Raw genomic sequence first — 72089 nt, 5'->3', positions numbered from 1 at the left:
TTTATGTGCCAGTTGATGTATCCTACTGTAGCTGCAATACATAGAAGGTTTGAAGGATATTTAGCTGGGATTAGAATCAGATCCTGAGGACTGAAGAATTATCCTTAGTACTGTGGCAGCCTTGATTTCCCAGCATCGGGTGTCTGTAGAAGTACAGCTGAGGTGTAGCTGAATTGTAGCAGAAGGATATATGTTGTAAGATACAATGAAATCAAGGTATCTTAAAGTAAATAGTTGTTCCCATCACAATTTACACTTTCTCAGAATAACTGGAATTGCACAGATGTGGTGTCTACAGTGAACAAGAATTGAATCTTTACTAACTCAGGGCACTAAACATAAAAGCTTTCTCCAGCAGCAGTTGATGTCCCAGCACTGGAGGCACATCCAGTTCCTAAAGAAATGTATTATTTACAAGGAAGGAGAGACAAGACAGGTATGGGATATTTGCAATATTGCTGCTTGCAACAAAAACCTTTTATGCACCTTAGTGAAAATTTTACTTTGCATTGCATTTCAGCATTCTCCTCCAACAGAGGAAATCTACTTCTCTGCCTCCACAGGGGCATTGCAAGCTGAGGGTCCTTCTTCCGTTGCCAAGTGGGAATGACATTGTAAGTAAGCCTGTGCAGATACTGTCCTCTGCTGTCTACTGTCCTGCCCAGAGGCCATGCATGAACAGCCAGCCTGGCTGTGGATGGGCTGCTGGATTGCCAGGATTGAAAACAGTGCTCGATAGGCCAAATGCGGGTGCAGTAGCTCCCAGGTTTGCTCATCTAACCCAGTTTGGTTCAATCAACTGTTTAATGGGAGAGATGTAACTCTGTCAAAAATTGATCCTCGTGAATCAGAGCTTTCGATATACACACAGCATAGTTACTCTGATGATAATAATGCTAAAAAATTGTATAAATGAATGAAAGTAACAACAATAATTTGTACTGTTTTGTTTCCCTTTGCTCACATGCAGGGCCTGATGCCATTTCTAAGAAAATGTCATTCATGCAATGTGCCTGAGGCCAGGTTTGGCCATCCTCAATGCCTGGTTTAGTAGCTCTTTGCCTATGGAATCAGTGGTGAGAGGAAAGGTGTTTCAGTCAGTCCTTGACCCAAGTGGCTGAAAAGAAACAGCACAAAAACAGTGCCTCATATCCATCCCACTTATGACTGGCCAACTCAGGGACAGCCCCTGCCTCTAGCATTAGGAAAATTAATCTGTTGTGTCCAGGTTAGCCATCACTGTCTCCTGCCTCCTCCCCTGAAACAGCTGGGAGCAGTGACTTGCACAGTGGCAGCTGTATTAGGCTGAAAAAAAACACACTTGGGCCAAGTGTAAGGATCTCTACACAGACTACAACCATGTGCCTAAAAACCTGAGTGGCATGGTGACATTCAAATAAAAGCATGACCAGCATGTAACTGCAGGAGATATGATAAATAGCTCCTTCCCAAGATTTTTTCCTGCAATAGTAAGGATAATAGTATCTTGTAAGAAGTGTCTACTGAAGAATTTTTTCATCCCCTAAAACACTAAATCAAGCAAGAACATCCAAGACCAGAGCAATGCTATAGACTCACAGCTCTTGAGAATTAGAATAGACAATTAATATTAACCTAAATGAGGAAGCAGGAGGACACTTAGGGACCCATGCAAATTTTACTGTGGTAAAGAATCCAGTTCCCTCTTTTAAAGCACGCAGTTATATTTTTATTCCATGTTACACCCTGCAGCAAATATGAAGGTAGCTTCATTTCCTGTTCAGTGAGCAAAGGCAGAAAACAAGAGCTGGTCTCTTGGGGCTGAACTGTGTTATTCTGTGAGATAAGATTTGTCAAATAACATGGAATAAGCACCCTTCGACTTCACGGTTCTCTTCTCCACTACCAGATTGTTGATCAGAGGTGATGGCAAAAAAACTACTAACCTCCTGAAATTTACTGGGGAATACTTTGTTATTTTAACACTACATTCAGAGAGTTCCTAATTTGCTCTGGTTTGAAGTACTCCTTATGAATACAGTGAAAGTAAGAACTCCAGAAGGAACCCGAATGAATACAGAGGAATTCAATAGCAAATACAACAGTTAAAGAAACAACCATGAAATGTGCACAAAATACACTGGAGTGAAATCTGATTGTAGTTTCACTTTGTAACTATGCTACCCCTCTACAAACACAGTTTGTACTTTTGTACCTGTCAGAAGTACAGACAGAGTGCTGAGGAAAACACCTTCTCGGAGGGTATGGTAGAATTTCTGGGAACTCAAGAAAACCACAAGAGAAATAGTCAAGCACTCATGACTCCTTAAGGAAGTTCCTGATACCAATACCTTTTCCCAGACTTTTCCTGAAAATAGGACCACTAGTAAGCCCTCAACTCACACAAGAGTCCTACAAGAGGCCAAGAAAGCAGCCATGAGTTGTCTGAGTTAGTGTTGGGAAATGTCTCCAGATGCAGACAGAAAATCAGACTAGGAGTGGATGTATCCACAGCTGCACTAGTCCCGTTTCAGTAAACAGCATTGGGCTATACTTTGGTATGATCTATAGTAGTCAGTGCCATTTTTGGTGCTGGAACAAAATCACAGGCAGGGAAAGCAGGGATTTGTTATTTCTTTGTGGTGTCATACAACATACTGGAGAGGTAGTTTTCCATGACGTTTGTCTTTGCAACATAAGCCACATTCATTGTGCCAGGAAGCTAGTCATTTGGAGGCCCAGTCTTCATCAGTTTGAAGTTTGAAAGACCACAGTTTTTTGTAGGGAAGAGGAAAGTAATGGAGGTTTTCAAGAAAAAAAAAAAAAATATATATATATATATATATATATCAATATATATATTGCAAAGTAAAGAGTTAATATGACCAAAGACCTGAGATCACCTGAAGACTGAAGACAGTGTGGATTTTGATATCATTAACAACACACCCTACTGCAAGTTTGGAGGGTGTATGTCTCAGACTCAAAGCTGATATAAGCTTTGGTGGGCACAGTAGGTCACTGTAGCAAATAATGTATGTTTGAAGAAAAAAAAAGAAAACAAACAAACAAACAAACAAAAAACACAACACTAATACAACCACATCTGTATTTCCAGATGTCATTACCTGAGTACCAATATAAAATAAGCTTGGAAAGTATGGAAGGGTTTTAGGATCTCAAGAAAGCCATAGGAGAAATAGTCAAACGTTCATAACTCCCTAGGGGACATCCAGTAATCTTTCTGATGCCAATACCTAAGTACCAATATAAAGCAAGTTGTTTCAATTAACTAGCTCTTCAAACAGAAATATCGTTTCCTAAAGGCAGATGCTCTTTGAGGCACTGCATTAGAAAAGACAAAAACTATTTCTCCAATGATGAGATTTTAATCTGTTTACTGAACAAAACTTGTGGCAATATATTTTAAATGGTATTCCATAAAGTTTATTACTAAGAGCATTAATAGCTCCCAATATTCCCAATATTTGACATTTTTACCTATGCTCTTGCCTAAGTGTTTGCAGGGTTCAGATCTCTATGTTCCTTTAAGGCTTCTGGCAGTTGTTCATGTCTTTTTTTTTTTTTCCATTTACTGTATAAAACATGGGGGAAAAAAAATAACGGTTTCTGGTGTTACATTTTTCCAAATGTGTTCCAACTTCTTGTGACTTATCAGATTCAAGGAAGGGATGAGAAATTGATGCAAAAGAAGGGCAGTGAGATGATAATAATGGAGTCTTAGGAAACCTAAGGCTGTGTTCCAGGTCTGTGAAGGAGGACAGATGGTGCAAGGCCAAAGGGGAAGATGTATCTAGAGGTCTCAGGGACAAATAACACAGACATACCTCTGAAGGTTTATTATGCTCTCAGAGTGTTTCAGGAGAATGAGAGCCTCATATTACTTGGCTGCCTACCTGTTATTTTCTGGATGGCAGTGGATAAAATTGTGCTCAAGTCTGTGAGAATGTCTGAATTCAACCTCGGGCAGAAGATTACAATGAGATAGATGATCTGGTCCCTAAAGTAAGTTTGTTGGCTTCAGCTAATTTAATTTGAAGGCTCTTCAAATTCTCTTCTTACAGAAATCCTAGGAGAAACTTGCATTCACCAATTTCTCAATCTACAAAGGTGTAAGGTGTAAGGTTCTACCAGCTCCCCTTGGTTTCATGTAAAGACCTGCTTACTTGGACCTCTAAAACTGTAGATTAACATGTGACACATGAAGAATCTGCCACATTCAGTTTCTCATTATACAGGAGCATAAAATGATTGAAAGAGGGGGAAAAAACAACAAACCCAAACTTCATAAACATTCATTAAAGTCCGTCATCAGTATCTAAGCAGCATGATAGCATAACAATATGTCAGTTGTCACATTGTAGCATGCAAGTTTTATTCCCAAATTAGCCCAGTAACCTAAATAAGAAAGACAAAATGCACAAAGAATATGGCCATCTGGAATACATAATGTGGAAAGATCTGCAATGCATTACATGGTCTGGAAAGTGGCTGGTCGAATTCCAGAGAGCTAAGATAGACTTCAAAGTCTGGCCGCACATCAGTGAAACTGCTGATCAGCTCAGATATTTAAAGTGGGTGTAGATGAATGAATTTATTACATTTTTTATCTGTTGCTTTCATATGGGAAAACATGACTGTAGACAGGTTCTCCATTGATTTCATTTCATGCTTGGTTCTTTTGTTTTTAACTGTATATTATATTTTCAAAATCTTACATCATATTGTAGATTTATAAAGTGGGTATTTTCTCATCATTTATAATGCCACTGCACAACAGCAAAATAAATAAATAAAGCTGTAAAGAATAAGACATGACTGAAATATATTAAAAAATAAAAGTTGGATAATTTTTGTTCTTCGGCAATGGAAGGCAAATCAAGCTGGATTTCCAAATTTGTTTTATATTTAGTTAAACCCCCAAACATCCTCCAATTGGGATTTTTCATATTTTTAATTCAAACAGCTTCCTTATGAATTAAGTGCTATGTATGACTCTTATTTACCCAAACTTCCAATATTTCTACTTTTTGTTGGAGGAAGGAAAAGAAAGATTCAGACATAAACTTCACTCTTTTCCATATGCAGATCCCAGAATCACATGTACTGGAGTTGGGATTTGATGTGTTCAAGGCATTTTTACCTAGCCTTCGAATAAAACCATGAATCTCTGAATTTAAACCATCTCTAACAGGACAACTAGATTATTTTGCTCTTCTTTTTCCCTGCTATTGAAGATTGGCATTGTTGCAACAGCTCATATAAAGAATCTTTCACTTGACTCTCCAAAGTTAGAAGTGGTCTAACTGAACATCCTAGCAGTAACTTTATTGTGGTGACTATTATTTACCCACAGAAATTAACTATGAGTACCAAAGTGCTGTTTATGACATTTTTTTTTCCCTAAATTATTTAGGGTGTGTTACATTTTGTACTGAGCGTTCTTCACTAAGCAATTCAAAGTTACCTGTTTTTATAGCTCCAGTATCAAGTAAACTGCTAGGAGAGCTGTTTTTAAAAGTTTTAAATTTTTTAATGTTATTATTTTTTTAAAAAAATTTTTATTAATTTATTTTTTTAATTTAAATTTTTAAAAGTTTTAAATGTTTTTAATTTCTATTATGTACATTATATAAATTATAGTGTAAGACATGCATAACATTTGTTGCACTGGATTGAGTAAACTGTCTTTGAGAAATGCATTTGGGGTGGGAGCTTTCATGTTTTACCTTCCCAGGGTCCATAACAAAATCCTAGTATGGGTTCCCATGCAGGTCCTCATCCTCCAGCTAGGCTAGCACACACTAAGAAAGATGCAGCCAAACACCTTCAGATGCAGACAATAGATAGATCATTGCAAACATCATAGCAGAAATCATACTAACCTCTTATGACTGTTTTTTTCCCTTTCAAGAAGATAAAAAAAAAATTACCATAAAATAATGATGGCCTTGGAAAATAAGCCATTTTCCTCAGGATCTTCTTGCATCCCATTAATGAATTCTCTGAGGAAGACAGATATATACTGTTTGGCTACCTCTCTGCATGGATTTGACCCAAATCAATGAAGTTAGACTAGAGTTTATGTTGTGATGTGAGAAGAACAAATGGGAACAGCAGAAAGAAAACACAACTGTTATTAAAAGATATGTTTGGTTAAGGACTGGTGGTCATTGCAACAGTATTTGGTTTCAGACAGATAGTAGATGACAGTTATGGAAAACACCAACACACAAGCAAGGCTGTTCATCCAATATTATCTTAAAACACTTTTAGCAATACGATCTTCACCAAAGCCTCAAGAGCTGAGGTCTAAGGTGATTTTGCTCAATAGATGGTCTTTCAAGATCCCTTTCAATCCCTAACATTCTGTGATTCTGTGGTTCTTCCCACAATCTTTAAAACACACATGCAGGCAATCCCTATGGTCATTTGGCTCATCAGCTTTCCACTTGTCCTCATCCCAGATGTAAGAAATCACTTCATATGGAGGAAAGAAGGAAAGAAGGAAAGAAGGAAGGAAGGAAGGAAGGAAGGAAGGAAGGAAGGAAGGAAGGAAGGAAGGAAGGAAGGAAGGAAGGAAGGAAGGAAGGAAGGAAGGAAGGAAGGAAGGAAGGAAGGAAGGAAGGAAGCCAGGAAGGAAGGAAGGAAGGAAGGAAGGAAGGAAGCCAGGAAGGAAGGAAGGAAGGAAGGAAGGAAGGAAGGAAGAATATTTCAAAACCTTCACATGCCACAAAAGTTTGGGTGTCATTTTCCTCATGTTTCATTCATACCTTTAAAAGAAGAGGAAAAGAAAACATGTACTTAATCAAAATCCCAGCCACACTTCCTGAGCCTATGTGTTTTGCAGATGGGAAAGCTCAGAAGACAGATTGATATTTAATCAACATTAAATAAAGAAGAGCATCTGCTTCATGTAGTAAAAATGTACCCTGTAGTCCTAGTCATCTGACACAGCTTCTGATGGCATCATTAACTTCATAATACAGAAAATGTGATGGTATCACAACTACAACCAAGGTAGTCAAAGAATGGGCAAAGGGTGATCTGTAGTAGGAAAAACATATAAAAATCAGTGCTGAAGCCTACATTTGCTGTACCTTGGCACTAGAGACTGGATGAAAAGAATAACTTATTAAATCCATTAAAAAATTCTTCTTCATTATAGAAACAGATCCAAAACAATAATCTCTGTTCAAAGAGTTAACATAATTAACATGACTGGAGACAGTATCTAGATTTTGTTGTCTGGTTGCAGTCTCATTGTCTTTCAAGCAAAGGAGTGCAGAAAATAAACAAAAATTGTTTGGACGATTGGCTGGAACATTTTGTTCCCCCCAAAAAAAATTTCTAATTGCAAATGAATAGATTTTTATCTGAGGAGAAGGAGTGGAGCTTTATTTACTTTTGAACAAGATTATTCATGGGTACACTGAAGTATTAGCTACTAGATAGGATTTGTACAGTTATTTTCAGATTTAGAAAATAAAATTGCACAAAGCGTAAAAACAAGGTGTTTTAGGAACCATGAATACATCACCTCCAGTGATGGTGACTCAACCACTTCCCTGGGCAGCCCATTCCAATGCCTAACAACCCTTTCAGTAAAGAAGTTCTTCCTAATATCCAGCCTAAACATATCCAGCCTGGCGCAACTTTAGCCCATTCCCCCTTGTCCTATCACCAGGCACGTGAGAGAATAGACCAATCCTCACTTTACTGCAACCTCCTTTAAGGTACCTCTGGAGAGCAATAAGGTCACCCCTGAGCCTCCTCTTCTCCAGGCTGAACAATCCCAGCTCCTTCAGCCGCTCCTTGTAAGACTTATTCTCCAGACCCCTCACCAGTTTCGTTGCCCTATTTAGAAGTGTGAGCTAATATCCTCATCCTCAAAGTGGGTGCTGGCAGGTAACTGGAAAAGGCTCTGCAAAGCTAAGAAGACCCTGAAACTCAGGGCTCAATCCCTAGAACACAGTCATCTCCATTTTTTTTTTGAGAATTTTCAGGCTGGCCAAGGTTCTATTTTGGCCAATGTTAACTCAGTAAGTTTGAGAAGAAAGCAAAGCCTTGACTTTATCAACTAGCTACTACTTGCTAAAACTGTCCTCAGCTTTGCCTACACTTGTTAAAATATGTCACTCCACATGTTCTGGGGTAGTATTTGGAGTCGCTTTTAATGACACTAATGTCAGATGTTTTTGAAGATCTTGAAAGTAATCCAGACTACCCTCACAATTACTTTCTTTCTGAAAGAATGGGGGGGAGTAGGAGGTCATGGGAGGAAGGGAGCTCTGTGGAAAGATACATCCTCTCATTGTTACCAAAATGAAAATATCTGTGTAGCAGCTCAGAAAAACAAACTGATCCTCCTTCTTTCTAGGGGGCTGAGTACTACTCATAGACCTCTTCCCCCAGAGCTACAGCTTTTAGCTCTCTTCTAACACAGCAGTGAATTTTGAAGCAACAGTGTGTATTATGAAAAATAGTAGGAGAGGGTTGTATAGTAGAAAAAGTGTCCATATATGAGAAATATGTTATGGATAACACTTGGAAGAGAAAAGTAAAGGCTAGGGAAGAGTGGTAAATAACTCATCTGAGGTGTCTTTTTTGTTACAGGGCCCTGCATATCTCTTAAAATCATCTTATCTGGCAGTGAGTCAAGACCAAGTTCTCCAGTCAGTGTTTACTGAAAGTCTGAGAGCAGGACACTTATCTGTTGGGTTTAGTTTTACATGCATGCCTTTCTCTTTTGTCTTCCTGTTATGCTTCATGTTTTTCCTATTCTCATTTAAATGTTCCATTTTTTAGAATGGTTTAATAATCCTTCGAAGCATTTAATTTCCTCTTTTCCCATCTAAGCCAAAACACAAATTATATTGCCTTTGACTGATGTTTGACCATAAGGATTTTTTATACATATACATGCACACACACACACACTTTAAGGAAAAAAAAAAAAAAAAAAGTGAAAAAAAAACAAAACTGTTGCAAATCTGAAAGCAATATTCAGCCCAAATTCTTCAAGAGCTCATTCAAAAACTTTTTTCAACAGCAATAGGAGGAATATTCCTGGTGTTCACAATTATTTAATGGAGAAATATCTAGATTCCTTTCAGAGCACCATCCAGCAGGGAAGCGTGTGTCCCATTAGAAAACTAAGCTTTCTTTGAGAACCACTGATGATGAAAAGCTGTACTTATTTTGCCATGCAAACTATGCAATTTAATGTGCACTCCCCTTAGGGGGTGACATGGAAAAAAGACCTAACTAAAGTCTTCTGATCTAATGCCCAAAATATATTGCATTTCTTTGCTTTATATATTTTAATGAAAAAAAAAAAAAAAAATAAGGTGCATATTTAGACATAAAAGAACCAAAATAATTTAAAATAATTATATTGTAAATGTCAGTTCTTCATAAATGAAGCCATAAAGCATGTGGAGATGGAGCAGGGATTCATTGTCAAGCAGGTACCCTTTTGTAGAGCTGCACTCCAGCAGCAAGCCTTTTAAAAAATAAGCCATAACATCTTTGCAGGGATATTATCCTTCTGTGGCTGAAGTCCATTTTTATCTCCTTTGGTTGGTTTTGAGGAAAATCTCAGCACCAGTTAACTAGTGTGGCCTAATGGCATTCTTGCAACAATCTGCATATGCTTTTTCATTTTCCTATGCTAGAATAGAGCTATGCTCTTTCCTTGTGTGCCTGCAACTGCACAGGAGACTCAGTTGGCAGAAGGGAAGAAAGGACAGGGTCTGGAAGACTCTATGCAGCCCCTCTCTTTGTTTTCGTTAGGCCACTGGTGAAGTTAGAAAAAAATAAAAATACGTAAATAAACCCAGGGTAACAGGGAGTTCATTTGTCCAGAACAAAACCGTCAGATTCCACCTGTGAATGGGTGACTTTATGCAAAAAGCAAACTTTTTTTTTTTTTTTTTTTTTTTTTTTCTGCAAGTTTGACACAAACCTGCATCTCTTCCAGCAACTAACTTCTTTCCATCCCAAGTGAAACCACCACAAGCATTGCTGTTTGTTTCTGATTTTCAAAAGGCTGTCCTACAACATGGCCAGTATGCTGCTACATGAGGCGTTTAGCCCAGGCAACATGCTGCTCTTCAGCAAAAAAAAGAACAGCCATTAAGACTGCCTTTTCTTCAAATACAGGGAAGGTCATTATGATATAAAAAGGAAAAGCAGGAGTCCTTCTTCCAGATAACCCATGCTCAGTCCCTGATGAGCTTGCCTTCCACCTCTCTGCAGGGAGCCCCTGCTTGGCTGCACACAACCAGAAATACATCAGAAAGCTATGTGTTCAGCTGAGTATAACACACCTGCAGTCTCTCAGGAACACATTTAGAGTTTACAGTCTTCTACTCCAAGAAATATTAGGCAGAACATTTACTAATTTTTCTTTTCTTTTTTCTTTATTTAGATCGAGCTTTATAAAATAGCGCAAATAATACTGAAGCTCAGGTTACAGAGTAAATGAAGATGATTGGTAAACATGAATATACATCTACTTATCCTTTATATCTTTTTGAGGAATGGTTAACATTGACCCCGGCAGCTTTGCGAACATGCGACAGGGTCCCAGGAGTGGCCATTGCCTGCCCAGGTACAGCATCATGTCTTTTCTGACCAGCAGGTCTAATCCTAAAAGTTTCTCATAGCTTTACAGGAATTGCATGTGGCTATGAATGTTTCCAAGATACATATATTTTCTTTTCATTATAAACTTCTGAAAATGTCAATGTAGGGAAAAGTGAAATTTAGAGCAATTTTAGCTGTGGTGTTGCATTCTACCAAAACATACAGGAGAAAATTCAGCTCTCCTTTTTTAATTGTATTTTATAAAGACAGAAGCAGAATAACCAGGGTTTTAGAAACCTACAAGCCTATATAAAAAAGCAGTAATCAATTGCTGACTCTAAAATTCTACTTGCTTTGTACACACAAGTGAATTTATCAGCTAGGGAGAGATAAAATTAGAAGAAAAAGATTGGTGTAATTTAGAAAGAAATCCGTACCAGAAGACTTCTTCCTCAAAGGAAATATGCCATAAATAAACTTCATTTTAGAAAATGTATGCTTCATGCTATTCATCAGAGAAAGGAGAGCTTTTTTTAAACAGCTGACTACCAAAGAATAACATTAATAACAAACATTTTCTTAATAAAACCAAAATTAAGCAAAGACTTCTCAAAACATTCATTTCCTAACAAATCCCACAGAAGTTCTAGTGTCTAAATTAAGGCTTATATAATTATAAGCAGATCCCACAGGTGAAATAGATTTTTAATCTACCAGTTCACTCCACGCTATTTGGGTTCATGAAGGTACTTGGATGAACACAGGAGGCTGCATAGAGAATTGTTCTTCTCATAGAAGTTACTTTATAGATTGTAGTTACAATATAAAACATTTATCTTCTGAAATAAGAGGTTTTTTTCTTTGCGAAATTAAGAGTATTGCTGGAGTTTTTGCCTGTATAATACTGGTTCAGTCTACAACTTCCTCGTAAGGGGGTGTCGAGAGGCAGGAGACCTTTTCTCCATTAACACTAGTGACAGCACCCGCGGGAACGGGGTTAAGCTGAGGCAGGGGAAATTTAGGCTGGACGTCAGGAGGGGGTTCTTCACAGAGAGGGTGGTTGCACACTGGAACAGGCTCCCCAGGGAAGTGGTCACTGCACCGAGCCTGTCTGAATTTAAGAAGAGATTGGACTGTGCACTTAGGCACATGGTCTGAACTTTTGGGTAGACCTGTGCGGTGTCAAGAGTTGGACTTGATGATCCTTAAGGGTCCCTTCCAACTCAGGATATTCTATGATTCTATGATTCTATGGTTCCTTCTGTGTTGCTAAATGGTCTGGTATGCTTTCTTAAGGTATTGATGAATGTACAAAGGTAAAGCCAAACATGAGCTGCTTGGGTTTTGCTGGATGAAACAGATTTAAACCATGTCTCAGTTAAGGTTTCTTTCTTCCTTCAAAAGACTATACAACAACTAAGATTATCATAAACTTGGAGTAAAACACAGATTGTATTGGAATATGAAACCTAGAGAACACCAGGTTCTTGATTCAATTTCCTTCTCTCTCTCTCTCTGGTTGTCTTTGCTCTCTAGGGAGAATGGGCTGTAATATTTTAAATAGCTTCAAATAATCCAAGGCCTGTTTTGTACTGTAATTAATGGGTTGTCCCTTAGCTGAGAAGGGCAGTTCTTCACAGAAAACCCTGAAGAGCAAAAGGGTGAGATAGGTCAGTCAAAAGCTTCTAACACAACTGATAAATGATTTTTTTTTAGTCTCTGTACCTCTGTCACCTAGGTTATTAAACATTTTCTGATTGACACTAGCTACAAGAATTTCAGAAATGTAATAAAGCCATAGTTTTGCAGTGAAATCATCCACAGTGTGAGAGAATTGAGTTTTCAAAAATGATGGATTTACTTGCTGTATGGCAAGGCCTAAAACATCCGGTTTTATGGATTTTCAAATACATAAAATATTTGATTTTTACTACAGTAACTCTGAACTCCTTCCTTAATGATAAATACAATAAGAAGTTATTCAGGGTGATACATCTCAGGATAGCTTCTGGATATTTGGGATTATAAATTTAAAATACACATGCATGATTCTAACTAATCTTCAAAATACTTTGCTGTCCTTTAGGTAGGGTAAGTTTAGCCTATTCAATTACAAAAATCAGTTTCTCTGCTGTCTTTTTGTTGTTTTTGCTTTGTGTTATTTTCAAATGAATGACAAATTTAGTGACAAATACAAATACGCAAAAAGTATATTAGAGATTTCTCTCATTGGTTTCCCTATTATAAGTGTCTAGTTTGCCAGATTTCTTATATGTGGACAGTGCCTATGTGCCACATGCAGCACATACATCTGGTGTGTAGATATTTACATGTATCTTAAGAAAAGCAGTGTCACAAGGTCTTGATAAGCTCATATTTATAACTTAAAAGTGTTTAGCTACAAACAGAAAAAATATTCTGAAGATGGGTTGTGGGCTGCTTCAGGAATTTTTGTGTGCAAACATTGCCCAATGAAGAGAGGAAAAAAAAAAAGTGCTCTAAAAGTAGAGCAGCTAAATGTACCCAATAAACCCTAAATGACGCAAACCACATCTGGCTTCAGGTTTTGCAATGCACTCCATAAATGAATTTTGATTAGTCACAGGTTTGCAAATCTACGAAGCAAACCACTGTCCAGTTCTCTTAATTTGGAGCCCACTCATGCAATTATTCTGAAAACCTTGCAAAATTTTTATTTCACCAGCTTTGTGAACAATTTTGTAGTTTTATCTGAACTGCACTTTGATTTTTGGCTTGCTCAACAAAAAGCACAAGGCAAAATGCAGCAGGATAAAATGATCACATGAACAGACTATGGCTCCACAGTCAAATTTGTATAGGGCTACTCTTTTTTTACTCTGTGTGTGACTGATTTGTATCTTGAAACTCAAACCCCAACACTGGAATCAGAATTTAAAGCAGAAAGTCTATTCACATTTCTTATTTGACTGGTATCGTTTTACAAAGAGAAGCTGTTCTACAAAAATTTATCTTCTACTGTAAAGCCAAACTTTGTGGCTTTACTCACCTGTATGTTGTTCTGGAAAGGTTCTGGAGTCTTTTACTGGCAGAACAACTTTTGGGGGAGGAAAAGAAAAAAAGAGTTCAATCTGGACATAAGCGGAGGGAGAAAATACATTATCTGTATAATCAGATGTCCAAAAATGACGTAGTAAAAAAAAAACAGGATTTCTTTTACACAATGTACACTTAAGCTGGAAAAATAGCTGTGCCTGTGTGTTTTTAAAAACTTTAAGCCAAAAGCTGTTCAGATCTGTACTACTGCATCTGGCATTTTCATTTGATTTGTCATTCAGGAAACCATCTCTGTCTAGTACTTTGCTATTGCTCCAAGACTGTCAGAAGTGATTTGGGTCTGTATCTGGCAACAGGGAGCTGATTTCAATAGAGAGGGGCAGCAAATTTTGTGAGGGCAAAGGGCAGGCTTGAAAAAAGGGGAAAGCAAAAAGAGGAGGATTATTGGAAAAGGGTTTCAACTGCAAAAACTGAATAACCAGCCATTCCCTTCCAGATGTAAATAGAGTAAACTTCATACCTATCAGAGCCAGAACTTTGGTATAGCTTTCCTTTTGCTGGAAGAAAGAAAAGGAAATTTGCCCATAATGAATTGTGCACTTGGATGCAACTGGAATAAATAAGCAGAAAAAATTGCTGGTGTATACAGCCTTCCAAAAGAAACAGAAAGCTGTAGGCAGTATGGGGAATAAAGGACCAAAAGTACCATTGGTTTCATCCTTTACCTCATCTAATCTGGTTTATCTCTCTGAATGCTCTGGCAGAAATTATATGTGCAACCCATTTTGTGATGTTTCAAACATATCCCAGATGTCATCCCTCAATGTCAGAGTAGGGAAGTCTATTTGTTTATAGGGAAATGTGATAGCTGCAATTTATGGTCTGACAACGTCACTTTAATAACTGATTAGTCAGTTAGTGGGTTTCTGGTACTCTGCTTCTACTAACCACTTTTCTGCCATTAATTGAGATGTCTCATTTTATGACTTCAAAGATGCTCAAAACAATGCTAGAAGGCAAATGGACTAAAAACAGCCAATAGAGCTGGGTTTTAATTTAAACAAAACAAGAACAATTACAAATACTATTTATCCCAGCTAGAAATTTACCTTTTAAAATATGAAAATCATCACTAAACTATGCTGTTGTTTCCAGTGTTTGGGCACAACATTAAAAAGTTCTTGATTTTAATAAAGGTCAGATTCTTTCACAATTGGAAAACATCTGTCAGAAAAGTTTGGTCAAACCAAACAGGCACTTCCGCAGTCTCTCACTGCACTGGCCAAAAAAAAAAAAAAAAAAAAAAAAAAAAAAAAAAAAAAAAAAAGCAAAAACAAGGAACAGCAAATGTTGAGCTCACATCTTTGGCTCTTCCAAAGCTGCAAAAATAGTCAGATGAGAAGGCCCAGTCACAACATTGGCCCTCATCTCCACAGGGCTGAAATGGATTAAGTGAGCTGCAGTGATTTTGCATCATGATAGCCACACTGTAACACAGGTTTTAACCAGAGATATTCTTCAAGCACCGGCCTGAATCTAAGCTTTATTTAACCTTGTACTCATCCTGTTCTGTCCCCAGAGAGTTTCTAATCTTGGAGAAAGGTCCTCTTTAGGTAAATGGTCCTGAAGTTTATTTTCACTGATGAATTGTAATTTATTTTTCTTTAGGCTGTAACTGAGATAGGTATTGCCACAGCTCTTGACTTCCACAGCCAGAACACGGCAAGCAAGGACTCACTGTGTGCTTCAGCTCATATAAATGGGGAAGGATTGTCTGTCATACCTGCACATGCCTTATTAAACAATCCTGACTTGCTTACTAATTATATGTGTCTCTTGAGCCACCCTGGGGACAGTCTGGCAGACCCTCTCAGGAATGAGTTTGGGGAAAGGCAGGGGAATAGTCCATACTGTGTGACCATTCAAAGTGGAAATGCCAAAGAAAGGAGCATGGGTGTGAAGCTGGAGACAGGGTTCTCAGAGACAGGGTGAAAGACAGAACTGAAACCAGAAAGGAGGCACAAGATTTTTAAGGTGGGATGGCGCTGTGCTTCATGGATATGCTCAGGCAGATAAACTTGACACCTATGTGACATCAGATTTAACTGGTATGAGTTACAGCTTCTGCTGTTGCGATCACCTGCAGTGAAGACCTGGATAAGAGTTCTGCCTCATGACAAAGCCATGTCACCATGGACACCTGTAGTGTCATTTTGGATTCATAGCCCCCAGTATGACAATGTGCTGAGTCCTGCAAGCATGGACATCCCTATGGACAACATCCCCAACAACTGACCCTCAAGACAAGGGACTCAAAGGCAACGAGGCTGAGCAGATATGTTCACCCCAATAATGGAGCAATCCTTCTGGAGAAGTCTCCTAGTCAGCTTGGCTTTCTGACTGGGGAAACCACATGGGTCTCATCACAAAGATCCCATTGATCCAGGCGGTAATTGGGTCCAGGCTCACACAAGGTGGGTGAGAGTTTTGAAAAAAAAAAATCTAAACTCAGCTCCCTGCGAAAGGGAAGAGGGACACTGGGAGATAAAGTGAAACCAGGCTGGGTCCCAGGGCTGCTAACAAATGCAAGTAGATTCTGATCTATTTTTGTATACAAAGTTGAAAGCCTGTCTAACATGACTTATAATGAAGCATGAGATTAGATGAGATGATGTGCATGTGTTGACTCAAGATCCTTTGTTCTGTGCTGCCTTATGATAACTGCTAAACAGAAGACTAGTCCTGGAAAGTAGTAGTTTATTGGCGTCCATCACATGTTCCTGTGCAGAATACAGGTGTCTGCAGCACAACTTGACCTGCACAGTGATAGGTGGCTGGGGCATACAGGAACATCTTCCAGGCAGAGGAATAGCAATTCCTCCATGACAGCAAATATCTCAGAAAGTCTATTTGGAGCATGTCTTCAGAGATACAGAAAAAACTCAGAGGGTCCTAGTGTCATGCTGTAGTCTGCCAACCAAAAGAAGAGGATGTGATTTAAATGATAGCAGAGACATGTGTCAATCTTTGTAAAAGTCAAGGAAAGACTTGAAGACCATGGGTAAAAGTCAACTCTACCAAAACATAGCCCTCAAGATGGGAGCATGCACAAGGCTTCAGTCATTCATTTTTGACAGTGAGAAATTAAAATTCTCATCCTTTCTTTTGTCCTCTGGCTCACAAATGTGGGTTGCCTGCAGCTGCTTTGCATTCACAGGAAGGTTTGATTGGGTCTCCAGAGAACTGCTGAGAGGCTGCCTGAACTCTGGTCATAGCTGACAGTTTGGGGACGAAAGCACAGAATTGGAAATAGAGAGACTCCCTGCTGCCAGAAGTGCGCTGTGTTGTGAGCTCAGGCAGTTGGCTTACGGTTTCAGATAAATTCACCAGAACTGGAATAACTTCAATCCCCTACCTCTTAGGAGTGGCACAAAGGGAAAACAGATTGTGCAGAGACAGAAGAGGTTGAAAGAGCACACACAATCTTTCTACTCCATAGCGACAAACTCAAAGACAGGCCTACTTTTGTTTCAGCATCATGGAAGGAAGAAGCAATTAACATTGCCACAGTTCACAGCTGAAGTGTGTCCCCTGGCTCCAGACACTTTCATTTTCCTGGGAGGAAAACTTGTCTGGGTCTGGGTTATGTGTCCTATCTAGACAGACTGCAGAGAGTCATTGTACAGCCATCTTATCCCATGAGATGATTGGGGGTGGGGTGGGCAAGGGTGGGGTGGATTTGAAGTTTTAGGTGCAATATTTCTCACCTATAGGATGTGGGTGCTACATTTTCCCTGATCAAATGCCCCTACCTATTGGCTTATCTGTCTTAATTCCTCGATGCAGTCTGGTTTCCGGACAGCAACAACTATGCCTTCAAAGCAGTGGGATCTAGCATCAGTACATTTCTCAGGGATTCTCCATATCTGCCTACTTAACAGTCATTTTTCAGCCTTTTGAGTCCATTGCATAAAGTGAACATTTTTTCAAAGGCTTAAAACTGAAATTGAAAAGATGATGAAATATGGAAACGTGATCAAGTTCAGTTGCAAACCTGTATTTTTTTCATTCACACAGATTTACCATTACCTCTTCCCAATTTTACTCTGGATAAAGATTTCTCTTGTCAAGAAATATCTCCTCTAATTCAGCAAATAGTATCTTCCAAGATAAGAACTATGCAGCTACCTAATGTCAGCCACATTCTTGGCTTTCACCAGCCTGTCTGCAAATAAATAAGTAAATAAATAGATATATAAAACACTGTATATAAAGAGACCCATCAACTTTTTCAAATTATAAACAACAACAAGAAAAATCAGTCTGACATATGGGACAGAGAGAAAATGAATTAAAATTATTCAGAAAAAGCTATTAGCTTCCATGCCTTTTCCTGATAGCTTGGTGGAATCACTTTGTGGGGTTTAAAAACATAAATATGGTGGGCTACATTCTATGAAGTATTGAAATATTTTCTGATTTTCTTCTCTTTTCAGCAAAATTCTAAAGCAGTTTTTTTGTTTGTTTGTTTGTTTGTTTGTTTGTTTTTAATTTTAAACCAAGTGTACTGACAGTCCTGCATGGTTTGGAGAATAGACTTTTTTTATTGTGGCTCAAGAATAAGAGCATATTTCATATCCTAGCAGCTATCTGGATCATCGTCGTGGTGGGAGTGAGGTCATAAAAGGATTTGCAGCTGTGTCATAGCAGTGCCAGAGGGATTGTTGTGGTATTTTGCAAACAGAAAGGTAACCAAAAGCTTTGAAAAAGCATAGGAACTAGTTCAGACCAAAGACTGACCTAGACTAGTATCCTGTCTCCAGCAGTGTCCAAAGCCAGATGTGGAGGAAAGAGGCATATTTCTCTTGAATACTTTCCTAGTAACCAACAAAATGTAGTTCAGTAATTTCCTGGACCTTTGTAAGCAATATCCCCTGTTAAATTTTTTCTTTGAATTTGTGCAGTCCTTTCTTGAAACCTTGCAAACTAAACATGCATTCTATCATACTACCTTTCCCTGTTCCACAGTGTACCTCAGCTTAACTACACGCTCAGTGAAGAGTTATTGTTTTGTTTTTGTTTGTTTGTTTGCTTTGTTTTTGTTTTGTTTTCTCATCTCATTTGATGTCTGTAGGTTGCTGTTACAGTGGAGATGGTGAATACTCATTCCTTATTAACTTTTCCCATTGTGCTTATTGCCTTACTAACAACTGTCATCAACAACTTCAGTCATCTTTGCCATAGAGATTGTATATTCATTTATTCCTTGAACAAAAACATTTGATCATTCTTGTTTTTCTCTCTACCTTTTCCATTTCTTTTATATCCTGGGGGGAGCACACTGTGCTCAAGGTGAGAGAATGAAGGTTATATGGTGGCATAAGGGCATTTTCTGTTTTGCTTTTTATTCCATCCCAAGTAATTCCTAACATTTGATTTACCATTTTGATCCACACAGAAAGTGAATTTATATTTTTACAGTTCTGTTAAAACCAAGATTCTGTGTCCATGTAGAAAGATACAGACCAGATCTGCTTATAGCAAAAATTATGCTGAAACGTTTTTCTCTGGTATGAACCAGTTTGCTGATTTGTCTACATTGAATTGTATTAGCCATTTTCTTGCTTTATGCCTCAGGAAAAGCTATGATGGCTTTCTGTTTTTCTTTCTAATCGGGCTCTGTCTCTAACTTTTTAGAGAGGTTAGATATAATTGGCAGACTTTAATATCTTCCTGTTCACTCCCTTTTCTGGATCAGACACCCTAGTATAAATCCTTTTGGGCTCTCTTGTTTACCTTCTACCACTGTGAAAAATGACTATTAGTTCCTTCCACCTGATTTTATCTATTTTATTTAGACTATGCATGTATTATCTATCTCATCCTAAGGCTTCATGAGGGACCTCTGCTGATAGACGTTGCCACTATTTGATACCAAGTCAGGAGCTCCTTGACTGACTGCCCTGTGAAAAAAGCAATAAAATCACTTTGAGCTCAGACTCAGCCTCAGTTATCAGGACCTGTTAACACCTTCAGGAGCTCAGCAGGTTGGTAGCTTTCAGTTCAGTGAATGGATGAGGAGATCTCTGTGCCCACTCTCCCTGATGAAAATTATTCCTTTCAGTCCCAGGCACAGTCAGACACACAACTCCAACAGGTGTAGCCAGGCACATTCCTCACCCTGTAAGGTTTCTTGCAGGGAGATTTTCTTAGCTTATTACTGACCTCCCAGCCCCCCCATTATCTGTCAGCCAAACTCCTGAGGTATCTCTATCATCCACACTCCCCTTCCACCTTTAACCTCTTGCAATTGTAAATGTTGATTAACTTGACACACAGTGTAGCTCCTGTTCCCAGCACTCACTATAGCAAAACGACAGTTGTTCCCTCTCTCTGTGCTCTGTGAGCTCTTGAAGAATTTTTCACCCACAAGGCAATTGCTTGTGGCAAATTTAACATATTTGGACAAGTGTTAACTGGAATAACTGTGTCACCCTTCTGTTAGATCATGGAGATGTGTTTAAGGCAGAGAAGTAGGGGCACACTTTGTTGTAGTGAACCCAGGTGCTATATTTTCAGAAAAAAAAAAAAAAAAAAAAAAAATTAAAATCAGAGTTAGAAAGATGTATCACTTAGTTCCTGAGAATATTTACCTGTCATAGAATTATCTGAACTACTTGACTGAAAAACTTTTAGCCATAGCAGCACACACAATAAAGTTATGTCCTCAGGTAGTCCTTTTTATGTTCTTTTATGCCCTTTTGCTTTCTTTCCTCTCTGAGTGACATTGAAAACAACCGTTCCTAGAGGTAAGTTACTTATACTATCTGGAAACCAGAGTTAACTGTTTTACATGTCTTTAACCTAGCCATTCTAGAGATAATGCCCACTAGAGTCAAGTTTGAATTAAAATGAGGGCAAACGTGGATGGGAGTTGGACATTAGGCGAGCAACTTCCCATGAAATCCACTTCCAGTTCAGAAATAAAATTGCCACAATCTTGTTAAGACATTGGTGAATTTGAGTGAACATAAGATGAAATAAATTATCTTTATATTTAGCTGTCACACCATGGCCAGACTAATATTATCTGGATCATTACAGTACGTGACCAAAAAGAAGAACTTCTGATATTTCTTTGATACTGGCAGACATTTCCACTTTAATGTTTCCACTCTTTTTTTTTTTTTTTTTTTTTTTTTGCCTACAATACTTACTCACTTGTTTCAGGTTGTCTGAAGTCTTCACCACTTTCAGGCACAAGCACAGTGCCCATAAAGTGACACCCTATGACTTTAGCTGCTCCCACAGCTGAAAATAGGAATAGAAGAATTACCTTTGCGTGGGAGCAGCATTCCCTTGCAAAAATAAGATAGAATTTCATGATGCTTTGGCCCAGAAGAGCTTCTCTTCATGGGACTGATGGTGACACCCACACTCATTAGATAGCAGTCTGCTCTTTTATTGTTTCCCTTTGTCTTTCAGTAACGTGAAACACTTTAAGGAAGAACTCTGGTTTAGCTCTTCGGGTTGCCAATTAAAAAGGTCTTTTTGCATCTTGCTTCATTGTTTAGGAAATGTGTCTCTAAAAGCAAAAAAGTTTCTTGGGACTAACATATGCTGAAGAAGAAATTCTGCTAATATTTTCCTCTGACACATGGCTGCAGAAAGGTCTGCATCTGGTTATTTTTTTAATATATCATGACAGGTCCCTGTAGGTCCCAGTACAAATTTCCCAGTCCCTATTTTCTCCTCCACCCCATCCCATTTAGCTGTAATGAAGCAATCTTTCAGACAGAAATGACGACATGACACCTGTGAAAATACAAGATCATAAATACCATGATGTCATCTTAAATCTTCACTTCTTAAATAAAATTAAGAAAATTGCAGTGTCTTTATTTCACACTGCATATTGCCCACATGGCAATCTAGAGAGAGAGCGGGTGTTGAGACAGTAAGAAAAGCAGCACGTGCACTGCAGAAAGCTGAAACCTCTGCCAGCAGAGCTGAGCTGTGTGTCACTGCTAAACCACCACACAGCCTCTGAAGTCTGGGTTCCCATTTAGTTCAGTCGACCTTGGTTGGAGTCCCAAATGCACAACCTAGAGCAGCGTCTTGTGTATATGTTACATTTTCCCTTTGGTTTGGAGGCTCCTGCAGCTGACCTGCATGCAGTCAAGACTGCAGAGATGCCCCTTTCTGATTCAACTTTTGAACAAGGGGCTCCAAACGCCAAACTTGAGCCTTTGCCTGGCCTGCATGTGTTTTCTTGCCCTGTGGAAGTGACTTGGAGACCTGGGAGCTGCACTCAAGCTTTCTCCTCATTTACAGCCTCTCATACCAAGGCTCCAAGAATTTCAGCAGAAACCAGAGGCATTTGGGGCCAGGATTTCAAAGGGAGAGGGCTGTGTTTGTGCACACAATATTTGAATGCACACTTGTTGCATGCTTAATCCTCCTCACGTGCAGGAGAAAATGGGCAGATTTGCATTTGTAAGATAGCCCTTGCATGCCCGGGATCTCATTCGGCAGCGGCTGCCATCTCCCACTTTGTGTGTGCTGGGGGATTGCGCTTGTCCCTTTTGCTGGCAGAATGGGCGAGCGCACGGCCCGAGGAGGAATAAATTAGACTTTAATTTTTGGTGACCTGCCCTCATGCTTTTTCTAGCCAACTGGGCCCTTGTTTCTATGGTCTGCTGAGGCTTTGGCGCCCTCGCCCATGCATGGTTTCTCTGTGCCGACGTGAAGGCTGGGGGCAGCTCAGTCCTTCCTCTCACCTCAAAGGCCTGGGTTGGAGGAGCATCTCAGGAGGCAACCCACCTTTGCCCTAAGTACCCAGGGCAGGATTTTCTGCAGGTGAGGTTTAAATACACGATATCAAACCTCAGGGCTCACCTCAGTGTGAGGTGCTTTTGCCACAAAAGTGCACTGCTCTACACTGAATGAACAAGCTAGCAAGAGAAACAATTAACATAAGAGGAAGGAAAAAGGGCACAGTGTGCCAAAACCATTGCCATTGTCTGTCTGGGACAATTCAACTGACTTTGTGCCCTTTGTGTCTTCCTACTGTATGGCTTTCATGTAAATCTTCCTGCTCCATTCCCCACAGAGACATTCACATACTGGTTCATAGGTCCCCTGCTCTTTTCTCAGTAAAGGCAGGGTGTGTGTCAGCCCCAGAGTTTTTCTTTCATCCTGCTGCTAGGGAGCTCTGAAAAGATTAGCAAACCCTACCAACCCATCCTCAGCTGTGTTAGCCCACAGGGAGGGGATGCCACAAGGGGTGATATCTGAGGGAGATATTTATCTCTGTGACAGTGTGAAGTTTAAAAATATACCAACTATAGCAAAATCTCCCTCATTCTTTTATTGGCTGAAGCAAAAATATTATACTTTGAGGATAACTGATAGATTGTCAGACTTGTGCCCTTTAAAGGGTTAAAAAGGCCAGAGGCAGTGTGAGAAAGCTTTTTTTCACAACATTTCTAACAAGCTGAACAAAATCCAGGCCTTCTTTAATGAGCACATATTTTATACAAATAAGCTCAAACGAGCTTACCCATCTCTAATTAAACTAGAAAGGAAGCATTTGTCCTAATTGGACTGCATAACTGAAGAATTAATTGTGTGGCTGCTTAGAATTGCAATCTTACGGCCCAGTTCACAGAAAATACCTTCATGGTAGGACACACTATATGCAAGTTTGCTCATGTCTTTTTACCAACACATAAGCCCATGTGTGATTTTGAAGCTTTTTTTTTTTTTTTTTTTTTTTTTTTTTTTTTTTAAACAAAGATTGTTCACATAGACATACTTGGGCCTTAGCAGAGGTTAAGTACAGTATTTCAATATTCTAATTAGGCCATGGATAATAGTTCTCTATCTCTAGTAATTAGGGACTCAGTTAATTCCTAGAGTGAAAATGCCGTGCTAACTTATTTACAAATATCAAAAGGGCGACTATTCCATTGACTTGTCTAGATCTACAGAAACAAAAACCATGGCATGGGAATTCATATTTCTGTCCACTCAGGCCTCTGCATGACACCACAAGCAGCTCAGGAGCTGTCGGCGCAACATCTGCTGCATTCAGAGGGCATTCATTAACACAGGGCTTCCAAGCAGAGGAGGAACATTGCTAAATGGCTTCTCCCTGTTAATCCCACAAGTCTCTCCTGCTTCATTTACCAACCGGAGCAAGTTTCAACTGCTGACCATGCTACACAGCCAACCCTGCTGTGAAAGAGAAATGAAATGCACTCCGCCCTGAGTGCTGCCGGCAGGACTGTCAGCACAGCAGCTCCTGCTCCAAGATCTCTTTAGGTGATACATGAGACAGAGCGTAGCACTGTTGTCAGGCACAAGCTGAGGCATGCGGCAGGTTGGCACCCATAGGAATCTCGCTTTGGCTTGCAAACTAAATATCTTTTATAGGACCCCAACCTGAAATGTTGCCTTTCTTTGGCCAAACTCGTCTGACTTTGGTTTAGTTCTTCTAAAGCAGTGCTTTCAAAGTACCTTAAGTGATTTAGGTGGTAGGCTGCCTTATGAACTTTGCTGTGAATGAGATGTTGAATTCCTTCAAAAGGCCTTTGAAATTCCCAGGCGTTATTGAGAAACTGTGGTTGCGAAAACACCACCTTGAAGGTTTCACATGCTCCAGCACTAGCAACAATATAGGGCTAATGTGAATTTTGTCTTGGCAGGGACTGAGTATAATGCAGCCTTGAAGATTTGGCTATGTATGAATGTGAACAATGGAGAATAAACTATGAAGCGTCGAGTGATAAAGAGTACTGTTGGTCTGCAGCATTGGCAATAAATATGTGTTATATTAACTGCTCATCTTTTGATTCCATTTGATCTTTCAACACATAGGAAGTTTATTTGTTAAACTCATTTCTTCTTCCTGTATCAGGTTTTCATTTAAAAGTTCCAAAAGCATCTATCTGTCTTTTTCTTATTTAGAGCCTTTTATTGCTTAAGTCATGCCTGTTTTCATTTATTTTCCAAGATGTACATGAAATGGACAGAAAAGCATAGGATCTTCCTAAATTAGAGCCATTAAATAGAAATGCAGACCTGCGTATGATACGAGACAAAATTAAAGACCTTTAAAAAATAATCTGTATCATACAGTCACTGCTGCAAACTTTATGGACAAAATTTAGACAGGAAATTCACAGAAACTGATGGAATTTTTCCTTTTTGGCCCAGAACAAACCCTCAACTTTAATAACAAGGTGGGTCAGGTATGTCAAAGGTATGTGTGCATTTTTCCATATGTCCTAAATTAAAGTGAAGGATCATGAACTATAAGCACTAGAACAAGAGCTATAAGCGTACTTCTCATGGGTGAAATTCTGCTTTTATCATCATAGGACACCACATCTAAAACACCAGGGCTGAGACTCCCTTCAGTCCTGGTCCATGCTAAGAAGAGATCTGAATCCACATCAGCCATCCATCCTGTGGTCAGTTTTCCCTAGCCAGGACCTAGCTACTAACACATGCCGCTAAGTGTGGCTGCTATACTGCTGGGATACAGCCAGAGGTAGCAGCCTGTCCACTCCTCATTTAAACTAAGTCTTTATATTGAATCTCCAATGAATGTACCAAACAGCAGTTTTTCTTTGCATTTAGTAACAGAATCTTGAAGTTTAACACCCTCGTCTAAGGTTCTGTAGTCTTCACTGAGTCACTGTTAACTAAAAATTTCTGATGGCATTTTGGAGAAGGAAATAAAACAGAAAAACAGGCTCAGATCTTCCTTGCTTCTAGATGATTCAATCATATTGATTCAAGTCCAGAACTTTAGATAAATGCATGAAGAGGGTGAATGCACCTCTTTCTGTCAGGTAAAGCAGTACAAAACATCAAATCTACCTGCTACTATTTTCACAAAATATAAGAAATTCTGAAGCTGTTGTGTTAAAAAGTGTTTATTTTTAAGCTGCGTGGACAGTGCAATCAGGGGCCTGTGGAGGATTATCATACTGTCTTTAATCTGCACAACTGCCCATAGTATGTGGCCACAATAATGAAAAATACATCTCTGTGTAAAGTATCAGTCAAAACATGAGCCTTCTATTCGGTGTGAAAGAGCTCAATGGTTGCAGTCCAGTCTGTGACTTCAATGAAGAGTGTAATTCCTGTTTGGTCTTCTGTGGGAAATAGGTCTCTCTGCCAAAACCTTGACACATTATCTAGTGCAGTTGGCCAGTCTGCTGCAGGAAGAGGAGCCTGCAGCAGTTCAGAGACCAAACTGGCTCACAGCGATAGGGAAGACAATTACTCTCTTGAGAAAAGTCTGGTCTTTGCCTGGCAGCATGTTCGTACTATATGAGCCCTCTCAGTAGAGGAAATAATTCTTTTCTGAATTTAAGGGAATGTCTGTTAAGAATTTATATTTTTATCCATGGGAGAGATTCATTGCACTGTTAGGTACCAGACAAAAGGGGTACTTCTTAGCCAACACTTTCCATGTACATAGGCAACCATGATATTCAGTGTTTTTAATTTAGTTGCTTCAAATTATTGTGTAGCATTAGTCATTGCTTTCCCAATCCAGTCTGTATATCTTGGCCGGTAGTCCATCTATCTCACCACAGGAATGAAGAGTTAAAATCTGCCATCATTCACACTGGTGTAAATGCTGAGAAAGTACTTGAGGCCAGTAGAGTCATACTGGATTTATGCAGATGTAAGTGACAGCAGAAGTATTAACTGCCTATTTAATACCAGCAAAATTTTATGTCCTTTTTTATTATTCAGGCTCTGGTTCTCAATTCTTTGCATTGAACAAGTTAAAACAATATTTGACACATTCTTAAACAGCAGGGTATTATTTATGACAATCCAGGTAGAGAAAAATTACAAGAGAAAGGAATCAATTAGTTAGACTGTGAGGGCATAGAGAGCCACTGATAGGATACACAAAGCCAAAAAGGAAAAGGAAAAAAGTCCCAGGGACAAATACAGGAAGGTCTTGCTTCTTGATGAAACTCATCTTTCTTTTTCAGTTGACAAATGATCATAAATTCAGCGGTGCTAAAGCACCTGCCTCTCTCAAGGTCTAGTGACAGAGGCAGCATATGTTGACTCTAAGGGTGCCTGAAGGTAGAACAGGCCCGGACTATTTTGGGAATAGGCGATTGACACTGATTTATGCCTGGTATGACAGATACAGCAGAGAAGAGAGACTTCTTGTTAAAAGGAGTCTCCTATGGAACAGCATGTTCTGTGTAACCCTCTCATGCAAGAGAGCTTGGGGATAGAGTGTGTGCAATCAAAACGCAGCTGCAGGCAACATATGTAATCAGTGAAGGCATTTTGAGCATGGGCCAATCTTGGGAAAGCTGTAGGTGATATTTTCTCTGCATATAGATGAGGTCTGCCAGTGATAACTTGTGTCTTGAACCAATTTCCTGTTCAGAAATTGTACTCAGAAATTGTTCAGAAATCATAGATTGTGTCTGGAACAGCACCTTCTCATGAAAAGATGCTTAAAATTAGGATTGTGGGGACAGAAAGAATATTTCTTCACATGGTTTTTGATTTTCTACTGTAATGAGAACTTGAGTTCACTAGGCAAGACCTTCTGGAGCGAATGTAAATCATTAAATCTCTACTGATTACGTTTGGGCTGTGCCTTTTTCATACCTATGGAGAATTTGCCTGTGCCTCCTTAGAAAATAAAATTTTCTCAGTTTAGTGCTGCAGCTAATACAAAAACCTGGATATAGGACTCAGCTCACTGGGTGCATCACCTTGGCCAGGCACACCTTGAAAAGTTGACTGAAGAAAGGACCCTGACATGGCTTAGAAAGCCATCAGTCTCTCCTCTAACACACACTGGAAGTACTGTTTCTCTTCCTTTGCATCTCCCTGTTTTTCTCCTGTGAATCTGCACAGTTATTTCTAATCATCAAAGTGTCCTACAGCTCAAAGTAATAGAGACAAAGTCTCCAATTGTTCAGCTTAATGGCATGATCCCACTGCTCAGTTGGATCTTGCCAAATTGCCTCCTTTACTGTGATGAAGTTTACAAGAAAGATCTTGCAACAACATGTCAACAGGGCAGCCTCTTTCCTGTACAGTATAATTAGAAAGTCTTTGTTTGGTTTGCTGATGTCCCAGTCAGAGAAAACCTTCCTAACAAGCTTGTGCTTGGTTAGTATTTCAGACTGTACTATTGGAAAAAGGCAGAATACAAACTGGGGGAAGGAAAAACAAAAACAATCAAAAAAATAAAAGCAAAAAAAAAAAATAAAGACAGAGGAAATGTTGTACAGTCAGATGGTTTAAGAAAAGAAAGAAAAGATCAGATCAGCAGAACCAAAGCTCAACTTCATGTTGAGACAAACTTTAAAATGACTTGAAAATTTTAATTAATATTTTTTCATTAGCCTAGCTTTGAAAAACTCAAAAATGGCTATAAATTAAATATAAGTTTAAATTTAAATATAAATTTAAATTACTTTTCCAGGAATAGCAGAAAAAATAAAACTAATCATTTAGCCTGGTTTCCTATGAGTACAATATTCAAGTAATCACATTTTGTGAGTGTTCATAAATAAGCGTTAGGAAAATATGTGACTGGTTAAAGGAGGTAGACTCTATAATGCCTGAAGGTTAATAAATTTTCAGAGCTTCTTCATGGAAGCTCAACTTCAGGGCACAAAGTCAGAACAAAGCCCCCTGAGGTAATTTTTTTCTTCTTTTGGTAAAATGAAAATTAGAAGAAAGGGCAAATCATAATTTGATTAAGCAATATGATGCAACTGTTTGAATCAAAAGCACAGCTAGATGAAATACATCCTTTATTATGCCAGGGTTACCTTCTAATTTGCATTTCTATCATGTGGTACACAGAACCAGAAAAGACAAAAAAAAAAAAAAAAAAGTCAAATATTTAACATCTGAGTCCTCTTCTGAAGGGACTACTTGTCTAGAATATAATAGTACTCCTATATTCTAGCTATGTTGGTTGAAATGAAATGGATAGATGGGAGAAGAGAAGGTTCTGGGGAGACCTTATAGGGGCCTTCCAGTACCTAAAGAAGGCTACAGGAGAGATGGGAAGGGACTCTTTGTCAGGGATTGTATTGATAGGACAAGGAGTAATGGTTTAAAACTAAGAGAGGGCAGATTTACATTAGATATAACGAAGAAACTCTTTACTCTAAGGATGATGAGGCACTGGAACAAGTTACCCAGAGAAGCTGTGGATGCCCCATACCTGAAGGTGTCCAAGTTGGATGGGGTTTGGGGCAAACTGGCCTAGTTGGGAGATGTCAGTAAGATAAGGTGAACTGCTTTGGAATCTCTGATGGCAAACAGAACAGCTCCTGTTCTGTTGCACTACATAAGCTATAAACATAAACAACAACAACATAAACAACAACAAGGTCACTTCTTCAAAAAAAGAAGACAAAAGGTAACACAGATATGACAAAACAAATGATGATAAGGCAAAGGTTAGCAGCTGTCATGCTGCCTACAACTTTCACAATTGTTACAGAAATTGTAAAGTTTGTGTTTCCATTTTTGATTTGACTTTTACAATAGGAACTCTAGATAAACTCTCATCCTAGAGTGAAAGAAAACCACCAAATTTAATGGCATTTCAAGTAATTTATCCAGTCTGGCAAGCTTGTAAAAAGGAAAAGACATCTGTATGTCCCATAATTTGCCAAAATGGTATTGTCCCAAGATCCTTCGCAGAAAGAGCTACAAATCATAGAATCCCTTATTGTGAACACAATGTATGAAAGGCAAATGCCTCCAGCACAGATATTGGCACTTCTTCTTAGTGATAATGACATCGTTAGAAATAACGACATTACAATGAGAGCTTTACTCGATTAACAGCATAAGAATCACCAGTTTTGCCTTATATCATTAAAATAACATACTTTTTTTCAAATATTTCGACATACATCTCACTCTGAAACATAATGTTGTGAGGACAGGACTGCTTAAATAGAAATTCTTCAATTTTTATTCAAATTAACAAGACAATTCTGAATTAGTTGCAGTAGGAGAAAAAAAAAATAAATCAAATTACGATCTTGGATTTTTAAGACCTTATCCAAGAGGAATTAATTTGACACTCTCCTACCTTCGTTTTACTAGACAATTTTTGTGCATCCACTGTTACATTAGGAATCAAGCTTGACAATAACAGCAGAACTTAGATAATGATTTTACCTCATCTGATTTTCAGCAAAACATTTTCTTCCTGGTCTTCTCTACTCCCCATCCTGAAGTGATCTTTCCCTTCACCTCTTCCTCTTAATGCTCCTTTTCACGTTATTTTCATAATGAATGTCCCCTCCTATTTCTTGTCTTTTTGGAAAAAAAAATGTCCTTCTTCCATAGTTTCCTTATGGCCTTTATTTTTTGGCCTTTATTTATTCTGGTATTTGCCAAAATTTACCAGTTGCCTCTTTCTCCTTGCCACAGGAAGAGAGCTAGAGTGAAAAAGACTTCGGTTACGGGGTGATGTTGTATGGGTGGTGTAGCTTCCTTTGGCATCTTGAGCAACAAATATCAGACAGAAAAAGATAGTGAGCAGATAAAGTACCACTGCACTCTGCCCCCATGAGATATGTGGAAGAGAGTTCTAAACTGACAGAGTTTCTGGGAAAATTACTCAGGAAGGGCTCCTAACTTCAGTTGTCTGTCAGTTTCCCTCTTAGTGAAGATCATGGTGAGAAGTGCTATAGGGACACCAAAACCAGGAATGTCAGCTCATCTCCCCACCTCTCTCCTGAGGCCTTCTTGTGCTTTTGCCAATACCTGACTCATTAATGATCCATTTCATGGGCAGCCCTAAAGCCAGAATCCCATGGAAATGCCACATATCTGATTGGCTGTCCTGCTCACCTGAATAAGCAGATTTTTAACTCTAATGCTCTCTGTTCCAAGTCACTTCTTACTCTTAAAAATGTGGCTATACAAATCAGATCTGGATCATCTTATTTTTCCAAATATATGCACTAAAATTAATGGAGCTACTAGTCTGCTGGAGACTTTCAGATGAGAATGAGGGTACTTCTTCCAGACTAACTCACATTGAGCTTGTTCATTATGACAAAGTTGTACTCACAGAAATGCCACAGGTAGTTAAATCAATAGTCCATCTAATCTGCTTCTCCATCTCTGATAGTGGCTGATTACCATTACTTAAGAAAGAAATTAAGGACAGGGCAAGAACACACAGCTGAACGGTACAGGTGGTACAGTTCAGTTCCTAACATGATGATATACTTAACTTAAAATAAGATATTTAATTAGGAACCATTAAAGAGTTCCAGACAGAGCCCAGTGTATTCTCTAGTACTATGAGACAATTTATAGCATGGTCCTTGCTAGATATGTTCTAGCACTTCCACACCATGGGGTTTATTCAGTGGGACTTCAGCTGCTAGAGCTAAGATTATTATGTGAGTCCTGCATTAGGTTAGCTGTATGCCACCATAGAGATACAAACCTTTAGTTAAAATGGAGAAGCAGTGCACATATTTCAACAGCTTCCAATTTAGATGTTGACAGTGTAACTGTTCTTTGAAAAGATGAAAGTATATCTTTAGATTCAGCCACGTCAAACAAAGCAGAGCACAAATCCTTTGATGCTTAGTGAATGCATGGGGCCAAATGTAGTTTTCATCCAAACTTTTTAAACTTTATTGTTCTCAGTATGTTCACATAAACATCATTAAAACCAAAACTTCCTCTCAAAACTGATGTGTAATAAAACCTTAGTCAGTGTACATCCATATTGGTAATGTATATGCTGATTAATATCTTTTCTCTAGTGTATCTGGTTGGAGAAATATTGTACATATTGACTCTTTTACAAGTCAAACACCTTTGTGATTATTTCTGAAAGCCCTGGATAATGCTGATGAATCAAAAGCTCCTGTTGGAATTTTACAGGAAAACACCAACATTGGTATTCTTTGTCTTTAAGTCCTGCTAACATCAATAGTTGCCTTGTCTATGAAATGATTCAAGATCATTGTCCAAAGAATACCCCTGGTAATGACAGATCATAGAAAGTAGAAAGGAGCACACAGTACCTTGTCTTTTTAGTGTCTGCTCTCTGCCATGCTTTGGAATCTGAAATAATTAAGATGAATAAAGCATATCTTGCTTCCTAAAACATTTTTAGTGTTTGTGGGGGTGATTCTTCTCAAGAGACTGCTACCTCTGTCACAAGTTCAGCAGAGCTCAGTCAGTGTAAGGTTACTTACACAGGCTGAATCAGTATTTATGTTGCTGGCAGTCATCTGGTTCAGTACATTTTCCACAACCAAAGCAGCTTAAAAAGACAATGAAGTGGAATGAACCTCTGGTAGTTCATCCACTGACGTTTTATTGTATATTCTGTCAGAGACAAAAAGATGAATGGAAGGAATTGCTAATGCTGCATATTTTCAGGCAACCAATAAATAAGTCGATTAACTCATTGTGCCTGAGGTAATTTCTCTAGAAGGTTTAGTTGCCAAAGTTTATAGCAATTGCAGAATGGAAAGAACAGAACCAAGCAGAATAATTTTGTCATAACTCACGGAAAGCACAGAGCAGAATTGTTACACACATACATTTGCAGATGTATTTGGGGCTATTTTCCATTTTGAAACATGCTTATAATATTTAAAAGAAGAAAAAAAAAAAAGAGTTTGAACAATGTCAGTGCTAATTTTTAGTTGAATTTGGTTTTGACATTGAGACTTTCTGAGCTGACTGTTCTGCAACAACTCAGACAAGCAGTCAGACTGAGTTTTCTTACCCTGCATCACAGTGGGGCATGATGGTTGCTGTGAGATTTCTCCAGTGAGGTTGCCTCTGTGGTATTAGCAGATATATGTGCCACTAGCTGTGATGTATGTGGGATGTCAAGAACAATATAGACATCCTTAGAGGGCTATTAAAATTTAGGTATCTTTTAACAAGATCAAGAACAGTGGGAGAGGGTGATGTTTGGCTGTTATTTGCCCTCACTCTGTCTGACATCTTAAGCAGAGCTTATGAACAATATCTTTAGAGTTTCAGGCAGAATTTTTTGTCTCCTGGAAGAAAAGCATATTGAAACACCTCTGACAATACTATAAAAATAAAGAAATGTCCTATTCTAATTCATCATAATGAGTGTTTTACAAAGAGATGTGATAAAAACATCTCCCTTAGCCTGTGATAAACCTTACATCAAGAGGTGTGTGTCCATTCAAGGAAAGAGATTAAAAGATTTTGCTCTTTATGCATAGTTTTCCTCATCTAAGCATGACTCCTTATAGCTGTAGCAAAGAAAGAAGATAATGGAATTTTGCTAACAATGTTAAATGCATAAGTAGGTCAAGGTCAGAAGGGTCAAATATAGAATCATTGATATCATAGAATCATTTAGATTGGAAAAGACCTCCAAGATCATCTAGTCCGACCTTTAACCCAGCATTGCCAAGTCCACCATCATACCATGTCACTAAACTCTACATCCACATTTGTTTTAAAGACTTCTAGCTATGGTGACTCAACCACATCCCTGGTCAGCCTGTTCTAATACTTCACAACCCTTCCAGTAAAGAAAATTTTATTGATATCCAACCTCAACCTCCCCTGGCACAACTTAAGGCCATTTCTTCTCGTCTTATCACTTAGTGCTTGGGAGAAGAGACTGAAGCCAACCTCGCTATAACTTCTTTAAGGTAACTGTAAAGCACAATAAGGTCTCCCCTCAGCCTCCTTTTCTCGAGGCTGAAAAACCGTGAGAGAATGGGGAGGGGTGCAGTGTGTGAGGGGGTGGCTCTTGTTATGAAGATGTCTGTCCTCCCAGAAAACTGCTATGCATATTGAGACCCTGCTTCCCAAGATGTGGCCGAACATCACTCATTACTGGGCAGTAGAAAGCAGATTTATTTTCCTCTTTCTGTTTCCTTGCAGCTTTTTTTTTTTATTTATTATTATTATTATTATTTATTTTTTATTTTTTGTATTGTTTTGTTTTACCTCATCCTTTTCCCTTTCATTAAACTATCCTTACCTCAACCCATGAGCATTTTTTTCTTTACAGAACACTTTCTTCTCCCCATCCTCTTCTGAGGAGTGAGAGCAGTTGTGGTGTAGTTTAGCTGCCCAACAGGGTAAAACCACCTCATCCTCCTGGTCATGCTATTACTGATATAAGCCAGGATGCTGCTGGCCTTCTTAGCCACTTGGACATGCTGTAGGCTCACATTCAGCTGGCTATTGAACCAATACCTCCAGGTCCCTTTCCAACAGGATGTCTTCCAACCACTCTTTCCCCAAGACCGTAGCATTGCATGGGGGTGTTGTGCCTCAGGTGTAGGACCTGGCACTTAGTTGTGTTGAAGTTCATACAGCAGGCCTTGGCCCATCCATACAGCCTATCCAGATCTCTTTGTAGAGACCTCCTACCCTCACACAGACCAATGGTTTTGCCCAACATAGTGTTGTCTGCAAATGTACTGAGGGTGCGCATGTTCCCTTCATCCAGATCATTGATAAAGATATTGAAGAGAACTGGCCCCAGTACTGAGCCCTGAGGGACATTACAAGTGACCAGTCTCCAACTGGATTTCACTCCATTCACCACCACCTTGTGGGCCTGGCCACCTAGCCAGCTTTTAACCCAACAAAATGTGCTTCTGTCCAAGCCATGAGCAGCCAGTTTCTCCAGGAGATTGCTGGAGGAAACAGTGTCAAAAGCCTTGCTGAAGTCTAGGTAGATTACATCCACAGCCTTTCCCTCTTCCACTGAGTGTGACACCTTGTTGTAGAAGATGCAGGACCTGCCTTTGATAAACCATGCTGGCTGAGCCAGATCACCTGGTATTCCTGTAAAAGCCGTGTGATGGAATTCAAAATAATCTGCTGATATGATCTATCCTAGCCTGATCTCTTATGAATAATATGCCAGAGGAACACAGTAAGGACATACAGGTTATAGTTCTCTTTCGTTCTGAGAACAGCCAATACCATGAATTTGCACTGCATCAGTAGGTGCATCACTACGAAAACTAAGCAGAGAATCCCCTCCCCTATTAGAAGGGAATGAGGCTGCAGTTATTACCCCGTGAACAGTGAGGTTGACAAAAAACACATTGTTACACAGCTATTTAAATCCCACTGATGTTGTCAGAGAAGGAGTTCTGCCTTCCAAGTGGTACTGGAATTAGGCAGAATGACACCAACATGTATGTACCTTGGGGCTAAGCCATCCCATTTTCTGTTTCCTCAGACTAACAAGAATTAAATCAAAACAGTAAATTCAGTCTTAAATCTGAACAGTAAATTAAGTCAGTACCTCACAGAAAAAAATATGGACTTCAAATATTCACATATGGACTTCAAATATTCACTACCTTCAACTTTGAAAGACAAATACATTAATCAATTCATCAATGTTTTTTCAGCTCATTCTCTCACAGACTGCAGATCCTCTACCCATATCGCTCATTTACTTAAATGGACCATCCTTTGCATCTGAATACTCCTGCGGGTATATAACCTTCAATCTTTCCCTCATAGTTTTTGTTTTGTTTTGTTTTGTTTTTCCAAGCAAGAAAAAAAAAGCCTTATTCTTCATTTTTGACCATGGTTGTTTCTACTTGAGTTGCTGCTGCCCCCAATTTTTCTGCTGTTCATAACTACAACTTTGATTTAGCAACAGTGATAAGCCACAGGCTTTATGCTTTGATAGATCTTATACTGGTTAGGTTGTAATGTTTAGGATCTGGGTAGATTTTCAGCCAGCCCTCTCAGATTGCAATTAATCTGAGTGCTGAGAAGGGTTGTGAAGGACTCTGTGGCTGTTTAAGCCTCACCAACCTCTGCAGCAAGGAGGACCCCAGGGATTTATCAATGAATCTAGAGTACTTCAGAGTTACTTGGTTAATAAAATCTAAAATAAAACATCATTTATCGTCATTATAATTATACAGTTATGCAAGTTAATACAATCTGATTAGAAACAGTCTTGCAAAGAAACCATATATCTTAACTCTTTTTAAATGGCTACAGTAGAACTACTTCTCAAAAGTTGTATTTAAAAAAAAAAATCAAACAGTTTTGTTTTGAAAAAAAAAAGGAAGGGAAGAGAAGGGAAGGGAAGGGAAGGGAAGGGAAGGGAAGGGAAGGGAAGGGAAGGGAAGGGAAGGGAAGGGAAGGGAAGGGAAGGGAAGGGAAGGGAAGGGAAGGGAAGGGAAGGGAAGGGAAGGGAAGGGAAGGGAAGGGAAGGGAAGGGAAGGGAAGGGAAGGGAAGGGAAGGGAAGGGAAGGGAAGGGAAGGGAAGGGAAGGGAAGGGAAGGGAAGGGAAGGGAAGGGAAGGGAAGGGAAGGGAAGGGAAGGGAAGGGAAGGGAAGGGAAGGGAAGGGAAGGGAAGGGAAGGGAAGGGAAGGGAAGGGAAGGGAAGGGAAGGGAAAAAACACTGATTCATACTTTCAACTCGCTCCCTGTAGTAATGTGGGGAAGTGGTGAAGAGAAAGAAAAGGGTCTCGCTTCTCACCTTTTCCCCATTTATTTAACTGTAATATTTCTAGCTACGAGGACTAAATAAAAAACAGGCACATATTATCTGTGGTTTTTTACATTAGATCAGCTGAAAACCGTCCTCCTTTACTAGGAAGTGTCTGTATTTGCCAACAATTCTTTGTGTCTGACTCATTTCCTTATTACCTCTCTCCCCTCCTCTGTTTTCCCTTAAGGGATTGACTTTCCCCACCTCAAACAAAAAGAATTTCTTTGGCATATGAAGGTCAAGGACAGATTTTCTAATGTCTGCCTGCCTGCCTGCTTATCTCCCTCTCTCTTCTGTCTACTTTTCAAAGTGTCTATTCTTGTAGGTTCCTGGAATGCACATAACAGACTTGCTCCTTATTAATGTATTTAAAAAAAAAAAAAAAAAAAAAAAAAAAAAAGAATATTAATCTACATGTGCCACATAAGATTTCTACACAGTTGATGGTATTACCAAGAAGCCTACCTGCACGGAGCCATACAGCAACACAAAGCAATGCATGTAACATCAGAAGGGATTCATTTCAAAACTTCTCTTAGCTCTTGAGTGTCAGAGCAGCCTTCTGCCTTGGTTAACAATGTGACAGGGCAATGGGCTGTCACAGGCATTATTTTCTCTCAGTTCAGACAGTACAGCATCACCAGAAGAAAGCTGGCATGTCCTTTGCTTCCTGTATTGGTGATGCCCAACCAGGGTCTTGGAGAATGTTCTACCTTGTGCCCAGAAGAAACCGGATGTTGGCCAGGCTCTGCATTAAGTGGGCTCTGCAATAGTTCACAATGTCTTTTTACTGCATTTATTTATTTATTTATTTATTTATTGCATGGGAGACAAATATACAGCACATGCAGATACAGAAGGTAGAACACAGCAGAAAAACAGCTGCAACATACATGGAGTAGACAAGAATGTTTTTGGCCTTGCATTTTTATGATTTAACCAGCAAGGGAGCAAAGGGTGGAACACAAGTACTGCACCCTTACTGCTAGCTAAAGAAATAGATGCCAAGGCAATTAGTCAATCCAGACCAGGGAAGAGCCAAGAGCAGTGATTTTTCAGCTAGTAAGAAACCTTTCACTTCCTCAAATCCAATCACTCAATAGTGGCTTTTTGCTTGCTCTCTGAGAGAATATTCTTTCTCTCCTCCACATATTTTCTGGTTTACATTTTCATTTATTAAATGCTCTGCAGTTACACCATTCTTTCTGCAGCTTTCATGCTGTTTTATCTGGCACTGTGTGTCATCACAGAGATAAGTTTGATAGATAAATTGGTTGGTCAGGCTGGGATAGAAAGTGACACTGTTGTTGAGCAGAAGGGTTACCAGAGCAGACCACTGGAATAGTTAAATCCAATAGCAGACCACAAGGTCAAGTGTACTTTTTGTCTTTTGTAAGCAAAGCTCAAAAATGCATAGAGATTCAGGGTACTCATCTGCAGACATTTTTATTGTCTGCAGGAACTTGGCCTTTAAGGAACACTAAACTTTTTTCCTGAAAGTCAAATGTTCTTTTAGCATCTCAAACTTGGAACCAAAAATGGAGATGTTAGCCATCATTAATCACTTTTCAAAATTAAATTCTTGGTGTGCAGGATAGCAGCATTAAAAGATGCCTTTTTTACATATTCTGGACACACATATGTTTCCAGCCAAGACAGTGAGTGAACTAGTTAAAATGCTAAGCAAACTTAACAGCATTTGTAGAAAGAGATATTGAAATTATAGACTATAAGTCTTCTCACAACAAAGTTGAATCTAAGAGTAATGCTTATTCAGTAGGGAACAGTAAACATGACTACTACTAAAACACACCTCCTGCCAGTACTAAGCTATGCAGGGTTTTATTTATTACTCCTGGAGGGTTATTCACACCATCAAATTTGGACATCTCACTTAGGTTTGATTCAGAGGATCAACATTAAGTTCCTTACAGAGTCAACAGAGACAGATGCAGGTATTTCCCAGGCATGGGGTAATTCTGTGTAATTAGGTCAGATGTCTAATGCAATATAAAGTACACGGTTTCCATGCTTCCCTCTGAGGGCTTAGCTGGCCTTACTAATTGCTAATATGGATCTGAAACTGTCTTGCTACCCATGTGGGATTTCCTTGATGTGGTAGAGGTGCAGTTGTTTCCATCTCTCCTTTGCCTGGCACCACAGTCTCAACATCCCATTAAAACCCATACTTTCACTTTTGCCTCTAACTGCTATGACCACTCTGCATTTTGTTCCCTTCCCATGACAATTATGCTTGAGACTCTATGGCGAGGCCCACAGTGGTGGTGGGGCACACACCTTGAGGATGCTGACAGACATGAATAGGTGTGATAAGTAGCATTGATCCAAGCTACAGCTGCCCAATACATTCTCCAACTTCAGCAGTATTTGGTTTTCCTTGTTCCCTGCTTTGGCATAGATATCTGCTCCTCAGATGTTTTTTTTTCTAGGTTGACAAACTCTGCAATAAAAGGTAGAGGGGTAATCTGTTTAGTTGTGCAGTGCAGTGTGTAGTACGTGAGTTGAATCAAATGCTTCTACATGGTATTAAACAATGCTTCAGGCACATCTCCTCTGTGCATTTCCAAGCCCAGTTGCAGGAACTACTGAGGACATGTTTTTTCCTCGATGGAAAACTTTGACAAAAAAGGCAAATAAAATTTCCAATGTCAAAAAAAAAAAAAAAAAAAAAAAAAAGTGCCATCTCCAAAGATGAACTGTGACTAAGAAGTAAACTGAATAAACAGGCTATGAAGTCTGTTTCTTTCTACTCACCACTGCTAAAATTATAAATATCTTGGCCAGCCCAGCAGGTTTTAGACCTCATGTTCAGAGCTGAAGTTGTGAGAACCTGAAAGGGCACAAACACTAGTTGTAAAAGCAGTAATTACAAAAGCAAAGTTGGTTAAAGGAGGAACTTCAGCACCCAGAAGGCCTGGGAAAGTTAACATTCCTACGTTTTGTAGACTGCTATATCTTTAAATTTGTCAGTGTAAGTTTAGCAAAAGATATTGCCCTAGGCATGACCACGTTTAAATGCTGTATTTGCATTCACTATGTTTTAAAATAACAATCTGGGTAAATTAGTCCCATTTGGACAACATCTGCTCTTTCACAGTTCCATGAACCCTGCTCTGTCAGAAATAAATGTAAATGGAAGATTTTGAAGTTGCTTTAGTCTCCAGAAAAACCATTTTACTTCACTTTAAATAAGATACATGATAACAACACTTTGCAAGTGTAATTTTAGGTTGTTAAGGTTTAGAGGTTTTTCTTTCCTTATGACTATTGCACCATGTGGTCTGGATATAAAACTGGCTTTGGTTACCAATAGTATTAAACTGGAAAACAAAGCTCTGCATGACTCAGCAATGCTTGAAAATGATTTAATCATGACCCACAATAAAATTTTACAATTAAAGAAGTATAGTATATTTTCTTAAGTTGAGTTGCTTCTTGTTAAAGCAGCAATAAAGAAGAAACACTGGAATGTGTTTATGAGCACAGTGGGCCAAACAGCCTCACTAAGGGGCAGGGCAGTGGCTGCTAAGAGCAGTGGGACTGCCCTGGTAGCACTGGGAAGTGATGGGGTCCCACAGCTCCTGAGAAGCACTGATGCCCTCCCAGTCCCTCTCACCAGGATGACTGGGGACATGGTGGCAGTGGGACAAGAGCTGCATAAACATGGAAATATAAAAAAGGTCACAAGGAAATGGTTTGCAGAGGCCCACCAGGCAGGCGAAGTGTGTGCTTCTCTCTCATGGTTATCTCACCATCAGGTTCTTTGTGTTTAGGATTAATCCTCTGTCACCTGCATGACTCAGTTATACCACTTTCATCTCTGTGCTGGTATACAGAGTGGACCAGCACAGCATGTTTGTTCCTCACAAATGAATGTCAGGGAAAGCCGCAGTTTGGCTCTTTCTCTGGAAACAGGTATGTTAGGAAGGGTTCAGTGCAGCATAGTTGAGCACCTGATAAGCACAACTTGTACAAGTCTCTGTAGATGGGGATGCTTTAGTTCCTTTCTTCTTGTTTTTCTCCTTCATGACCCAGCAAATCCAGCATCAATTATTGGCAATTATGGTAACAGATCTGGGACCTATCTTCTTGGCTAGAATTGAAGAAAATTCAGCAAAAATTCAGACAAGCACAGACCAGATGCCATGCTTTGAACATTATGAAATCTTGAAACCTCATTTAAAAGAATGAATTCAGAGTAAATGAAATATAAAGAGAAAGGATCTGTCTCCATCTTCAAGACCAGTCTTGAAGTCTTTTGCACTCTCTCCCTGCACACAGTTACTCACATCAGCTTGACAAAAATTACATATGAAACCAGAAACATTTGGAGCAGAGGAGAGTCATGCTTTTACCTCCACAGACATAAAGTTCATCTTTGCAGAGGGCTTGGACACACACTACATTGTGCTTGTGTGTGTGGAGAACAAAATGCCAGAAAAGGAAATAAAAATCACCAAGAAGTGCTGGGAAAGGACGTTTGCTCATGTAACTGATAATTCTAGATGATAGTCATTTTGGCTCTCCTTTTAAAGTCTTCAGGAACAGCAAATTGGAATCAAAACAGGAAAAAGAAAGGAAGATGAAAGAAAGAAATATTAATGATAGATTGAAAAATGATACACACAAAACAATTAAGTCCATGACTGAAGAATAAATGATTGCCAACTAATATTTTAGTCAATCATCATGTCTCTCTGCTTTGTACACAAAGGCCGGTGATTAAAGTATGTCCTGCTTAAACACAGTAAATTTTCTGTTTCAGAATAGAAAGAGATGGTGAATAACTCTAAAACACGCATTTCCTGGAGATTCAAATGCATCGCATGAATCTTAACTTCCACTAAGAAAACAGACCAAAAAAAAAAATAATAATCTGAACATCATATACAGTTGAAACTTTGGATCATGTGTATGAGGGTTTTAAAGCTCTGAAAATGTAGACTAGGGTCTTCTAGAAATAAAATCAGTCCTATAAGTGATAAAAACACAAGTAAAAGAACCTGAAAGAACAAAATTGTGAACAACAGTAGGGAGGGAACAGTAGACAGAGAGCAACTGCCTGTTCTTTTTCTTCTGCTCATTGTGTGATCACTCATCATAGTCTATTACAGCTTGTGGAATTAAATAATTATTGATGCTTTAACTTGAACAATAATGCTTAGAGCAAGGAACTCCAAATTACAAGCTCTGTTTTTGCATATATTTTCCTATGTCTCATTTGCTCACTGTTAGAATTGTGACAGCAGCCCATGACCTGAAAAGTTTTGGAAAACTTTGATCTTCAGCAAGAGCAATGGCAGCTGTGGTAAAAATACTGGATTCCATGTTGTTTCAAATCCTTCACTGCAGAGGGGAGAAAGTTGCAGGCCTCGAGGTCAATCTGTCTGAGCTTTTGAATATCCATCCACAGCCAGCCTGTCAGAAGAGTCTCTGTCTGTGTGGCAGCCTGCTGCCACCTTAGATGCCCTGTATTATCCTCAGGGTACAAAATCAGAACCTTCTGCAGGCCGTGTGCCAGTTTTGCAAACACTGAGGTCATCTCAGAGGCTGTAAGTTGTCTCAGGTGGCACAGTGTGCCTACTTCTCACCCAGTGTCTCTGCTATCACAGTGGTAGATACCACACTCACACCCAGATGGGGAAAGCAGAAAGGTGGATCTCACCTTTTGAGACACAATCTGTTCCCAGATCTGTTTGGGAAGCTTTAATATATTTGATCTTTGAAGTGTTTCATGTTTCCATTCAGATCATTTGAGACCCAGTCCAGGTCTGAACCTGGTGTCAAATTTCTTCAAAGATACTTGTAAAAGATAGTTCTAAAACCATTTTAACCAATACATATGTATATATATGGAAGTTCTAACAAAAGTTCATTTTTACCTAAAAAATATCTGGTATTTTTAAATCCAATCCATTGAATTTTTCAAGGATAACACAGTAATTGTTTTCCTTCTTTTCAGTACAAAGCTTGGCTCATCCATTGGTATGGTAGATCAATAAACTATCCCTTTAGATCAGTGTGTAGACTGACAGCTTGTCCCTTAGACATAGTTAAGAGGGCAAAAAAAGCACTTGCAAATCTTTGTAGTATCAAATAATGTAGAAATGAAGCTAACACAACTTTGCAGGTTCAAACACTTAATGTTCTGTGTTCAAGTTTAGGGCAGATAGGTAATAACATATTTCTGACTTGTCAGGTTGTTCCATTTTCTAAAGCAGTAATGTGGGAAATGGAAAAATATATGAATAGAAGTCATCTCTTCCATATTATGTTCCAAGAGCCTCTTTAAACACTGAGTTGAATCTTCCTTTTCCTTACTCTTCTGTTTTTCTCTTCTTTTCCCTTTATTCTCCTTTCCTTCCTTTCCTTTCTTCTGAAGATTGCAGTTATCACCTACTGTCAGCTGCATGTATGTTCATACTTGTTTGAATATTAGTCAAACATTAGTCTGTAGTTTAATTGAAGGCTATTAGGTTTACTTTGGGCTGGGTGCTGAGCAGCTGTGTGTTATGCCTGTGGCCCTAAACTGGAAAAAAAAGGGGCAGCATTTCAAGTGAACATGAAGCTCTTTTTTTCTTTTTCCTTTTTTTTTTTTTTTTTTCTTTCCCCAAAATGAAGCCAATGATGAAAGGCAAAGTTATTTCTCTTTCCACCATCTTCACAAACCCCTGTGCTATAGACATTAATATTTTGTCCATCTTGGTTTCTCTATTAAATTGTTAGGAAAAGTTCTAAGTTTGCAGCCACTGAGGATCTAATGTACACTGCAAGCATGACAGAAAGTTAGGAGTCCAGTGTGTCAGAGGAATTTACACAATTGTAGTTATTCATAGGCTGAACAACATGCATTCAAAGAACTAGAAACTAGGAACTAGTAACTAGAGCTGTTCACCATACAAGCATATTATCTTTCCTATCCTGTAATACCAGCAAAAGTAAGGGCTATTTTGTGATTCAGTGCTTATCGTAATCCTAATTCACTGATTGTATTTTTATATTTGACATAATACAAATACACAAACTTCTGTTTTAGTATTAACATTGAAATGATTTACTGGATCAGCAACTGAGAGTACTTGTTCATGTCTTTGTTGCCAGACAACACAGAGATAGCCAGCCATAAAAGCTTACTACCATGCAAAAGTTCAATTCCCCATTAAATCAGACAGTATGATTCAAAATCCTGCTGGATTTTCAGTCTGGGCTGTCCATAGGATCTTAGTTGCACAGGGTAATGAGGTCCTTCTTGTAGCATGGAGGGGGAGGAGGTGGGATGGAATGACGCTGAACCAAAATGTGTTGTCTTTCAGTGACCTGCTGCAAGAATAGTGTTACCTAAAAGGAGACCCTGCCCCAATGGGTGCTGCCCTGTGGCCAGTTCTCAGCGTAGGGAACTGGAGCAGGAACACTGTCTAAAGAAAGCTCAGAATGCTTTCACTGAAGACTTCAGAAAAGTTTCCAAAACAATGCTGATCAGCTTCTTGACATTTGGAACAGAATAATGGCACACCCTTCTAGTCCACTTTCCCTGACCTCTCCAAGCCCACCGTGAGCAGAGGGCATTGCCCAGATACCTGCCTGAACAGCTGCAGCAGCATGGAAATGAATAGGAGCAGCTGGAAACAAACTGCCAAAACCCCGAACAACAGCTACCAAAGCAAGCTGGTATTTCTGTGTCAGTAAACTTCATCCCTGAATGTAAAGGATCAGTCATGTTCCAAAGATCGGTGATACCACGAAACATGAATAAGCTACGGAAGTGTGCACTTACCCAAAATATACTGGTTTTCAAGTGGCAGGCATCCAGCAGTAGATTTAAATAAATATGTTTACACCTTCCATGTATTAACACAGTTATTTTATTACTTGGCAAAGTATTGAAACAATTGTGTTTGCTTATTTTGCTTTTACAATTATTTCCTAATTGCAAGCCATCACTGATGTATTTTAAGAACAATTTGCTTTGTCGCTGGATGCTAAAGTAAAATACTTTGCTTAGAGAAAGTTAGAAATTGCTTTATTTCTCCTGCCTTGGGAATTACAGATGTTTCAGTGTTCTTTGTGCTTCCTTGTAGACATTGGCCTTTAGCATTTGAATTATTTTAGCCCAAGGATCAAAAATATGAGCTTGCTCAGTTGCCAAATGTCAGTGCATCTTTGGTTTTGGGGAACAGCCTTGTTTTACAGGAGAGGAAAAAAAAAGTTTTCAAAACACCCTGGTACCAGTTAGGAACATATTAGTACAACACTAATTATAAACTGGAATGTGTCAGAATTAAATGAGTTATGATCTGGCGAGGACCTGCAAACTATAGTCAGATACTTAATAAAGTTTAGACATGCAGCTGTGAAGACTCCTGGATCCTTGCCACCTTTTATTAGAGTGGCGCCCAGCAACGCTGCTGTAGTTAAGGGTCTGTCAGCATTTCCATTATAAAACCCCATTTTTTTAGGTCTTTGTAACTTGCCCATTTTAAATCACATCAAGCTGAAACTTGACATTAAAATTGTCAGGAATAATTTCATTTAATACAAAAATGTTACTTACATTTTCACTCTGTCTTTGTCTTAGATTCAGAGAGGTAAAGAAAATAAAGTGAGCACATGTCATATTTTATTAGAAACTTATTTTGTCATGCTTTAGAAAAAATAAAATGAAAACAAAGCACGGTTTGGGTTTGAAAAATAAATATTTTTAGCCCCTTAGGGTTGAATTCTGCTCTTGGATTCCCACTGAGGCATAAGCAGAGAGTACAAAAGATGGCATTACATCCTAGCCTCTGAATCTTCTGTCTTGAATATGACCTGCAATTTTATATGAACTAACAAGGTGGTTTGAATAAAACACCAACTGATTATCAACATTATGCAGTGTTGGATTTGGGGCTTTGTGTTTGTTTGTTTGATTGATTGATTGATTGATTGATATAATTGTTTATTTACATTTTAAGCTCTAGAGTAGATTTTTCATGTCATTTCCTACTTGTTTTCTCTGAAGGCCTTAGGTAGTTTAGTCTGTTTATACACTGAAGGAGCAATGCAAATTTACATTACCTGAGTACCTGCTCCTCAGCTGATTAAACATATTTTCAAGTATTGCTTGTCTCTCTGTATTCCTTATTTCTACCTTCCTTCCTGAAATGAAAGTAAGCAAAATTATTTTGTGGGGTTACTTATTTCTATCCTCATCCCACAATCTAATGGAATGCATATTGCTATGAAAGATCTGCACTTTTAGTCAGGCTTCCTGTCAGCTGAAGTCACATCTCATACTTGCTCCATAAGTGCTGTGAAATGATCTGAAAGGGAATCAGATAAAGAACTTTTAGAACTCTTGAATTCTGTTCTCTCATTTTCTGTTTTTCTTTTCTTAAAATGTGTATGACCTTCCCAACACCACACACGCCCCTCAAAAAAAAAAAAAAAAAAAAAAAAATCACACAAAAATTATCACTTGTTTGTGGCAATCACATAACAGGAAAAAAAAAGTTTCAGGACAGTCCATGGTCCATGTGAGCCTAAAAATCTACAGGGAAAATTAAATTGAGAGAGAAAAGTCTTACAAGAGTTTAGTATTTTGTTGCACTGCTGTATTTGACCAAAAGGAAAAGAGCAGTTTTTTCATTCATAGGAACTCCCAGTAACTCAGGAAATTATTCTTTTCAAGAGATTGTAAACTCATAGAATCATATCATAGAATCATAGAATGGAATAGTTGACCTTAAAGATCTTCTAACTCCAACCCCCCTGCCCCAGACAGGGATTCCACCCACTAGATTAGTCTAGGCCCCATCCAGCCTGGCCTTGAACATCTCCAGGGATGGGACATCCACAGCTTCTCTGGGCAAACTGTTCCAGTGCCTCACCTCCCTCTGAGGGAAGAATTTCCTCCTAATCACAGAACTGTAGGGGTTGGAATGTCTAGTTTAAATCTGTCCTCTTTTAGTTTAAGACCATTCTTCCTTGTCCTATCATTATCTACTCAAGTAAAAAGTTCTTCTCCATCTTTTTACAAGACCCCTTTAAGTATTGAAAGGTTGCAATGACATCTCCCCAAAGCTTTCTCTTCTCCACCCTGAATAGCCCCAGCTCTCTCAGCCTTTCTGTATCAGAAGAGGTGCTCCAGCCCTCTGATCATCTTTGTAGCCCTGCTCTGGACTTGCTCTAACAGCCCCACAATATTCTTGTGTTGGGGGCCCCAGACCTGGATGCAGCACTCCAGGTGGGGCCTCACAAGGGCAGAGCAGAGGGGCACAATCACCTCCCTCCACCTGCTGATCACCCCTCTGTTGATGCAGCCCAGGATGCAGTTGGCCTTCTGGGCTGCAAGCACACACTGCTGGCTCATGTGGAGCCTTTCATCCACCAGAACCCCCAAGTCCTTTTCTGCAGGGCTGCCCTCAGTGAGTTCTTCTCCTGGTCTGTCCTCATGTCTGGGATTGCCCCAACCAAGGTGCAGCACCTTGTACTTGGACTTGTTGAAAAGCGTAAGCAAATGTATTTAGGTTGAGTTTGTGCTGGGCTAAAACACATGCGCAGTCAGCTACCACAGCTCAGCTGATGTACATTAGCTGGTTAATCCTATTGCTACCAGATAGTACATCTGAGATCTACCTATGAAAATCCACCCACTTGTAATCTCTCCCTCTCTTCCTTCCTCCCTCTTTCTCTCCTAAATCCTCAGAGGGGTTAGCATGGTCTTCAGTTCTTTCAGTGATCTGTCAGGCACATATTCATTCTCCATAAAACTCTGTGATTTTCCAACAATATGACTTGGACAGAATCAAACATAAAGTACCACAGCACTTGTCACTCAAAGGTCTTGGAGCACAATGCAAACAGACACCGTGGAGGTCTAACACTGAAGCCATGGCTTTGGTGACCCACTGTTCCCAATGACTCCAACCAAGACAAGATCTCACCATCAGGATTCAGAGAACACAAACTTATGACTGTTTCATAAAGTCAGAGAACTAGGTACACCTGGCTATCTCTTACAGTGGTAAATTACTATTCTTTAAGCACAGTGTAACTTCTGCACTTTGCAGTTTTAAGTTTCCTCAGCCAGTATCAGTGTTGAGTTTCCTCAGCCACTTTCCTCAACCAGTATTCTCTCACTTCAAGTGCTACATTCTCACCCTTAAACTTATCCATTTTGTTAAGAATCATTCCTGCCTTCCACACAAAGCAGTTTCTTGCTATTTTGGCTCAAGATGCAAAACCAAAGGCTTGGATTATCAAAGTGTTGAGCATTGGGTTGTTTTCAAATCAGTCCAGAGGTTCCCATTAGGCAGCACCTGAAAATCAGATCGGTTGTGTAGAAAGACCTAAAAAGTGAAACTGTGAAGGTAACTGCACAAGCCTTCGGATGCAGGCCAGGCCTCAAAAACTGCCTTGAGACCAGATGCATGCCAAGACACACAACCTTTCCATAATTTCCCCCTGCCCACTTGGTCCCCTAGGAGGGAGGGGACTGTGGTTCTCAGTGCCAAAATCACAGCAACAGGCATGCTGATTTTCAGGCCTTCAAAGCTTAGGGAAAGCTTCTCTTTGGCCTACATACTGGTGTGCTCATTCTTTCTCCTTAAGTCAGAGGAGCGTTTTCTTGCCAGGTTCAGAATGAGCAGATTATTTTTTTTTATTATTATTTTTTTTTTTTTTTGACCTGGAAGAAAATAAGAACTTAGGCTGGCTTAAGCTGTAACAAAAGTGTCTGTATTTTTTCTTGATTTGTAATTCAGAAAGTGACTTAAAATCTTAATATCTGAACATTTCTGGCCCCTGAGGAGCTGCTGATGGGAGAATTGCTGGACTGGAGTGAAGCTAAAGTGAGGGTGGGTTCCGCTAGAGGGCTCAATGATGCTGTGTGAGGAGCACTGGGCAACTTTAGCCTGGTGGAGCGGGTGTCAGCGTGGTGCCTGGGGTGAAGGCACTGAGCTCAGTGGGGCTGAAGCTGTGCCCCAGCAGCTCTGTCATCTGCCTTGGGGTGGCAGCTGGCTATACCCAGTCACACACCTCACAGCATCTGCAGAAGCCTTAGCCATGTCCTACATGGGTTGAGTGGAAGTGGGGGAGCCTTTATGGTTGGGGGTGATGGGAAATGGAAACAGAAGGCTGACAAAATGCATTAAGGGGAGCACCTCCAAAATGGGGTCTGAAGGAAGCACCCCCAGCTTCCTCTCTCCCTCCTGGTTCTGTCCCACCAAGAAGGAGTGGGTTGTTTCTTACAAAAACATTAACTGACACCATGCAAAGATCTTATTTAATAGCAAGGAGGACGGCTTCATATCAGGATATTAATAAAACTGTATCTATTATTTAACTGCGCAAAGCACTGCATATCACAGTTTTCATCATTAATTTTTCGTGTCCAATAACCAAGTTATGTAACCAATTTTTCATGTCAAATACCAAGTCTCATTAAATTCTAAGAAGGCTGTTTGCAGTCCAGCAGTATCTTTCATGTCTTTTGAGCCACTCATTTGCAAATGACTGTGTGAGAAATTTTGCTGCTTCCCTTTGGAGCACCGCTTTACAAGTTGACTTCTCTCTAAGTCAGTACCAATTCCTTGGTTCCCAAAAGGGCATTCCTTACTGTAAGATGTGGTGAAATTAAATGCAGAGAATACCTGCTATGAAGGAAATGAGATCCTCAGTCTGACAACATCAGGGGACTTGATGACAGCTGAGTTCCAGTTCACAGCACACAACAGCAAGCTGCAAAGTCAAGACAAGTGCCCACACAACAATTTCCACTAATGTCACTGGGAGCAGTCTGTGTAACCATTGCAAGACTGTAGACGGGGCATAAGATACAGCCAAAACTGAAAGAAAACTGAAAGAAAGCACAGAAAAGTTTGTATTGAGATGGCCTAAAATCCACCTAGCTTCAAAGCAGAGAGTGACACCAAGCTAGTTATTGGGAAATACTAGGTCAAGGGGGCTACTTCAACAGGTTCAACATGAAAACCTCAGTATGCAGTGGAAAGGAAGCCATGTCTGTGAACTGCAGCCATCATCATCAGTATCATGGAGGACATTTGACTAGCATAAATTGTTAATATTTCTATTAAATTGATTTCTCCAGCTTCATCTGCTATGCAAAAACATTGGCTTAACTTTGTAGAAACATAGGGAAGAGAACAAATACCAAGGCCCAGAACTGTTTAAATCTTACACATCAAACAGATGAAAAAGGAAATTCCCTGGGTGACATTGGTGTATATCTCAAAGTCTGGGAAATTAATGTCACTAGAATGCTGACTGAAAAAAATAATAATAATTAAAAAACAAAACAAAAAAGTAAAGTTGTAAAGTCCTGAGACCTTAAACTACCATGCATAAGCAGCATGAGCCCATAAAAACTGAACATGTCACTGAGAGAAGCTCTGGTAGCGTTTTCTAAAAATCTGCACTATTAAGAGTATTTTATGCTTTCTGCGGAAAGGTGAGATGCTACAATCTGGAGAATCAATCTATTCCAGATCATCACTTATTCCAGCATTTTGTCTTTTATGCTCTGATGATGCTTTAATACGTGACAGCTCTGTCTGCTCTGAAGAAAAAAAATTCCCAGGGAAGCAAATAAACAAACAATGCCAGAGAGACCCAATTGATATTTACATCGGGGCCCATTTAAACAGCCCAATTAATGCAAAGAGAGTTAAATAGAAGTGCGTGTCACTGGAGCCCTGTAACTATTCACCCATTCTCTTTTGCTGCATCATGCTGATTTTCTGTAATAGCAGAACAACTAGGTGGGAGATGCCAAGGAGTCAGCCTGGCTTCTCCCATTTAAGGACACTGCGCTCAGCACTCTGGGCTCACTTGTCATCCCCACTTGCAGCTCTCTACACCACTCTGGTGGCTTAGAGGGACCTTGCCCTTCGAGGCTGCCTTCTGCACTGCCAGCACATCTCAGTGCCTCACCGCACTGGAGCTCTGTTCTCTCTTGGCTGCCAGAGCAGCCCTGAGCAGCCCAGCATTGCTGGCTTCTCCAGCTGTCTGAACATCTTCATCTGGAGCTGGAAGGTCTCGGCGTCTCTGAAGAGGACCTCAGTGTTGTAAGACTGAGCTCATTTGTGTGCTGTTTCTAACTGCCATGTAGGTCTGCAGAAAGATAAACAACAGTGCCCCATTCTCGGATGGATCCCATTTAAGGGAAGAATTCAGACTTGCGAGAACAACCACAGCTCGGACATGTGGCTGATTGAAATACAGCCATTTTCCATTAGGGGAGGCTGGAAGTACAAGAGCTGAACATGTTTGTTTTTCATTTCATAGATACTTTATTAGGGATTTAATTTGACTACAGTACATGCTTAGGGCAGGCTGTAGATTTGAACTATTTTTGTTGTTGATTTTTTTAATGTTCACAAATTAAGAGAGTAGCTGAGCTCTGATTTCTACCCCAGCTCATTAGAAGTAGAGCAGTAGATCCAACAGTGTGCTGACACTCCACTTCCACCTCCTCTGCCCTACCCTAGGGACAGGGATCTGGCTATAACAAGAGCAGAGCTACAGGGAAAAGCCTTCACAACCTGGAAGAACTGTAAGAACTGATTGTTCTTACGTCTGTAAGAACTGATGTCCAGGATACTGTGCATATCAGTAACTTCCCCCTTTCCCAGTATTTGCACCATGCTTTCCAATAAGTCTGAATAAGCCTAACAAGAGTGAAGGACCCTAGTAAAGGCATTTGAAAGGTGTGATGGGAACTACTCCAATCAACCAACATCTGCCTTGGCTAAAGTATCTTTGCTGCTGGAACATTTGGAGGCTTAACATTTTACCAGTTTCTCAAATGATTTGTTTTGCTTATTTGTTTGGTTTTTTGTTTGTTTTTACAGCTTGTAAATTTAAGCAATGTCTAGCAAGAGTACATTGCTATCTGTCCGAACTTCAGGGCAAATATATGAAGAAACAGAAGAAGGCCATGTCCTCCTCCTGTTACTCAATAGTCCTCATGGACCTGAGCTGCTTCACAGCCTCTCCTAAGCTGTGCATGTCTATACCAGTTATTGTGATTACTGTGGTAATCTTACTGAAACAAGCTTCATTTACCAAGAAATTAGAAGGTGGATATGAAAAATGAAAAAGCCCTTAGATGTATCAGCTTCAACATATGCCCCTGGCTGGATGCCTCTTTTAGGATGTCATGAGTGGCAGGAATTGTTCTATAAAACTTGAGAATGTGAAGTAGTGAACATCGTTGCCATCCACAACTGCAGGAACAAGGAAATTGATGCTTTTTCCCCCTTGTCTGACAATGGGAATATATTCGCCTGCTTTTGCTGAATGGATGTGGTCTCTTGCCTCCACAGAGCTTCAATGGAACAGCAATAAAAGGTGTTAGAAATACAATCTGTTTCTTGACAATAACAGGCAAAAAGTCAGAAAAGAAAGAAAGTAGGGATGCCTGCTTATCTGCTATACTACTGTTTCTGAAAACAGAAACCAATATTGTTTGGAAACTTGGCTGCCTGTAGAGTTATGTGCTCTTACATTTGCAGGACAGAATTCTGGGCAAAGTCTCTGTGATGAGAATCTGTCGGTCCATTTTAACTGTCAAGTGAGGGAATGTGTTTTAAGAACATTTTTATTCGTATCGGTCGCTGGAGTTATGATATGTTATGCCTTCCAAAATGCCATGCCAATAAATTGCATGAGATCTGATCTAGTAAAGATCTGACATACTTTTTGTCCTCAGAAGGCTAAGAGTATGTTGCAGGTAAAATGTGAATGTCTCTAGGCATTTGACTATCCCTTACAGAGCACATCTGAGAAAATATATGGGAAACATTATTTTTAGCATGTTTTCAAGAAGTGACAAATCTACATATTTGCTGTCAGCCTTGAGAGACCCTAGGCCACAGACCAGTGAACGGCTTGGAAGTCATAACATAAGGCCTAACATTGCCACCCACAGAATAAAATTCAGCTCCAAAATGGTAATGAAATTTTTACTGGTATACAGGAGAGATACTAACTACAAATTGTTTCCAGGCATCTCAGATTGGGGCACATTGGGTTGACTCAGCAAGGACTGGGTAATATCTAAAATAAGAAATTATGAAAAACTTGATAAGAATTTCTCTTTTAACCAAGTCTACAAATCTCCTCCAACTCTGTGTCAAGTAGAGTCCAGTTTAGGAGGCAAGATATGTCCCTAGGCACTGGGGAAAATAAAGAACTTGCTTCTGAATGTTTAAATATCTCAGCTTCTATATCTGCAATACTGATAGACTTCAGCAGGAGTTTGTGGGTGCTCAGCAGGTGCTCAGCTTTCAGGCATTTGCCTTGTGTGTTTAATTATAAAAGCAGTGGAAGAGTTTTGTATATAGAAACAGCAGGTCACTCATATTAGAATAACTTAGACCTAAAGATGCCTTAGTATAACTGACAGCTGAGACACAATAGCTTTACCTCAGGCAGCTGATGTGAAAAGGCTTTGTTATTGAACAGCATCCTGACACCAGTTGGGGAAAAAAAAAAAAAAAAAAAAAAAAAAGAGAGAGAGAGAGAGAATTAACTTGCCCCAAAATCCCAAAATGGTATAAACATCGAAATAAATGCAGTGCAAATAATAAGGAAATCTGGGAAGTCTGCCAATAGTATGCTGGTCAAATTGGCTAGTAAGAACAGACTTAATCCTTGGGACACTCATCAGTGCCCAGAATTAGCTTGGATCTATGAAGCCCTAAAATATTAATTGTTTCTGCTAAAGCTGTCTTATGAAACAATTACCTAGAGCCCCCATAATCCACTAACACATTTACTTTTTATATGTTTTTATTACACTTTCCTGCAGATGTTGCTGTTTCCAATTAGAGATGTAACTCCTACCACTGGCTGTTAATAACTATTTTGCCTTGAGACATATCTTATTTGCTAACTGAAAAAGGCAGGTTAATGGTGTCTGCTCTATGGTATATTATTAGAAGTGAATTTGTGAAGTAAACTCCCAGTGACTCTAATCTCAGGAATGCTGACTCCTCCTGAGGTCAGTAATTGGGTATTTCGGAATTTGCCATAGCAGCAGGCCTAAGCCTGTCTTCAGTCCCCTTTGAAATTCGGACCCTGAGGTCAGCAAAATAATTGGTTCATTTGAACAGAAAATCAGAAAATGAAGGGTCCACTTTTCCCCTAGTGTCTAGCTTCCAGTTCACCAAACAGATTTTGAGATGTTCTTCTTTCCTTTAGATCACACAGAAAAGTCAGTCACTGTTCAGCTGTGTTTCCACAGAACTTCTCACTTTGCACTCCCTGCCTGGAGCTCAAAAATATGCAGTCTATCATGAATCTCAGGTCGCTTATGGGAGCAGGACATGTTTACTTCTTGTTTGTGTTAAAACCACTTCTTACTGTTTGACCATTAGAACGTTACAAGATATACCTTAGTCTGTTTTGTTGCTTGTTTTGTTTTGTTTTGTTTTTCACCTAGCTTTGTAGTCAAAAGTTCTTCCTTTTACTCTCAAAGTGTATCTTTGATTTTATCTCAAGGACTGCTCTTGAACCATCCCACAGCTTTGGTTTTGAGATCATTATTACAAAAGAGTTCAGTCATAATTATTGATCAGTAGTCACCCTGTTTCTCTAAACAGTGTATGAAATAAGAGTTCCTGACCCATATTCACTGCCCTGTGCTCTTTAATACTTGTTACTGAGTAAACCTCCAGTAGTTTGGGGTTGATGATGTCATCAGAACAACAGATCAAAGCCTGGATAAGTGAATACCTCAGAGTATTCTTCATTAATGAAAACACTAGGTATGGTTCATCCTGTTTTGAGCCACGCAACAAAAGTAAGTTATAATCATCCTATAACTCAAATGAAAAAAAAAAGGAGAACATGCAAGGCAAACACTGCAGAGTCAGAAACTAACAGCAGTTTGGCTACCATTGATGCAAAACTAAAAATATATGAACTTCCGACCAGTAATTCAATGCACATGGTTGCTTTACATATTCAGACATGTAAAAGTTGAACAAAAAGCACTGAATATGCTCCATAACCAGACACATGCGGCCCCTTTCAAAGGTCTTCAGAGGAAGAAAAGTGCTACATTGGACCTAGGTATTGTTATGATTACTAGCACTCCAGATCAGACATACTCCTAATATGGCTCATGTTAAAAGTAGATGCCAGATCTGGTTCCCTCTGGCAGTCAGGCTGTGCTCTGCAAGGGTTGCAAAGTGTCAGGAATTAGTATTGGGTCCTTGATCCTGTAGGTCAGCCTGGTACTGCCTTGATGTGAGTTAAACCAGAACACTAGATTATGTTACTTGTTTGGATGAATGTTAATAAAGAAATAATAATAATTGTTTATGTTTGTAGGGTCAGATTTTGAAATTCTGGTTTGATGTTTGCTCAGATCTCTTTGAGGAAAAGTCAGTACAGAAGTATTTTTTCCAATTTTTTTTCTGTGCCTTAGTTATTTTCATTTATTTTTTTCTTCTCCTTTTTTGTCTTTTTGCCTTAAGGTGGTTTTCATTACTAATGCCATCTTTGTAAACTATAAATGCTTTCCTGCTGAAAGGAATGAAAAACTGTTTTGCAAGTGGGAATGCCATGAGCAGGGACAGACACTGGAATTTTTCCCATATTTTTTTCATTTACCTTTTTTTTTTTTTTTCCTGCATTACTTCTGACTTAAACTTTCATTTTCCAAGAAGTTCTGAAAGTTTTTATTCTTGCCAGATTCTGTTATGGACAACGGAATCTCAGACAGGATCAAGAATTCTCTGCAATCTTCACCACCCACGTTTTCTACGCTTTGTGATGATGACAATGTCTATTTTGAATTGTTAGGTTCCTCAGAGTACATAGAATATAAGGCTAAAGTTATGGAGCCTTTTCCTACTTCTAAGTTCATTCTAGGAAGGATATTAAAAACCAGCCTGTACTTAAAAACAATTTTGTTCTTCTAAGCATTACTACTAATAAAGAAAGGTATTACAATGCATCCGTAATGCCAGTTGTTTTCTTTGTCGCTAAGATTCCTGGCTCTCTATACTCTACTGTGCATTTCTTCTTTGAAGCCTGGTAATTCAATCAAAAAAAGGGGCCAGATTGTGGATCTATGAAGAAGAAAGCAACCCCACAGCAGGTGGGGTTTTCACAGGAATGCTTATAAAATCCTCACTACTGAAAGCAACAACAGGATACTCAAATTGCCCAGCACTGGAGATTTGTTATGGCAGTCAGCTTTCTGTCAATACAACAGGGAATCAGCTACATAACAGAAACAAAAGTCTAGAGGATGCCTGTGAGGTACCACACTTCCAGTTTACACTATGTATCATTACCAGTGGGCTCTGACTCTGAGGCCAGGCTGGATCTGACACTGTATGAGCAGCTGGAGATAAGGGTGCTGTCAAAGCACCCTGCTCCCATGCCGACACAGTCACCGGTCTGGCTCACACCACACAGATTAACTGGAGGTTGATCGATTTTATGCTGGCTGACAGCTTTCCAAGGGGCTGCTCTGACAGCCTGGGATTGCTCAGGATGAATAAAGGCTGAAAAATGCCCACTTCTCTGACATGTTCCCACTGTGGGTGACTGGGAAGGGCTGCTGTGGTGGCACTACTGTGGAAGGATCAAATCCTGAGGTCAGATCTGCTGTTTTTCTGCTTATTTTGTGCATTGGGAGCTGCATAAAGCAAGCAAAGGGAGGGCAGGACCTGCTTTACAGGAGGAGCAACCACAGAAGATGGTCTGGGGAAAAGATGACTTCCACACTTGGGGTCTGCCAGAGCTTTCCACATTAAAAGTGAAAAGCAAACAGAAATGTATCCAGACCTGCTGGATGATATTGGTTACCATCATTCCTGACTCCTGTGGTGTTAATGATTCCACGGACACTTTTTTTTCTGTCTGGCAATCTTTTCCTTGGCTCACTTTTGGAAACAAATCCTTTGTTCTTAGCTTCTCTGTTTCTGTGTTGGTTTGACTAAGATTTCTGTGGGAAAGTTTGAGATTTTCTTTTATTTCACTGGCAATGTTTCACCTTTTCCCCTGCCCCCTCCTAATTTTTTTGGACAGATTTCATTTCCCAAACAGATGTCTCTCGTTTTTGAAAGCAACTTCCACATACTCCAGACTTCTTCTCACATTTTTTCTCTTTTTCTCTTCTTCTCTTGCTTTCCTGCATTCTTTCTTATGTAAGTTTCTGTGAATGTTTTTCAGCTTTGTTCTAATAAGTTACTTTCTGAATTGAAGTTTATAGTGTGTTGTTTTTTTTTTCTACCACATCGTGTCTGCAAATGTGCATGCCAAAGCCCCTGAAGGATGGATTTGCATGTAACAGGGTAATAACCGAGCTTCTACATAATCATCTGCACAGGCAATTAGGGCATGTATGCATACAGATGCCCAACAACAGGTGCATAGGCATATTCCTTACATGCAGAGCCTGAGACTTTGGACTGTTCTACTAAGAGGCTGGCAAGCTGCATGGTCCTGCTGCTGCTTGGGAAGCAGATGGCACAAGCTGAACAACCGTACTTTTGAGGAAAACTGCTTCAGCATTTCATGCAGCCCAGCCTTTTAGCTGATGGATGCAGATGATGGGCCAAACTGGCCAGAAAACATTCAACTTTTGTCATAGGGTGTACAGATACATGGTTGTATGCAGACTGCTTTTTACCCTACAGTCAGTTAGCAGCTGTGCCTGGTAGAATGACTGCCTACAAAGGCAGGGGTGTAAGCATCCATGGTTTGGGATGATCATATGTTGTTTTTTTAGTGAGAACAATTCCAGGTCAGATTTTCAGAGCCGAGCTTTGACTATCAATCTCCTCTTCAGTTCCTGTCCTTGATTTCACTGGGTCTTGGCTCCCTTCAGCAGTGCTAAGAAACACGGAGGATCTGTGACATACAAGCATAATAACCAAGACCCTACAGCGACACCAAGTACAGTGGCTGCTTCTATTTCAATGTATTCTGGGAAGAATCCTTCAATTACTCCATGGTCCATTTCTGGTGTCTATCTTATTCATGAGCTACTGAAGTCCTGGTAGGCCTAAGGAGATCGGTCACATGTCTATCACTAAGGGAAACCACTTCCATATGTCACATCCATCCCCCTTGTTATGTGCCTGGCTTCACACAGGCAGCATTGCCTTCGGATGTCAAGGGAACAAGGAAAGAGATCAGAAATCTGCTTTTACTTAAAAATACTTAAAAGAGAGAATACATTTAGGTGACCTATTCTGAAGATGTTTAAGTTCATTCCAAGAGGTTGACTTGTGTAGCAAACAGCTGCCAACTATTCTTTCTTTGCTGTTTTTTTTTTTTCTTTTTTTTTTTTTTCCCCTGATCAAATCTTTTCAGAATCCATGGCTTGAATGCAAAGATGGCACCTTGCATTTCTTTCAAGGTTTGTTTTTTGCAACTGATATGGAAAACATCTGTGTACCTCTGCCTAAGAAGTGGAGCAGAGCAAAGACTGCCCAGCAAATGGGAAAAACAAGCACCAAAATAAATATGGAGATGATCACTTGAGTGAGAGTAGACTCCAATAATGCATTAAAAAGCACACAGCAGGTCCTATTTTTTCTCCATTAAGATGTTTCTTCCACTGCAGTGTAAATGCCCACGGCAAAAATTAAGGAATACTCTGCGTAGTGTCTTATAAAAAAATGTCTAAGGGCAAATAAAAGAATCAATCCGTCCTCTCAGTCCTATCCTCTATACCCTTATTTTTCATTATGGGAGTCAAAATTTCAGGAAAATAGTCAGCAAAGCTGTGCATTTAACTGAATTTTCATTGCCATAAGGGGAGGAAGGCAATATGCTACTTCTTCAGTTTTATGAGATCTGTCAGACTGTTTTCAGGGAAAGCCCTGAAAAATGGACTTCACCATGTTGCAGGACTGGGTCACAACACGTCAGCCCATTGTGAGACTAGGTGAACTAAGCTCCCATTCTTCCTGTCAATACAATTTTGTAAGATCAGGCTGCTTACTTCTGACAGATTTTCATCAGCTCTCTCACCTCATTAACAGTAAAGCAGTTTGTACATGTAAATACAAAAGGGTGAGCAAGACTGCTTTGCATCAGTGTTAAGATACTCTCACAAATGGAAGCAAATTTTTCACACAAATATGAGGCTTTCTTGGTTTGAGAAACAGAAGAACAAATAAGTCTATTGAGGTGCAAGTGTCAGGTGGGGAATGAGTATAATATACTTCAAGTCAGTCACTGAACCCCAGCTAGCTTGTCACCACTGAACTGTGAGACTCCGTTCTCTGTACAGCCAAAGAGTGCAAATATTATACACCAATGAAAATCTGGGTTGACCCTAAGTGATCCTTAAGCTTTACATAGTTTCATATGAATGGAATTGACGATATATGTGTAATTGCAAAACAAAAAATAATTGGATAAAAAGTCAGTCAAAATGATTTTCTCAGGTCATTGGATTCTTTGGCTTAAGAAAAAAAAGAATATGTTTTTGGAAGCAGGGAGTCACTTTGTTTTTCTGTTGTTCATGACTTAGAAGTACCTCCTGAAAATACTGGTTAAAGCCCAATCCGCAGAGCTTTCATATGTCTAATGTATGAGTCCATAACATTTCTAAGTTCAAAAGAGACTCATAATGTTGTTCATTTGCATGTACAACAGCTTTCACAAGTCCCATAGGGAAATTAAAAATAAAAATAAAAATAAAAATAAAAATAAAAATAAAAATAAAAATAAAAATAAAAATAAAAATAAAAATAAAAATAAAAATAAAAATAAAAATAAAAATAAAAAGAGTTTGTGTCAGCTGCATTCAGATGGTGATCACAGAAATAGATTTCTACCACAAAAAGTACTGAATATCTCCATGCTGGGTAAAACTACTGCAGCTGTAGGTCCTCTGGGGATGAAAATTAGGGTGGGTACTGTGGGTGGGAATGCTACATGCAGTGGAGTGAACAGTGTCCAAAAATATATTTACCAGAAAAAGGTAAGGCAAAAGTGTAGGAAGAGAGGAAGAGTGTCCAATTGGAACAGCATTACGAGTGGGGATTCTGCTGGTCTAACACATAACAGAGCTGTAGGCACAAGACTCTCTGCCTCTTCATTTTTATTTGAAAAAGAAAAGATGCCTGTTGCCAGGATCATCAGAGATTGTTATTCTTCATTAAAGCCATGAGACATTGGAAAAACCTGCCCAGCTCATTTTTTAAAAACAAAAACAAATAAGCGCTGCAAATGCCTTAAGGGAGGATAAGGTTACTTATTGTTGCTTAAAAATTCATTTGGTGCCATGTCAAAGCAGCAGTAGGTATATTTTAAAGTGACAGGTCTAAAAAATATTGTTCTTGCTCCCACCTGCCCCTGAACTCTCTCCACTCCAAGAGAAGCATTCTCCGTTGGTCCCCAATTAGTGAGCTGCAGTATTTAAAATTCAAACAAGGAACTTCTTCTCCCTCTCATACTCATTAGCTCACTCCAGCCCTCCTTAGTCAGGGGATTTTCTAAAGAGTCCATTTAGGAGTGCTAATAATAGTAATTAGAGGTCGAGAAACCATCTTGAAACTTGACCCAAATTTTCACCCAAAACTTGAAATGAACACAAACCCTTTCTGAGTTTTGAAGGAGCTGGGAACTCCTTCAAAGAAGAAGTTCGTGACTTGGAAATTTTCTTTTTAAAATATTGTTTCATTCCTACATACCAAGCCCTTGAAAAATTATCTAAGCAGAAAGGCTGCTTTTTAGGAAACTTCTAGAAACATTTGTTGTGCTATTCTTTTGCGCCTCCCCAAAACACAGGCATTATAACTGAACCTGTTGTAAACCGTGGGCCCCTTTTCTCTCTCACTCACATTTATTTTATGCCAATGAGATGATATTAAATTTCCTCCTGTGCTTCCCAGGAGCCCCAGCTTTATTTACGCTACCTTTTTCATGTTGCAGATTCCAGGCTGCTCTGATATCATGCTGTCTTGATATACAGCTTTTTGCTACAACTCAATATGTTCCAGCCTGTAGCTCTGAAGAGCTAAAGCAGTGCACGGCCCAGCCATCCCCCTTCCTGCAATGGCAGGATCTTTGGCCATACACCACAGGTGCCCAGCTAGGAGTGCTATGGCAGCTGCCACGCACAGGAGGGACACAAAAAGCCATGCAGTTCACTGGCTCGAGTGGAAGTTACTTCTGGATCCTGATACAAGTAAAAAAGCAGTCAGGTCCAATGCCTCTAAGGATGGCTTTGTATCATCTGCATCCATCTTCCTCACGTATCTGTTTCAAACTAAACAGGGTGTCTGCAGAAACAGATAAAAATCAAGCCCGAACTCAGTCTTCTCAGCACTCACATAAAAGTTTGAGTCTTCTATAACTGGATTTATGTGACAGTGATTTAGATCTTGAACTACACTCTGACCTTCTACAAATATTATTAATCTTTTTTAGCTATAATGCAAGCAGTGAGTTTCATTATGACCTTGCACTGCCTGAATAGTTTGTCTTATAAATCTTATTTTATGGCTGTTTCTTAAAGCTTCCAGAAATTTATTATATATTTTCGATTCTGGCAGATTACTCTGGAACAAAAGGATTCTATATCTTGCAAAGGACTTTTAAAGTCATTGGCAAGTTTTCCCTTGTAATTTGGATAAAATAAGAACAGTGCAGAACCTTCAACTACAGTTCAAACCTGGACCAAAATTTCGTTGAGATTCATAACATCTTGAACAACTTTACATATGGTTCATTATCAGAAGCAGACCTGGTCCAAAAGTGGAATTTCTTACTGCAGGGATATTTTAACATTTGGTTTTGTCCTGAACTGAGACAAGATGTCAAAATGGCAAAACAATGTACAGAATGAAAAGCAGAGAAAAGATTGATTCAGAAATATCAAAACATTTCATTTTGAAAATGTCAAAAAAAAAATGTTCTGGAAATGTCTAAATGCTTCATTTAAGAATTTTCCACCCACATGGAACATTTCAGCATTCCTAAACCCAAATATTACATATCTGGCTAGGTTTATCTTGGCCTTTTTGTATCAAAGCTGCATTATCAAATACGATCACTTTACTTGCTGGAAAGAAAGCTATTGCCTCTACATAGTGCATGAAATATGCACTGTTTTAACAAGATCCTGTTTATACTCAGATTACATGAACATATTTTCTTTCAATATCTAGTCCCAAAATGTTTTTATTGTTCTCAGATAACTTGTGCCTCCTGGTAAACAAGAGAAGGAAAACTGAATCATTAACTATGTGAAAACTCCAAAATGTGTCTGTAACTGGTTTTTGTTTACTTATGCATACTACTTTAGATGTGGTTGGATTCCAACATGACAATGATTATAGATGATAGTTTACAGCCAGTAAAGAAGAAGTTTTTCAGGGAACCATACAGGTTTTACACAGGTTTTGCAAAGCATTTCAGAAAACATTATTCTTCAAAGCTTAAAATATATGCAGATGTATATCTATACAGTATAAACCCCTGCTGCCTTTCCTCTTCTCAGTTTCCTTGCTGCTCTAAAACATTACTTGTGATGGAGTCAGATTAATTAAATTTTATTTATATTATATTTCTGTAGTAGTGGACCATGCTTACATAAATATTCTTTGAAGACTTTTTCTCAGATATTGCAATGTCTTCCAAAAGCTGACCATGGGCAGCACTAACTCGCTAACTCCCTCTACATAGGAAAATCTATTAAGACACCCACTTGTAGGTCTCTTTCGGACACCAGTCTTATATAATATTATATATAAGAATATAAAATAAAAATAATTTATCTATAAAAATAATTTAACTAAGGCAATTATTAATTACTGATCAATTGTTAATTGTCCAAACATTATTTGTCGACACAAGCACTGCATTCTTTAGCCCCAGACAGAGTGATCTAAGACCATAAACTAACTGCTTGCTATCATTCCTCTGGTTTTCAGAGGAAAAAATAGAGATTTAATTGGTTTCTTGATATCTCTTTGTGATACCATTGTAAAAAATATATATATTAAAAAAATCTATTTGAATGATGGATGATATGAATATTAAGTATGAGTAAGCCTGGAATCAGCTGCACTTAGTTTGGGTTTTACACATAGTTCCAACCTTAAATGAATAATATCCAGCCTCAATACATTACTTCAACTAAAAGCAATAGCAGTGCTGGATTTTGTGAGGCCACACACCAGCAAAAATCATGAAAACATTCTGTCTAAGCAAAAAAATAAAATAAAAATAAGATAAAAAAGCATCAAGAGTTATTCATGGCAAACTAAAACAAATTATTACCTTCCCTGCCATCTTGAAGAGCTGTGCTTCAAAAAAAGACAAGAAGCTTAATTGGTTAATGCCATTTTTTATGCAATACTTAAGAAAAGCTGAGTGTTAGAAGGCAAATTCTGGTCTTTCATAGTCGATTTTCCTCTGTTTCACATTACTGCGAATGAAGAACTGAACTCAGTATCAGTAAAAAAATCATGGCAAGGTAAATCAGGCTGTAAGTGACACATGCTTTGCAGTATACAGTGTTCACAGCCTCATAACCTGCATGTAAGAGACATCAGTCTTTGAGGGGTAGGCTACAGATAGACTAAGCTTTGAGCATATGACAGCTTGTACTTGACCTACCGCAACTGTACTCACTAGCATCTTTGCTGCTATCAGCAGTCTCTGAATGAACCACACAGCCCTAATCATGTTGGCCAACAGAAGATGCAGTATTTTCTTCTCTATCTTTCCCCATCTCTCGTGACTCTTATTTGCTGCTCTGGATAGCCAAAAAGAAGTGTGGAAAGCTTTTATAGCTTTGTGCAGTGAGTAGCACACCACAAATCAGACTCAAAACAACAAGGTATCAAAATCCTGACTTCTTGCTCTTTGTTCAGATATTTATGTATATATTTTAATTTGATGCTCTTATAACATCTAGTTTAGAGCAGTAGGATGGGCAATGAAGAATAGGGATCAAGTGGTCCCCGCCTATGCCTGCTCCTGCCAGTGTCTTTGAACATATTGGGTGTACAAAGACTATCAGTCACATAACTGCTGCACTACCTTCACTCCAGCCAGCAAAAGTCAAAGCACCTCTTGATTTTACAGGCTGAGTTCTCTGGCACAGTGGCTGTGCTTGCATGGATCCCAGTCTTTACTGGGGGCTGTATAAACAGCAAAGGGCAGTGGTGGCTGCCAGTGGTGTGACCCATGATTCTTGAACCCTGGGGCTGGCACATACAGATACCCTGCGGATTCCCCTGAGAGCAAGGGCAGGTAAAGGCTGACTGTGATACAGTATTAGAAATCCTGCCATATATACAGGCTCTCTGGGTCTGACTAACAATGAGCAAATCAGGGTATTTATTCCAGCAGCTGAGGCATAGACAATTTGGATGATATGGGAATGAATTAGCTGAGTAACTCTCAGCCTCACATTTTCACTCCTTCTGAGGAACATATTCTCCCACTCTCCCTACCATGCCTGTCCCAGACATAATTATCTTCTCTAAAGATTCACAGGGGCCTGTGTGCAGAAGTGACGGCAGAGAGGAAATACTAACTGCACAAACATGAAGCCAAGGCAGTTTTGAACATTTTGAATATGTTAAGGCCAGCAGCATCCTCATTAAACTCTGATTAGCAAGTGGACTTGATCCAGGCTAATTCATGAGTGAAAGGGATTTTTCTTTTATTTTTTTCACTGCCAGTTTATCAGAGGTAGGCAATTAAGAGCTCACACACCTCCGGGTCTTGTAGTTTTTTTGAAGCAGAGATCTCATACGAGCTTGGCAATAAAGCGTTATTGTCCTTAGGACAATATTCTTCACTAATCTCACTTCTGGCAATTTACTTTTTCTTGCTGAGCAGATTTAGAAACAAAAAACCTTGAAAGGGCATGGGAGGAGGAATACTCTAGGGCTATCTAATCCTGTCCCCAAAGTGGGAGTTTTCCATTCAGCTTCTCTTTTAACGAGCAGTGGATAAATAAACTTTTACTGCAACACTACTTTGATTCAGGAGGCCTATGAGGACCCAATTATGCATCCAGTGGGAGAGGGGTGGCAGTCTGGTTTTCAAAGCAAATGCAATGTAGCAACACAGGCCTCTTGTAATTATGGCTTCCCTACAAATTTATAAACCCAGAGGTGAGCTTTGCTTTGGTTGATTGTTTAAATGCAATTATTACCTTTCTTTCACTTTTAACTTGTTAATAAAGCTTTCCCAAATGCAATGCTCAGAGTTATTCTTCCTGAGCCCTAGGATCCCAAAGGTTTAGCTGGAAACCAATCGTCTGCTTTACTGAATAGGACACAGTCAGCTTCAGTCACAGATTAGCTGAGGAGCCAAAGTGTTTGACAGACACACTGAGGGGGCCACATCCTATTTTCCACCTGAGAAAGCGGGAGGGAGAGGGAGACAGAAAGACGAAAGCCAAAGGAGACGGGAGTGACTCAGACAATAGGAAGGAAGAAACACTGATGGATCAGCAGCCTGATTCATCACAGACACCTTGCTTGCGTTATCAGTCTCTGCAACCGACAATATTACACTCACAGCATTAAGAAGTGTCATGCTCTAAAGTGTGTGCAGGTTTGCATACAACCTAGACCTTGTTTAAAAAAATAGCGGGGGGACAGGTGTGACACACCTTGCAGCTCTGGTCTTCCAAAAGCCCACATTCAGTAGGCCAGAAGGGAAAAGAAAGCATGGTCATGACAGGTAAGTGGAGATGTGGTGTGTATTGCATTGTATGTGTGTCCTGCCTGAGGGAACCAAAAAAGTTACGTCAGTCAGATGCTTAAATCTTTATAGATACAAATACAGCATGTTTTTTTTTTTGTTTTTTTTTTTTTTGTTTGTTTGTTTGTTTGTTTGTTTGTTTTTTAATATACATTTACATTAATAACTATAATGTGCTTTACATAAAATAGCACACTTTACTTATCAAGGCTGTATGAGAAAAGATATCATATGGATACGTAATATGACATGGCCAATTGCACATAAGCTTGACGTATGTAGAGCTAAATTTAAAAAATGCAGCAAAACATTTATTAGTTGACAATGCAGTTTGGGAGCATGGCAACTAATCATGACTTAGTCCTTATGAAGTTTGTTGGATTGGTATACTTTTTCAGTTGCTGTTGAATATAATGCAGTTATGGGATTGCTGGGGCTTTCTCAGTGCCTCTGTCGGGCACTCTGCAGTATAGATTACACCACTCCCAGAACAGGTACAGTGGAGATCCACTGGACTAACAGAAAAACAGAAGGAGAGGAAGGAGAGAAGAAGTGATCTTCTTTCAGTACAGAGGAATGATTTTACATAAGGAAAACCATGAAGCGCAAGCTGTGCTAAGGAAATACAGACAGGTCTCACACACACATGCAATATGTTTCTGGCAAGAAAAAAGAATGGATGGGCTCAGGGAATGGCTTTGCAGTGGGAAGAGCAAAAGAAAGCTGAACAAGACAAATTGTGTTTCAGAAAGCATGACAAGAGCTGTGCTGAGGACTGCAGTTTGACCCCATCACAAATACTGTTTTAGAGCAGAAAGGGAACTGAAAAGGGAAAAGCAGGGTAAGTTTATATCATGTATGTATGCATTTGTACACATTTTATGACATTTAGAATAATGTTTTCAGAAGTGCTTTGCAAAACCTGTATATATGCACTTATGTGTTCATGTGCATCTCTCAGGGTTTAAACAAGTTTGTAAAACGTGATAGAGGATTTTGGAAAGGGTGTGTTCACACTGCCTCTGAGTTTCTGTATTCAGCATTAGTTTCAGGAAGATGGCAAGCTAGACTGTATATCGCAGTTCCCAGGAAATTGTGTTATGTTATGTTGCGTGACTTGTGTTCACAAACATTTGTAGAGACTGCAGCTAGGATATGATCCTGGACTCTTTTCAGACTCCAGGGCCTTAAAGAAAGAGGCGCCTAACAGACCTGCAAGCCAAGCATGAAAACAGTGGTTATCTGAAAAAGAGCAGCACTGCTACTAGCTCTGCAGCAGAGTGGTTTATGCTGAATGACTTGACCCTTGATAAAATAAAAAAATAAAAAATAAAAATAAAATAAAATGGAAACGATTATTTCAAATATCAAAAACATTTCAGTTTGGGAGTTCACATGGAGACACAGACCAAACACAACACTGCAGAAGGGAAGCCACTCACTGCATGCTCACGGGAGGTGATTCAGATCTCTCCACTTTGCAAGCAGTACATAGTTTTCAAAAATAAGCTGCAGTCTATTCTAATATTGTATTCCCTCAATGACTGTATGAAAGATGTCTGTCTCTCTAAGCAGGGTTCTAGCCACCAGAGCGTGGTGTCAGTCTTTGTTTCTCTTGCCTAATGGAATAACAATGGCATGAGAAGAGCCTGAGGTTAAAGGCAGTTTCCTGCCCTTATCACCTTTAGGTGAACACTGGGAATAGCAGCAGTTTGTTTTCTAATGTGCTTTCTTTGTTTCTAACAGCAAGTGGTAAAATCCCTGGAGAGCTGCAAGCTTGCCTGCAGTTAATAGCTATAAACGGTAGGGTATGGACACAAGCGTCCTTTCCTGAGACTCAGATTGGTTTCCAGGCAAGTTAAATCGTCACTGAATAAAACACAAGGTGTTCACAGGCACAATCAAGTAATAGGAAACTTCCACTAAACTACTTTCTGAAAATGCATGACAATGTGTTCATTGTCACTGTGTGCGGCTGCTTCAATGTCAGTGGTCGCTAGGCTGAAGAAAGACTGCTCGAAAATGCTGAGCTGTCCTGTGGTGCACCCAGCTCAGAAGGACCTGACTCCCTTCTCATGTTCTCCTTGACAGAAAACTACACAATGCTACTATGAGCTATTATAACCTGGAAAAGCTGTAGCTTTCCAAAACGCTGAGAGGAACAGGGGGAACTGTATGTATTTGGCATGCTCTTTTTTTTTTTTTTTCTCAACCGACAGTATAGACCACCCACATGATCCTGGTCTGCAGTCCAATGACCATCAAAGTTTCCTTTGTGAACCCAGAGTAAGCTTTACAGACGCTTTGCCATGGTAATTAATATTAATATCAATTATTACTATAATAATATAATAATTAATATTAATATTAATTATTACTATTAATATGTAGTAGTAGTAGTAGTAGTAGTAGTAGTAGTAGTAGTAGTAGTAGTAGTAGTCCAGCAAAAGTTTAGCACTGCATGAAGCATTCCTTAAAGAATAAGATCTTTAAGGATTTGCCAAGTTCAGATTTTAATCAAGTGTAATGTGACAAACTAAGAACTACCAGATGAGAGCTGTTTCTCATATCTTCTCCTGCTAAAAAGAGTTCACAAACATCAGCCATGAGTTTGGCAAGAGAGATGGTGGATCTAGTGACTGGAGTTGAGCATGCTCAAAGTTCCTGGCCTCTGAAGGATTCAGTATGTGCTTATGGCAAGACAGTTGCTCTCTCCCTGCTTCCACTTAGGTGTCTCAGTTCCTAATTTTGGTACATACCTAACATCAGCGTGATCATCTTGTTCCTGCCCACATAGAGAATACAAGGTATCAGAACTCAGCCTATAGCATCAGTTTGCTGACAGAATCATCATTTTTTCAGTGGTTTCCTTTTAGCTTCTAGAATCAGGCTCTCTGTACCAAATGATCCTTGCAAAAGTCCAGTCAGAAGCCTGTTTCAAAACATATGAAAACATAAATAAAAGTGCCTATTTACAGCCCCGTTAGGTAGAATTTTTTTTAATATTTCTTTATTTAGCCTTTTCCCTGTTGTACCCAGCACACAGAAGAGTACGTCATCTGCCAACATCCAGTCTGACAATTTTACAGTCCCTCTTGATATGAAAGTCTGACTTTAGTAGCTATGACACAGGAAGGCAAAGGTGATCATGCATCACCTTTGGTATCACATGCAGTGATACCACGTGTGCTCTATTCATCATGTTCTATGTTCACGTACAAAATTTCACCCACATTTGATATAGGCTTTAATTTTTAAATGTGAGCAACTGTATCTTAATTCATTAACCAGTTTGCCAGGTCATAGTAGATTAGGGAAATACTAGGGAAAATCTGAAGTATGAAATATTGTCGGTTGCAGAGACTGATAATGCAAGCAAGGTGTCTGTGATGAAGTATGAAGTATGCTAGCAAAATTGCTCATTTCTGCCTGTAAAATCAAAGATGAGAATTACCAAACAGAGAAAGGATAAATTACATAGGTAGAGAAAGGTTGATTATTTTCTAGGACAGGTTACATGAATAGTTCATGAGGACAGGGGTTCACCTTTCCTTTGGAAATATCAAATCAGTTTAGATATATGAAAAGATTTTGGCCAGGTTAGTGGAAATATATTTAAAATCACATCTTTTTGTAAAGTCTTTAGCATCTTTACTGACTGAAATCTTTCCAAGCACAGTATGATATCATGAGTTAGTAGACCTTGAATAACAAATCTTTTAAGAGTGAGAACCTGCTCATTTAAGAAAATAGAATAAGAAAATGCACCTTTTCCAAATTTTTATGCAATTTAGATAGGTAATAGTGGCCATATTATGATTTAAGTTTTCAGACTTTTACCATCAGCTTTTCTTCCCCAAATACAAAAGTGCCCAAGGGTGATTTGCCCCACAATGGCCAAGAGCAGTTAGATATTTAGACTGATTTTGAGAAGCACTAAGTCTTAACAATTCTAATTAAGTCAGCAAGACTGAATGGATATTTTGTGGTGAAATTGTCTTATATTTTGCAGTCCTTTAAAGGCATATCTCCAATTATAATTCACCTTATTCTAAAAACAGTATGAAAAATACGTTTTCTCCCCAAAGTAGCACAAATGTTTTAAATTATTCAAATGAGCTAACTTATGTTTAACTTTTTTTGCTATGTGTATTTGCTTTTCAAAATTCCAGTTGTACCTAGCCATTTTATTATTTTACTACCCAGTTACCCAATTTTGGTATTATTTGGAGTTCTATTTGGAGTTCTATATTTGGAGTATGATCAGAAATAATGTGTACAACACAGGAAAATCTGCAAATCTGCACCTTGTTTTTTTTGTTTTGTTTTGTTTTGTTTTGTTTTTAGTATCTGTTTTCATTGCATTTCATTTGGATGGGACTGTGTTAAGCTTTTACATGAAACATTAATTTTGAAAGAGATTTCCCTTTTCTTTGAAATCACAATGCAGTGAAAATTCTACCAGACTAAGCTCACAGCTTCTATCTATTCTGTCTGCCAGCTCCTTTTATGTCCTGCGGCATGCAGTAAGCATCAAAATGTTGTAAGGAAAAGGGAGGCAGTGAGCAAGAGTGATCAGACAAAAATCACACGCCAAAGGGTAGCTTGAACTAAACCAGATCAAATGAAAAAAAAAATAATAATAAAAAGTTTCTTTCTGACACTTCTCCTAGGACACCTATTTCTTTCCTTATGTAATCATCTATAAGCTTCACACTGCAAAATGGGACAGCTGAAAAAACTACAATCAAAAGAAAAACATGACAGAGTTTTGACAGCCTCAGAAAAACAGTTTAAAACAAGATCCGTTTATACAGAGAATTCTTTAGTCTCTGTTCATAGAAAAAGTTACACTCCATTAACGTGGCATTTCATAGAGTACTCTCCAATAAATATCTGGTGAGGACTGCACTTTCCCATTAAGTGCAGGATTCTAATCCTGAAGGCAGAAGCTGTGCAGCTATTACACTGAGAGGGCATAACCACTTGAGCACAGCAAAAATAACACAGCATCAGAGAGAGACTAGACAAACCTGGATATCTCTAAAATAAAGCATAGCATATAAGCAAAAGATTCATGGCTAGACAAATATGTGCTGTCTTGAATTCAACCAGCTACATAAACTCCTTCCATTTGCATCCTATGACATAGATTCAATTTAAAATTATATTTCCATTGCCAGGAGCAGAAACACCACCTCTTTCTTAAATATTCCAGGCCAAAGTGTAGCTGATACAATAGATATATCCACAGGCTTCAGTGTGTTCAGTGTGAGCATTTTTTTCCCTAACATTCCCAAGCAGTAAGCAACTACCAGGCGCATGTTCGTCTGAGCACACTGCATAGGGAAAGCAACAAGATTAACAGCCATGGAAGGCTAGAAGTGCTTGTACAAAAACTTACCGTGTGTCAATAGCACAATCAGCCCAAACTGCAGAAATCCTGTCTCAACTCAAGAGGGCTCTACCGAGCTCCTCAGATATTTACCATGAGGCCTCCAAACAGAAGCTCTCAAAAGGTCAGTACCTTGTCACCATCCAGCATTTCCACCCCACAAAGTGAGGTTTGTTTCATCTGTGCTAGTGTGGACCTGCTCTTGTGACTTCTACAGCGGGCTGGCTGTAGGCTCACCACCTCCCTCAGACTGCAGTGCTCAGGCTGCTGAAGCAGTGCTGGGCTGACGACCCAGAGCAATACAAATCTCTTATTCTAGCAAGTACAACCCAAAGATGAGCTGCTGGGTGGGGAGACTTCAGTCTTTGTTTCAGTCCTTGTGTGGCTTCTCTTGTTGAATGCATTGGACTCTGAATCAAACGCTTGAGCCACCAGTGGACAATTTATTAACCTTGGGCAGTACCTCAAGAGACAGATATTAAAAAGGCATAAGAGAGAAGCAATATACATATATAAGGTAAGTGCATTGATAAGTGTATGCATTCATGTGCATACATGTAGCCCAGAATCCTGGATCTGACACTAGCCATTAGATGAGAACAGCCCAACAATGCAGTAGTAATTTCCCTGCCAAAACCCAGCTCTCAGCTTCCTACAGTTTAGGAAGTTTCTAAACTGGAGTCTGTATGTGCATTTTGATGTTTTATAGAACCTGATAATTTTTTTTCCACCAAGAAGCTATCAGATCTCTCTTTGAATCCATTCATAATTTTGGCCTTTGTAACACCCTTTGACAATGAATTCCACTGTTTAATTGTGTGTCATCAAAAAAAAAAAATGTTGCCTTTTTATTTGCTCATTTTATTTCTGTCTGATAATTTAATTGGAAAGCCTTTGTCCCAGTTCAGTCACATACTGTGTGATTTTGGACAGCACTTGTAATCTATCCCTCAATTCTCCAGCTGCAGAGCACGAATAAAAGCATTCCCTCAGGCAGACTCTCACTGAAATCAAATGACAGTAAATACCATTTCATCCAAATATATTCTGCCATTATTTTAGCAGTCCAGCTTATCTGATAAAAAGATTTGCTGAGAAGGTTTTTAACTTCTGCTGGAGCACAGTCAGGTAAAGATGAATGAAGACAATGGAAGGACTTCAGAATTAGACAAAGTAAATGCAGCAGAAGATGTGATTTGTATGATTTGTAAGAATAAACAAACAAACAAACAAATAAATAAATAAAAAGAGGCTCCCACCTTTGACTCAAGAGAATCAAAAATAAAACACTCTTACCCATTGTATGAGTTTGTAGTTCAGGAGCTTTGTATGGCACAGACAAACCTTGCTTTTCACTATCATGAGAGGGTCATACAGACCTGTGTGTGCTCTCCCTTGATGTTTCAGCAAAGGCCAGACACCAAACTCCAAAAGCCACTTCAAAGGGAACTGAGGCAAAGAGAGGCTGGAATAGGGCTTTGTGCCAATTCTGCATTTCTCTCAGCCTCTGCTTTCCTTGTGTTCCCGAAGGTGAGGTGGAGATGGATCTGCAGCTGCATGCTTACAGGAAATAAATGACCTTCCCCCCACCCTCAGCTTCCCACTTCTCTCTCTCCCATACATACTCAAAACAGACTTTGTCACAGGCAGAACTGGTGACAGAAAAGGCAAGACCTTCAGGAACCACTCATTGTCACTGTCAAGGCAAGGGCAGGGAGGCCTACCCATGCCCTGCAGGCCCTGGCAGCCACTTGGTTTGGCTCCTGCCTCAAACAGAGGCCATCATTGTTC

At 39.3% G+C, this 72089-nt stretch overlaps 1 long non-coding RNA gene across 1 annotated transcript; it reads right to left on the bottom strand.

Moving 5' to 3' along the window:
• Nucleotides 1-36952: 36952 nt before the first annotated feature.
• Nucleotides 36953-71874, bottom strand: LOC311427579. Its single transcript, XR_014687438.1, has 4 exons — nt 71678-71874; nt 45251-45331; nt 38948-39023; nt 36953-38633 (listed from the first exon to the last, which is right to left on the bottom strand). It is a non-coding gene; the product is annotated as an uncharacterized lncRNA (long non-coding RNA).
• Between the last annotated feature and the right edge of the window lie 215 nt (nt 71875-72089).

The sequence above is a fragment of the Aythya ferina genome (assembly GCF_964211825.1).
Source record: "Aythya ferina genome assembly, chromosome: Z".
NCBI classification, from domain to species: domain Eukaryota; kingdom Metazoa; phylum Chordata; class Aves; order Anseriformes; family Anatidae; genus Aythya; species Aythya ferina.
Note: the sequence above shows the minus strand (reverse complement) of the source record. Positions and strands in the feature narration are given on the sequence as shown.